We start from the raw sequence: 72,089 nt of genomic DNA on the forward strand, positions 1-72,089 counted from the left end.
ATGGTTTGAAAGGCAAAGTTGTGGTTGAGCTTTGAGTGGTTTTTGGAGCGAGGTAAGTGTTGCGTCTAACCTTGACTTGAGGGAATTAGGAATCCTCGAACTATTTTCTATGTGAATTTCACGTGAGCGGCGTATATGTGAGGTGAAGAGTGCTTATGCGCCACCGAATTATCTATTTTTCCCTGCTTCCCTGTTCTTCTTATATTATCTCTTTTCCTGTCTTAGCTGTTATATGCTCTAAATGTGTTTCCATGCCTAATTGCTACTTGTAGTCATTGTTTCCTCCTGTTCATGATATTACTTCTTTCCATAGTTTCATACTCTCCTATTACTTGATCAAGTTTGTTTATCTGTACCTTGTAGTTGTAAATTCTGGATTGGTCTCTCTGTTTAGTATTACTTATTCAGATTATCATTTTATACAAGGTTTCCTATTTGTTCAGTTTGGTGTCTTGGAATTGTAAAGGATTTTTCTATGATTTGAATTGTGAGTCTTACTATGCTTATTGAGTACATGATATTGATATGGGGAATCGAGTTGCACGCCGCAATAGGTGAAATAAGGGTGATATGTTGATGTGGAATAAGGGTGGATTTGTACTATACGGTGGGATCGGGTTGCACGCCGCAACAAGTGAAATAAGGATGGATTGACATGGTGAAATAAGGGTGAATTGTGATATTGATATTGGCATATGGTAGGATCGGGTTGCGCGCCGCAACATATATATATATATATATATATATATATATATATATATATATATATATATATATATATATATATATATTATTTACTGTTGTTGATATCGTTACGGTGAAATAAGGGAGGAATTGGTGTTGTCTGGTAGGATCGGGTTTCGCGCCGCAACAACCTATATGTTTCGATTTCTTGAGTTGTGTTATTTTTTCCGGTATTTATATCTGAATTACTAAAGATTGGTAATTCTGGACGAAACTGGTTTATTCTTGAGGCTGTGGTTATTATTTTCTGTTGGCTGTTTAATTCTGTTCAGTATTCCCATTTTTTGTCATTATTATATATTGCGTTCAGGTTGTAGTGTAGGTGACCCGTCTTAGTCTCGTCACTACTACGTCGAGGTTAGGCTTGGCACTTACAAGTACATGGGGTCGGTTGTACTGATACTACACTTTGCACTCTGTGCATATTTTGGAGACGGTCCCACCGGCAGCTTCTAGAGAGCTCGAATTGGACAGCCTGTAGAGACTTGAGGTACAGCCGCTCAGCGCCCGTATCTCCTAAAGTCCCCGTCTTTATTTTTATTTAGCTGTGTATTTTCATTCAGACTTCTTTGTATTTATTTCAGACCCTTGTATGTATTACTCTAGCAGCTCGTGCACTGGTGACACCAGGTTCAGGGATTTGTAGCAGATGTTTTTATGGTTTTAGCTTCCGCATTTATATTTTGATTATTGCAGTTAAATCAGTTCTTCTTCATTAATGGAATTTAAATTGTTAAAAAGGATAAATTGTACTAACGTTGGCTTTCCTAGCAAGTAAAATGTTAGGCGTCATCACGGTCCCGACGATGGGAATTTCGGGTCGTGACATTTAGTATCAGAGCACTAGGTTACATAGGTCTCACGAGTCATGAGCAAACTTAGTAGAATCTAGAGGATCAGTACGGAAACGTCTGTACTTATCTTCCGGAGGCTAAGGGGTTAGGAATAGTTTCACTTCTATTCTTCTCTGTCGTGTGATTTTATTCTATTATTGCTGATTGGACCCTTCTATTCTGTTCTCTCGCAGATGGTGAGAACGCATACTGCAGCTTCAGCTGAGTAGCAGCCAGAGCCCCCAGTGGCAGCTTCTACGAGCGGCAGAGGTCGAGGTCGAGGTCGTGCCAGAGGCCGAGGCAGGGGCAGAGCTCAACCTAGAGCTCGAGCAGCAGCACTAACGGTGGATCCTCAGGTAGAGTTTGATGAGGAGGTTCCAGCCCAGGCTGTACCTGTCGGACTAGCTCAGGTCCCGGAGGGGTTCATTGCCACCCTAGTGCTTCAGGATGCTTTGGTCCATTTGGTGGGCCTTATGGAGAATGTGGCCCAGACTGGCGCATTTCCCATGGTACCAGCCGTCTCTCAGGCTGGAGGGGGAGCACAGACTCCTACTACTCACACTCCGGAGCAGATGGCTCCCTAGTATCAGACTCCAGCAGCTCATCCAGTCGGAGTAGTTCAACCGGTTATTGCGACACAGGTCGGTGATGGGTCAGCTATGTCTTCTAAGGCTTTATGGAGATTGGACAGGTTTACCAAGCTCTTCCCAGTTCACTTTAATGGTCCTCCTACAGAGGATCCCCAGGAGTATCTTGACAGCTGTCATGAGGTGCTACGGAACATGGGTATAGTAGAGACTAATGAGGTCGATTTTACTACATTTCAGATGTCAGGTTCTACCAAGAATTGGTGGAGAGATTATTTGTTGACCAGACCAGCTGGATCACCTGCTCTTACTTGGGACCAGTTCTCTCTGCTCTTCCTAGAGAAGTTTCTTCTTATCATATTTAGAGAGGAGCATCATTGTCAGTTCGAGCGTCTCCAGCAGGGCAGTATGACTGTTACTCAGTACGAGACCCATTTTGTGGATTTGGCCCGTCATGCTCTTCTTCTGCTTCCTACCGAGAGAGAGAGAGGGTGAGGAGGCTTATTGACGGACTTGCTCAGCCTATCAGATTGCAGATGGCTAAGGAGACTGGGAGTGAGATTTCTTTTCAGGCGGCTGCCAATATAGCCAGGTGAGTCGAGATGGTTCTTGCTCAGGGAGGTCAAGGGTCTGACAAGAGACCTCGTCATTCTGATGGGTTCAGTGGTGCCTTATCTGGAGGCAGTGGTACTTTTGGTAGAGGCCATCTTCCCAGGCCATTTCATTCAGTGCTTCAGGCATCCCATAGTTCTTCAGGGAGTCGTGGTCCTTATGTGCCTCATTCTGGACAGCCAGCCTACTATGCACCACCAGCTCCTATCAGTGCACCCCCTATTCAGAGTTACTACCGTGGTCATCTGGCCTGTTCAGGTCAGTCTCAGTTCTACCGCCACAGTACTAGGATGGATGTTTCGAGTGTGGTGGTTATGGGCATATCAAGAGGACCTATCCGAGATTATTGGGCGTCATGCCACAATATCAGGGTTCTCGTGCCATGGTTCCGGCACCAGTGGCTGCACCACCTGCTCAACCAGCTAGAGGCAGGGGTCAGGCAGCCAGAGGTAGAGGCCAGATTGTTCGAGGTGGAGGTCAGGTCGTTAGAGGTGGAGGACAGCCAGTTAGAGGTTGTCCTAGGGACGTAGTTCAGGGTGGTAGGGCCCAGCCCCGATGTTATGCTTTTCCAGCCAGGCCGTTGGGTATGGATTAGTTGTCACTTTATTATGCTATATTGGATTGTCATTCCAAGACGATGACCTTAGCCTTGCCGAGGTTACCTCGATTAGAGTGGAGGGGGACTTCTGGCCATTCTACCAGCAGGGTTATTTCTTATGTGAAGGCTTGACATATGGTCGAGAAGGGGTGTCTAGCTTATTTGGCTTATGTCTGTGATTCTAGTGCGGAGATTCCTTCCATGGATTCAGTGCCAGTTGTTCGTGAGTTTCCAAAGGTGTTTCCTGCAAACCTGACGGGGATGCCACCCGACAGGGATATTGATTTCTGTATTTACTTGGCTCCGGGCACTCAGCCCATCTCTATTCTGCCATACCGTATGGTCCCGCCAAAGTTAAAAGAATTGAATGAACAGTTTCAAGATTTGCTTGATAATGGCTTCATTAGACCTAATGTCTTGCCTTGGGGTGCACCCGTGTTATTCGTGAAGAAGAACAATGGATCGATGAGGATGTGCATAGATTACCGACAGTTGAACAAAGTCACCATCAAGAACAAGTATCCATTGCCAAGGATTGATGACTTATTTGATCAACTTCAGGGTGCCAAGGTGTTTTCGAAGATTGATTTGAGATTTGGCTACCATCAGTTGAGGATTAGGGCATCTGATGTCCCTAAGACAACATTTCGGACTCGGTACGGGCAATATGAGCTTCTAGTGATGTCCTTTGGGTTGATAAATGCCCCAGTAACATCCATGGATTTGATGAACCGAGTGTTCAAGCCTTATTTGGACTTCTTTGTGATCGTGTTTATTGATGATATCTTGGTCTACTCCCGCAGTCGAGAGGAGCATGAGCAGTATCTCAGGATTGTACTTCAAATTCTAAGAGCCAGTCGGTTGTATGCTAAATTTTTAAAGTGCGAGTTTTGGTTGAATTCAATCACTTTCTTGGGGCACGTTATGTTAGCAGAGGGCATTCAGGTAGATCTTAAGAAGATTGAGGCAGTTCAAAACTGGCCTAGACCCACTTCAGCCACGGAGATCAGGATTTTCTTGGGATTGGCGGGTTATTGTCGTTGGTTTGTAGAGGGGTTTTCATCTATGACAACCCTGTTGACCTAGATGGGTTCCCAATTCAGATGGTCAGACGAGTGTGAGGCGAGCTTTCAGAAGCTCAAGATAGCTTTGGCTACAACATCGATGCTGGTGTTGCCCACAAGTTCAGGATCTTATCCGGTATATTGTGATACGTCTCGTGTTGGGATCGGTGCAATATTGATGCAGGAGGGAAAGGTGATTGCATATGCGTCACGGCAGTTGAAGATTCACAAGAAGAATTACCCTGTCCATGACTTAGAGTTGGCAGCCATTATTCATGTGCTGAAGATTTGGAGGCACTATCTTTACGGCGTGTCATGTGAGGTCTTCACGGATCATCAGAGCCTTCAGTATTTGTTCAAGCAAAAGGATCTCAATTTGAGGTAGCAGAGGTGGTTGGAGCTATTGAAAGACTATGATATCACCATCTTGTATCATCCCGGAAAGGCCAATGTGGTGGCTGGCACCTTGAGTAGAACGATAACAAGTATGTGCAGTCTTGCATTCATTTCAGTCGGTGAGAGGCCGCTTGCATCACATGTTCATACTTTAACCAACCAGTTTGTGAGGTTGGATATTTTAGATCCCAGCCGTGTTCTAGCTTGTACAGTCGCTCGGTCTTCTTTGTTTGAGCGGATCAGAGATCGGCAGTATGACGACCCTCATTTATTGGTCCTTAGGGACATAGTGCGACACGGTGGTGCCAAGCAGGTTACTGTTAGAGATGACGGAGTTTTGAGGATGCGGGGTCGTGTATGTGTGCCTAATATGGATGGACTTCGTGAGTTGATTCTTGAGGAGGCCCACAGTTCCCGGTATTCTATTCATCCGGGCGCCGCCAAGATATATCAGGATTTGCGGCGGCATTATTGGTGGAGGAGGATGAAGAAGTAAATAGTTGCTTATATAGCTCGGTGTCTAAATTGTTAGCAAGTAAAGTATGAGCATCAAAGACCTGGTGGTTTGCTTCAGAAGATAGAGATTCCTGAGTGGAAGTGGGAACGTATCACTATGGATTTCGTTGTTGGACTACCACGGACTCAGAGGAAGTTCGATGTAGTTTGGGTCATTGTGGATAGGCTGACCAAGTCAGCGCATTTCATTCATGTGGTAGTTACCTATTCGTCAGAGCGGTTGGCAGAGATTTATATTCGCGAGATCATCCGTCTTCATAGTATGCCCATGTCTATCATTTGTGATCGAGGGACGCAATTCACCTCATACTTCTGGAGGGCAGTACAACATGAGTTGGGCACGTGAGTTGAGTTGAGCACATCGTTTCATCCTTAGACGGACGGACAGTTTGAGCGCACTATTCAGATATTGAAGGATATGCTCCGTGCATGTGTTATAGACTTCGTAGGATCGTGGGATTAGTTCTTTCCCCTTGTAGAGTTTGCCTACAACAACAGCTACTGGTAGAGCATTCAGATGGCTCCCTATGAGGCATTATATGGTAGACGATGTCGATCGCCGGTTGGGTACAGATTTGGTGCAGGATGCCTTGGATAGGGTCAAGATTATTCAGGATAGACGTCGCACAACTCAGTCCAGACAGAAGAGTTATGCTGACCGTAGATTTCATGATGTTGCATTCATGGTCGGGGAGAGAGTGTTGCTCCAGGTATCACCCATGAAGGGTGTAATGAGGTTCCGAAAGAAGGGCAAGTTGAGCCCTAGGTATATCGGGCCCTTTGGGATTCTGGAGAGAGTGGGAGAGGTGGATTATAGGCTTGCGTTGCCACTGGGGTTATCATCAGTTCATCCGGTGTTCCATGTGTCCATGCTTTAGAAGTATCACGGTGATCTATCCCATGTGTTAGATTTCAGTTCTGTCCAGTTGGATAAGGATTTGACTTATGAGGAGGAGCCGACGGCTATTCTAGCCCTGCAGGTTCGTCAGTTGAGGTCGAAGAGTTATCCTTCAATCCGAGTGCAGTGGAGGGGTCAGCCCGTCGAGGCAGCTACTTGGGAGTCCGAGTCAGACATACGGAAAATATATCCCCACCTTTTTACCAGTTCAAGTACTTTTCTATGTCCATTCGAGGACGAACGGTTATTTTAAAGGTGGAGAATGTGATGACCTGATAGGTCATCTTATGTTATAAAATATAATTCTGTGATCTGAAACCTGAAAAATCATGTTTTAGCCTTTTTCGATTTGCGTGCATAATCTGGGCGCCTTCCCAGAAAGCGTTTATGTTAAAAATTGAGAAAAATAAGAATTTTTGCCTTAAAAATTCATTTGAGTTGACTTCGGTCAACATTTTGAGCAAACGGACCCGGATTCATGTTGGGACTTGGGCGTATGCCCAGAATCGAATTCGGAAGTCCCTAGCCCGAGATATCGGACTTTGTTGAAATTTGAAAGCTAAAGGCTTAATGAGCTTGAAATATTTGACCCATAGTTGACTTTTGGATAACAGGTCCGTATTTTGGTTTCAAAATTCGGTATAGGTCCAATACCATATTTATGACTTGTTTGTGAAATTTGGTGAGAAACGGAGTTGATTTGATGTGATTCGGACGTCCCGTTGTGAAAATAGAAGTTTTAATGTTTTCTTGAAATTTTCCTTTGATTTGGTGTCCGATTCGTAGTTCTAGGCGCTATTTTGGTATTTTGATCGCGCGATCGAGTTCGTATGATGTATTAGGACTTGTGTGCATGTTTGGTTTGGAGCCCCGAGGGCTCGTGTGAGTTTCGGATAGGCTACAGAGTTAATTTGGACTTAGAACATTGCTGGTGTGTTTCAGTTTTTGTTGCAGGCCTCAGATCTCGCAATTGCAATATCAATCCTCGCATTTTCCACCACTGTTGAGTTCGCATTTCTGATCTACTCATCGCATTTTCGAAGAGTAGCTGGGGAGGCCAGAGTTCGCATTTGCGAACAATGTTTCACATTTGCGATGGGAGGTGGGAGGGGGATTTTTCGCATTTGCGATCACTGAGTCGCATTTGCGATCACTGAGTCGCATTTGCGATCCAGCCAGAGTTCACATTTGCGAACTATTCTTCACATTTGCGAAGAAAGCAGAAATGTGATGGTTCTCGCATTTGCGATGAATTCTTTGCATTTGCGGGGCTCGCATTTGCGAACCCCAGGTCGCACATGCGACATCTGCAGCTGAACAAAATATGACTTAGACGAGATTTTTGGTTCATTCTTCAAATTTTCAAAACCCCTTAGAGGCGATTTTTCCAAGACTCCTTCTTCCCCAAATCATTGGTAAGTGGTTCTAACATATTTTCTTTCAATCTTCCACTACATTTCACAAGTTTTCAACCTAAAATCTATGGTTTTCATGGTGGAATTGGGGTATTTTAGGTAGAAACTAGATATTTGGTAAATTGGGGATTTAGACCTCAAATTGAGGTCGGATTCCAAAACAAATTACATAACCGGGCTCAGGGGTGAATGGGTAGTCGGGTTTTGGTCCGAATTTCGGGTTTGGACCAAGCGGGTCCGGGAGTTGACTTTTTCAATAATGACCTAAATTGAATCCTTTGCAATCGTGGGTAATTCCTAAGGCTTATTTTGAATCATTTAGTTGGTAATTTGCTAGATATTATTGGTTCGGAGGCTGGTTTGAAAGGCAAAGTTGTGGTTGAGGTTTGAGCGATCTTTGGAGCGAGGTAAGTGTTGTGTCTAACCTTGACTTGAGGAAATTAGGAACCCTCGGACTATTTGCTATGTGAATTTCATGTGAGTGGCGTATATGTGAGGTGACGAGTGCTTATGCGCTGCCGAATTATTTGTTTTTCCATGTATCCCCATTTTTCGTATATTATCTTTTTTCCTGTCTTAGTTGTTATATGCTCTAAATGTGTTTCCCTGCCTAATTGCTTCTTGTAGTCATTGTTTCCTCCTGTTTATGATATTAGTTCTTTCCATAGTTTCATACTCTCCTACTATTTGCTCAAGTTGGTTTATCTGTACCTTGTAGTTGTAAATTCTGGATTGGTCTCGCAGTGTAGTATTATTTATTCGGATTATCATATTTTACAAGGTTTCTAATTTTTTCAGTTTGGTGTCTTGGAATTGTAAAGGGTTTTTCTATGATTTGAATAGTGAGTTTTACTGTGCTTATTGAGTACGTGATATTGATATGGTGGGATCGGGTTGCACGCCGCAACAGGTGAAATAAGGGTGATATGTTGAGGTGGAATAAGGGTGAATTTGTACTATACAGTGGGATCGGGTTGCACGCTGCAACAGGTGGATTAAGGGTGGATTAACATGGTGAAATAAGGGTGAATTGTTATACTGATTTTGATATATGGTGGGATCGGGTTGCGCACCGCAATATATATATATTATTTACTGTTGTTGATATCGTTACGGTGAAATAAGGGAAGAATTTGTGTTGTCTGGTGGGATCGGGTTACGCGTTGCAATAACCTATATGTTTCCATTTCTTGAGCTGTGTTAGTTTTTCCGGTATTTATATCTGAATTATTAAAGATTGGTAATTCTGGACGACACTGGTTTATTCTTGAGGTTGTGGTTATTATTTTCTGTTGGTTGTTTAATTCTGTTCAGTATTCCCATTTCCTGTCATTACTATATAATGCGTTCAGGTTGTAGTGTAGGTGACCCGCCTTAGCCTCGTCACTTCTTCGTCGATGTTAGGCTCGGCACTTACTAGTAAATGGGATCGGTTGTACTGATACTACACTCTACACACTGTGCAGATTTTGGAGACGGTCTCAGCGGCGGCTACTAGAGAGATCGGATTGGATAGCCTGCAGAGACTTGAGGTGCAGCTGCTCAGCGCCCGCAGCTCCTGAAGTCCTCGTCTTTATTTTTATTTAGCTGTGTATTTTCATTCAGACAGCTTTGTATTTATTTCAAACCCTTGTATGTATTACTCTAGCAGCTCGTGCACTTGTGACACCGGGTTCAGGGATTTGTAGCAGATGTTTTTACAGTTTTAGCATCCACATTTATATTTGGATTATTGCAGTTAAATTAGTTCTTCTTCATTAATGGAATTTAAATTGTTAAAAAGGATAAATTGTACTAACGTTGGCTTGCCTAGCAAGTGAAATATTAGGCGCCATCACGGTCCCGACGGTGAAAATTTTGGGTCGTGACAAATCCGAACACCCGTTCCGATACGAGTTTAACCATACAAAAATTATCGAATTCCGATATCGGATTGCCCTTCAAATCTTCAATTAAAATCTTTGAAGATTTCTACGATTTTTCAACCCAATCTTTACCCTTTTGAACTTAAAAATATTTCCACAACCTTATTGGTACAAGCATGTATAACTAATACTCTCACATCCAAGAATCATCTTACTAATTACCTATTTCTAGTTAGATTTCGAAATTGAAGGATTGGGAAAAGAAATTCTTACCTCTTTGAAGCTCTAGCAACCCTTTGATGCGATTTCAAGGTTTGATTCAAGGTAGAATAGTGAAATCCTTAGTACTTCCTTTCCTCTCTCTAGAATCTCTCTCCCATCTCTCTAAAACACCAGAAAATACCCAAATATATGAACCCTAAACGAGTTAAATGAAATGAGGGTCAGGTTATAAAAAAACATCCAAATTCTAGACCGGGCTACAAACCAGGCTAGGCACGCTCTGTAGCGAGCTACAGACCAGGCTTCGCGAGCTCTGTAGTGAGATAAATATCAAGCTTCATGAGATCTATAGCGAGCTAAATACCAGGCTTCACGAGCTCTATAGCGAGCTAAATACCAGGGTTCACGAGGGATATAGCATGGTCTAGCGCTCTACAAACCTGGCTTCGCAAGGGACATAGCACAGTCTAGCGTGCTACAGACCTGGATTCGCGAGGTCGAAATGATTCAACTCCCCAACATACTGTTCAACCTAATAAGTCCGAAAATACAATACATTAGCCTACCTTGGCACCACGTGTAATGACCCGACTGGTTGTTTTGAGCATTTGCACTTCGCTCGGTAGTTTACAGGCGTGAGTAGCTCCGTATGATGTATTTTGACTTGTGTGAATCGTCGGTTTTGGTTTTCAAGTATTTCGGAATCGAATTGGAAGAATGGATTTTATTGTTGAAGCTATAAATCGGGAGAGTTGACTAAGTCTGACTTTTTAGTATTTGACCTCAGATTGGAATTTTGATGGTTCTCTTACCTCCATTGGGTGATTTTGAACTAAGGAGCACGTCTGGATTGTGATTTGGAGGTCCGTGGTTGTTTCTTATTCGCGGTCGCAATGGGCCAGAAGCGATCGCATATATTTTGTTGAAGACTTTTCGCGTTCGCATAGGTGTGCACACGTTCGCATTGTAGAGCTAAGCTGGGCAGGTCTTCAGGGCTTCTTTATCGCGTTCGTGAGCCTGGGGCTGTGTTCGCTTAGGTTCTTTTCGAGACTGAGCAGTTTGTGCTTCGCGATCGCATAGCTTATTCATCAATCGCGTAGTGTATTTTCAGGGGCAGTGCATTTTCTTCTTCGCGATTGCGAAGGTATTTCCGCGATCGTGATTCATTGATTCGCTCAGTTATTATAAAGTACTCTATTTCGAGGGTTTCAGCCATTTTTACATTTTGGGAGCTGTGGAGCTCGGATTAAGGTGATTCTTGAAGCAATTTTCACCATATGAATTGGGGTAAGTGTTCTCTACTCGGGTTTGGTTATATTCCATGAATCTATCTTCGATTTTAGCTTTTGGATGATGAATTTTAAAGAGGAAATTGGGGGTTTTGTCCTAAAGTTTCATAATATGAATTTTTGAGTTTTGAACATCGAATTGGGGTAGGATTTGAGTGAAACTAGTATGGTTGGACTTGTAATTGAATGGGTTATTGGATTTTAAAAATTTTGCCAGGTTCCGAGGTGCGGGCCCGGGTTGGGGTTTTGGCCGATTTTGGGCTTTTGATTCAAGATTTGATCTTTTTCGATCAGGATTGGTTCCTTTATCATTGTTTGATGTATTTTAGTTATTTTTGGTTAGTTTGAGCCGTTCGGAGGTCGGAACGCGTGGGATAGTATTTTGGAGCATCGTTTGGCTTGCTCGGCATTGGTATTGTCTTGTTCGAGGTAAGTAACTCTTTTAATCTTAGTGCTGAGGGTATGAAACTCCAAATTACGTATTATGTGATTGGTATTGAGGTGACACAAATGCTAGGTGATGGGCGTGTGGGAGTGCACCCTGTGAATTGTGACTCTGTTGTTTCCATGGCACTGTATAGTGGCCCTATTTTGTTGATATCTGTGTTAGCACCATGTGATAAAGTAGTTAAGCTGTCAATCATGCTAAATATTATGTTTAGGCTTTATGCTGATATTGTTAGGATCCATAGTGGTCGTTTCTTGATGTCATCTCATTGATTTCATTGATATATTATACTCAGTCATATTCATGCATTCATATCATATCTCAGTCTCCGCTGTTGTTTAGTGATACATCATATCATTGTTGTCGGGCTAGTTTCATGGCATTGTGAGCCCGTGAGTGAGACTGGATAGATTGATGACAGAGTGAGGCCGAGGGTCTAAGTGAGAGTGACATTTTGGGATCGAGCTGCACGCCGCAGCATATGATATTGATTATATTTTATATGGATCGAGTTGCACGCCGCAACAAGCCTTCGGGCTATATATATATTTTATTGGATCGGGTTGCACGCCACAACAATATTGGATCGGGTTGCACGCCGCAACAATATAGCGCTTGGGTTGAAGGAGCCCTACGGAGTGTGCACACCCCCAGTGAGTGCAGTCGACTATATATATATGTGGACCGGGCTGCACGCCGCAACGGGTATTATACAGCGCTGAGTGATTGAGTGTGCTGAGCCTTGAGCATAGTGAGAGAGAATGCAAGAGAGTGAGATTGAGTACTCTGAGAGTATGAGTACATGAGTTCATCTCTGAGTGGCATTGCATTGACATGCACACATGACATACAGACATAAAGATGTATTTTTCTCATGTACGGTATCACCTCATTCATGCTTTCTCACACACGTTGATAAGTGAGAATAGTGATGCATTAGTTTTACACTGGTTATCTGGAAAGAAAATGAAACATCTTATTTATTATGGAAAGGATTTTTGGAAAATTATTGTTTTCAAACTTATTCATATTTTTGGTAACTCTTGGTAAACGATTTGGGTTTTCATTGAAGTACTCGAAAGGCGGAACTATTTTCAGAAATCATATTTTTTTTTAACATTTGATTGTTGGGTTACTTCTGGTATTACCTATTTTATGTTGTTATGAACTGTTGTGGAATATTGGTATTGGCCCCGACCTCTCTGCTAGCTCGTCACTACTTTCAACCAGAGGTTAGGTTTGTTACTTATTGATTACATGGGGTCGGTTGTACTCATACTATACTTCTGCACTTTGCGTGCAGATGTTGGCTGTTGTTGTTGCTGTGTTCGATGGGAGCTGGATTGAAGATGTACTTGCGTCCCGGCTGTAGCTGCCTCTTGTTCGTGGTAGCTTTAGATATGTAAAACTTTGTTTATGTACTATTCAAACATACTATGTATTTATTTTATTTCCGCTTTGTAAACTCTATTCTTAGAAGCTCATGATTTATACTACCAGTTCTTGGTGAATGTATTAGATTCAGATATTTCTTTTGAATAATTGTCTTATTAATATTATTGGAAATTTGATAGTTGTTAATTGGCTTACCTAGCGGGTTAGGTTAGGTGTCATCACGACTAGTTGGATTTTGAGTCGTGATACCACGAAATATTACAAATATTATGAACAGGAGTCGTGACTAGTTGGCTTACCTAGCGGGTTGGGTTAGGTGTCTCCACGACTAGTTGGATTTTGAGTCGTGTTTCCTCCTGTTCATAATATTAGTTCTTTCCCATTTCCGGTCGTTAAAAACAATATTGAATTTATAAATAATCTTTTTGTAACTATAGTCGATAAAACAGAAAATTTGAAATTAAGAGCTAAGTTTATCATCTAACTTCATGAAAACTCTGGTACCATGGTCAACTGAGGAAGGTACTGAAATATCATATATAACCATCGATGATATCTTAGTACTTTATATAGGTCTGTAACATGATATGATCTCTGAACTTCTTCCTAATATAAGTGACCGATTGGAGGTTATGCATTTACAGAGCAACAGAAATAATTAATTCCCCACTTTGCCAATAAAATTAATGATTGCTGTAAATAGAAATCATGAATATTGCATATTCTGTTGAGTGTTAAATAAATTACAATGTGCATTCACTTATCAAAAAAAAAAGAAAAAAAGAATGACATAGATTTGCTTAGACTATGTGATGCTTACAAGCTTTTCACACAATATTTTTCACTTTAGTACTATTGAGTTTGCTTCAAATGGTAATATATGAGTATTTTTTGGACAAAAGCTACAAGACCTTCGTTCCTTGTCACACTATATGAAAACCCTTCATAATCTTCTGCAACCTTTTTGTAGGACTCTTCCTCATTTTAGCGGTCCCTCACATTTGCAACAATCTGTTGTTGCTCTAGAGTGTTATGTAACCCTATACAAACATCATACATGTATTGTTACAAAGCTACAGTATCATACACCCAAGACTGCAAATATAAATATGCTCTATGTCCGTCTTCCAAATAGCAACCATAATGCCAAAAGATCTTCTTTACCTCAATACTGAATACAGAACATTTATCAAGATTAATAAGGCAGGGAAAAGGTAACATGAAAGAGTTCTCAGCATATCCAATTCAGGAAAGAGTTTATCAAAATATAAAGTATGTATAGAACCGAAAACAATGTGTATATGCACATCAAATGCAAGGTTGAAATAGTTTTCTTGGAATGTACCTACATTCCAGTCGATCAGATGCTTTTGGTGCAGGCATCCAAAACTGGAAGCAAGTTGCTATAGAACAGGTCTTGTGTGTCTCTTGTGTCTTGTTGCTGATAACTCAAGTAAAATTTAAAGTATCTCTCCTCGAATCTTTCGCTGAATAAATTGATCATCCAATTTGACTTTGTTAAAAGAAATTAGAAGGAAAAAAAAATATCATGCACAAGCATAATTTTATTAACTTTCTGCTTTTTCATATATGCTTCTCTCCTTTAGCAATTGCTCCTTTTCATATGCTCATCCATATATATATATATATATATATATATATATATATATATATATATATATAATTAACAAGTATTGGTGTTTGAATTAAGTTCTATATATTTGATCCTCTTCCCACAAAAGACAGTATAAAATTTCTCCTACTTTTACACTTCTAAAACAAAGGGAAGCAGAAGAAAATGGACAATCGGCCACACATTCATCTTCTTTTCCCTTTTTGTTTCATCTCTGTTTTTCTTAGTTATCTATTCTTATGTTTTCCTTTTTATTTTCCCCCCTATTCAGCATATCATTATTTTCAACAAAATTTCAGCAAATACAAAAAGGAAATTATAAAAAATTACTCTCCTTTTTAAATTACACCCATTTTCATGCCAGTGGAAACTCCATTCTTACTCCTAAAATTAATTATGTAAAATTATCATACTTCTCCACTTAAGTTCGACAAACAAATCCCCAAAAAATATCTTTTCCTTTATTAGCTCCTCCTCGAATAAACCAAAGAGAAAAAGAAAACAGTGGACGTCACTATATAGGCACACCAGAGGAAACAAAATGTACAAAATCATACCCAAATATGGAATTTAAAGTAGTGTTCGTTCTATTAAAACCCATGAGGTACTCATACAAATATATAAAATATTATATTGTTCATTCTATTAAAACAAACAGGCACACCAGAGGAAATCGAGAATATATAAAATCATACCCCAAGTATGAAATTAGAGTATTATTCATTATATTATAACAAAGAGGTACTCATAAAACACATTCATTTTGCAGCCAACATCATTAGGATACGTAAAGAATATGTTGGAAACTAAACCAAGATTAATTAGTATTTCTAAGTTGTCTAAAATTTGATATTTGATAGTTTATTTAATTCATGTCTAGTTAGGCTTTGTTTACTAATTTTATATTGGAATAGGTTTTTGATTTTGTAGTATTATAAATATGGGTGCAACAACTTGTTTTCTTGTAGAGAGATTCAAGAGTTTATGAATAGTGAAAAAATCTCCTACCACGTTTTCTCCCTAGTTTAATAAATTTCTTCTTGTCACGACCAAAAATCCAACTAGTCGTGATGGCACCTAACCCCAACCCGCTAGGTAAGCCAATTAAGAATAGCTCAAATCATGAGCTTCTAAGAATAGAATTTACAAAGTTGGTATGAAATAAATACATCATCTGTTCGAAAAGTACATAAACAGAGTTTTATGAATCTAAGACTCCCATGAACAAGAGGCAGCTACAACCGGAACGCAGGTACGTCTTCAAGTCCAGCTCCCGTCGAACACAACAACATCATCAGTCAACATCTGCACGCAAGGTGCAGAAGTGTAGTATGAGTACAACCGACCCCATATACTCAATAAGTAACAAACCTAACCTTAGGTTGAAAGTAGTGACGAGCTGGAACAAGGTCGGGTCCAACACCAATAGCCAACAACAGTTCGTAATAACGTAAAGCAAGTAATAAAAGAAGTAATTCAGAGATGCAATGCTCACCTTATTCATAGTTTCCCGGAAAATAGATCTGCCTTTCAAGTATATCAGTGAAAACCCAAGTCGTTTACCGAAATTGCCAAAAGTATGAGTAAGTTTGAAAACAGTAATTTTTCCAAAAATCCTCTCAACAATAAATAAGATGTTTCATTTTCTTTCCAGGTAGCCAATGTAAAATGCATCTCTATGCTCATATGCCAATATGTGTGAGAAGTCATGAATGACATAATACCATACAATATGAGGAAAATACATCTTTATGCATGTATATCATGTGTGCATGTCAATGCAATGTATCTCATAGATGAACTCATGTACTCACACTCTGAGAGTACTCAATCTTACTGGCTCACACTTTTCACTCATCATGCTCAATCACTCAGTACTCTATATGGCTAATCCGGCCCAGGGAAGATCCATCCCGGAATGTATACATCAATTGATCATCAGTCACTCAGTATTGAGTAGGGCCAATCCAGCCCGTGGGGAAGATCCATCCCGGAATGTATACATCAATTGATCATCAGTCACTCAGTATTGAGTAGGGCCAATCCAGCCCGTGGGGAAGATCCATCCCCAGGTATAAATGCTTCGGACAAGATACATGTCCAGGGAAGATCCATACCTCAATATAAATGCTTCGGACAAGATCCATATCTAGGGAAGATCCATCCCTCAATATAAATCAATCGCAATCACTAGGGTGTGTACAGACTCCTGAGGGGCTCCTTCAGCCCAAGCGTTATCATAAATCAGTATAACCGCTGCGGCGTGCATCCTGATCCCATAATGTCACTCATAATCAGGCCCTTGGCCTCACTCTGTCATCAATCTCTCCAGTCTCTCTCTCGCGGGCTCACAATGTCATGAAACTAACCCGAAAATGATGATATGATGTATCAATAAATAGCAACAGAGACTGAGATATGATATGCATATGAATGTGTATGACTGAGTATGTAATGCAATAGAAGCAGATAACTCAACAACAGAAATGACCTCGGTGGGTCCCAACAGGATAAGTAAGTAGCCTAGACATGGTTTTTAACATGGATCACAGCTCAATAGCTCAAGAACGTAGAAATTTCATGGTTACAGGTAAGATCAGGTAACTACGCAGTACCACAGATTAACGGAGTCACACTTCACACGGTGCACCCCAACACGCCTATCACCTAGCATGTACGTCACCTCAACATCGACCACATAACACGTAATTCGGGTTTTCATACACTCAGCACTAAGTTTAGAAGTGTTACTTACCTCAAACAAGCCAATTCCAATACCGAGCAAGCCAAGCGATACTCCAAAATGCCATCTCGCGCGTACCGACCTACGAACGGCTCAAAACTAGCCAAAAGCAACTCAAATACATCAAATAAAGCCCAAGAAAACAATTCCAAATGATAAAGATCGAATCCTTAATCAAAATCCAAAACCGGTCAAATGTCACCCCTGGGCCCGTGCCTCGGAACCCGACAAAACTCATAAAATCCGACAACCCACTCAATTACGAGTCCAACCATACTAGTTTCATTCAAATCTGACTCTGAATCGGTGTTCAAAACTCAAAAATTCGTTTTATGAAACTTTAAGCTAAAACCCACAATTTCTCTTTAAACTTCATTAACCAATTGCCAAAAATGAAGATAGATTCGTGGAATAAGATCAAAACAAGTGTAGAATACTTACCCCAATCCTTGTGAGGAAATTTTCTCCAAAAATCGCCTCAATCCGAGTCCCACATCTCAAAATATGAAGAAAAAACCAAAACCCTTGATTTATAGCTTCTGCCAACATTTTCGCACCTGCGGCACATTAGCCGCTTCTGTGGCGTCGCTTCTGCGACATAACCTCCTCTTCTACGGAATCAGTTGAGAACTCAATCCTCGTACCTGTGGACAAAATATCCGCTTCTGCGACATCACATGTGCGAGCCACCATCCGCACCTGTGAAATACCTTGCTCCTACACTCCATCACTTCGCTCATGCGCATCTGCATATGCGCCCAAATCTCCGCTTCTGCGGTCTTCCTCAAACAACACTCACCTCGCCTCTGTGACGCCTTTGTCACTTCTGCGGCCATCGCACCTACGCAAAACCAATCGCGGGTGCGATCACACCAAAACCAGCAGCCTTCAGCAATGCACTATGCAACAAAAGTGATCCGAACCTCGTCTGAATTTCATCAGAGCCACTCGAGACCCCGTACGAATATACCAACAAGTCCAATAACATAACACGGACCTACTCGAGGCCTCAAATCATACATAACAACATCGAATTGACGAATCGTACCTCAAATCAAACTTAATAAACTTTTAAATTTTTCAACCTCCAAAACTCGTGCTGAAACATAGAAAATCAATCCGGAATGAACCCAAATTTTGCACACAAGCCCAAATGACATAACGAAGCTATTCCAACTCCCGAAACCACAATCCGAACCCGATATCCACAAGTCAACTCTCGGTCAAACTTTTGAACTTTCCAAACCTTCAAATTCCTAATTTTTGCCATTTTATACCGAAACCTTCTAGAAACATCCAAATGCGAATACGGGCATATGCCCTAAGTCCTAAATCACCATCCGGACCTAACGGAACCATCAAAACTCAGTTCTGGGGTCAAATTCACAAAAAAGTCAAACTTGGTCAACTCTTTCAACTTAAAGCTTCAACAATGAAATTCATTCTTCCTAATCGATTCCGAATAACCTGAAAACCAAAACCGACGATTCACATAAGTCATAATACATAATAAGGAGCTACTCATGCCTGTAAACTATCGAGCGAAGTGCAAATGCTCAAAACGATCGATCGGGTCGTTACATCCTCCCCCACTTAAACATACGTTTGTCCTCGAATGTGCCAAGAGTTGTTCCCAAAGCCATCAAACCACCGTGTAACCTTACCATGCATATACCCGGGGGTGATCCCACGTCACCCTATCCTATATATGTCTGATAACACAACATAACTGAAATTACTTAATTCGACCTAGCCCATAAGCCTTAGAATCCAATTTCCTACATCCGGAACTTCCTTTAAGACCCGAATCTCGCATCCATATACTGTATAATTCTGAACAAACTGCATCAAGCCATAACCAATAACCCAAGACACAATCACCGGAAATATCACATAACTCAAATACTCATGGCAAAATTTCCAATCACAGTAGTTGCTCAAAACAACCCAATGCTGGTAATAAACCTCATATCAAACAAAACCTCGTTAAAAAACCTTCGTACACTGCCGATGATGAAAGAGACACGCAAAAACTCATAACCATTCATCAGATCAACAAGTCATGGAGCTCCCTCTCCTTCAACAAGAACTATAGCCAATTTCTAAGCTGATCAGCAACATTATCCTTTCAAATATACCGCAATCAGATCCGATAGCACCCATTCTAGGTCCGACGACCTCATCTTATCAAATACCAGCTACTCTACTAACATGTCACACCAATACTGCCCAGAGCCACAAACCGTGCCATTCGTGCACCAATACGCAACAATTCAAATGTACTTAGTAATGGAAAATTACTCAAATGAGAGAACTACCCCGCAAGATTAAAAAGTACCGCCACAACGAAATGCTGAAAATCCAAAACAAAATGTAGAACCATCACATGATTCTAACACAAGGTACATACCTTAACACAACTCCGTTGCAATGCGTGACTCCATCCAAACGCTGGTCCATATTATATACCTCGAGCCACCCTGCTCAAAATCAATAACCACGGAGAGGCAAATGACACAATTCCACACAAAACCTGAAAGAACATAACCAATACGCAATCAATCAGGCAATATCCAAATACTCATCTCACTCAAATTCTGCTATAAAGCCCTCAATAGAACCGCACCATGTGTGCATATAACCAATGAATCACAACTCCTCGTAGCATAGAAGAGTAACTCACAGATCATTTCAGAACACGAATAAGTTCAACATCAACCGAATGGCACATCCCTCAACAATAGCAGTATGGAGCCAACCAATCCGACTCGGTGTAGAATACACATCCTAATTGGGCCTACCAATGGACCCCCAAATCAACTCTGTCACCCACAAATAGATAAATAACCCTCTGAAAGTCCACAATGACTGAATCATAACACATACTATCATCTGGATAGCTTCGGCCATGACTTCATAATCCACAACCATGAAACAATCTGCTCATGAAAACTCCCAATCTAAAAAATCCATTGAACACACGAATCATTATATCTGATCCCATCTCCACCGCCCGAATGTCTAACACATCTCCCATACATGTTCATCCCATGAGGAATACTTCTCCCATTCTTTCGTGCCACATAGCAACATCTTAAAATCGGCAAGTGATCAACCAGGAGAGTGTCGCAATACCTATGAAATATCCATAATTCAAAATATAGTACGCCTTCTGAAATGTACACTCTACTCACGCAATACCAAATAGTTATAGCATTCATCTAAACATCGAAAACCGTACATGCCATCAAAGAACTTATGACCTCCCCTTCAAAACTAAATCGTTACCTTGCACGCGCAAACCTTAATCCCACACAACACACCGCATATATCATGCCATCATATGAAAAATATGAGAACCTCATAATCATTCTGAGTCACAAGTAGAATACATATCTGATCAGCCAGAAGCCTTCCATTTGATCCCATCCGGTAGAAACTCACAATACTCAACATGTTCCTCATGCCGGTAGGAAATATCCATCTCAAACCGTGGTAGAAATCCTCGAGAATTCTTTGGAATCCATTTACACAGAATCAAGCTATCAGAACTGAATCTCTCTAAATCAACCAAGCCACACAGGTCACCAAACCCAAGAGTATTGCCACAAAGCACCTGTAGAAACCCCTCACATCATAAGCACCCAAAGAACCGATCATATCCATTACCGTGTTGATCCAACCTACTACCAAGCTGTCCTATTTCTCCGAGTCCCTTCCAAATTTGTCTTCAAATTGATACTTCTCCTTGCTAAAATACCATGATCACCACAACCCTAGCATAAAACCACAACGCCCTAAGGCCCATAAGCCGCTGAATTGCCTCTTAAGTACCCCAAAAGCACTACAACCGAGACACCCGCTCTGAAAAGACTTTATGTGAACCTAAAACTGTTTCCTTCACCTTCGTGATACTGAAATGTATATTCCACACTTCTAAGTAACTGAGTGAATCCCTACTCCATGCAAAGTACATCATTTACAAATATCAACTCAATCATTCAATGTTTCCCATATACCCATAAAGTGTAACATAACCCGTATCCAGAAATTTCCTTACTCGAGTCATTTTATAACTCAACCTCTGCAAGTCATAACTGATTCACAAGTATACCTCAAACCGAAACCAATACAACACATAATCGTTCCATCAACTTATCGATAGCAGACTCCCTCACTTGGCCCAAAGCCATAGATCAAAACACATAATAACTCACAATGCCCATACTCTATTACTGCCATAACACCGCAACGAGATTCAACAAAATCCTTCATGAGCTCCTGTAACACAAACCATCTAATACTTCAAATTATCTGCAAATCTCGCATTCCCCCTTGTGACAGGTAGGTCAACTACTACAACCGATCCAAACTCAAATAGCACAATTATAACCCACGGGTGGATAAGAAATCCTCCACACAATATCATAAAAATCACGCATCCGTAGATGACCTCGCAGGTTATAACATACCTGCTTAGCCTCAACTGACATCTCTTTATACCCTTTCACAGCCATAACTACTACGCAATCACTTAATCTTCCCGAGTCTGAACTCACCAACAAGGTATAAGAACCTAATTCGTTCCACAATTAACCATCATGAAAGATCCTTCAACACACCCATAACCCGAGACTGTACATCAAATCAGGACAGAAATCAAGCACCAAATAGTCTATTTTACATCACAAAAAAACTCTTCTCGTCAAATTCGATCTATCGAAACATATCCCGCAGTCATTTCATACTCATCATATAGCCATCCAATCACTCATCTAGTCACAAGTTCCACTCATAGAGACACTACCGGACGTCTAAGTCCTAAAGCATATGCTCACACAACCGAAATCTTCGCGCGCAAGCTACAGTCAAAACCCGACCTCAAGTCCTCCAGAATAGCCCTTTATCAGCACACAGAAATCACATCTCGCACCTCATCCATGGAATCACAAGCAGTAGATGCACAGCTGATACCGAGCGCTCACATGCGCATACAAATGTGTGGAAGGAATTCAAAGAGTTATGTCTCAAGCTGAATCAATTTCGCACGATAGGAAAGAAAGATGGGAAGTATATATCCTAATTTCCCTGTAGCCTCTCGAAGATAGGTATGAACGTCATCATACCGATCCACAAGACTCTACTAGACACTTGCTCATGACTTGTAGAACCTATGAACCTAGAACTCTGATACCAATCTGTCACGACCCAAAATCCAACTAGTAGTGATGGCACCTTGCCCCAACCCGCTAGGTAAGCCAATTAACAATATTCAATTCCAATGAAATTAATAAAACAATTAAATAGAAGAGATTATCTGAATCTTATACATTCTTCAAGGACTGGTAGTACAAATCATGAACTTCTAAGAATAGAATTTACAAAGCTGGTATGAAATAAATACATCATCAGTACGAAAAGTACATAAACAAAGTTTTATGAATCTAAGGCTACCATGAACAAGAGACAGCTGCAACCGGAACGCATGTACGTCTTCAAGTCCAACTTCCATCGAACACAGCAACATCATCAGTCAACATCTGCACGCAAGGTGCAGAAGTGTAGTATGAGTACAACTAACCTCATGTACTCAATAAGTAACAAACCTAACCTTAGGCTGAAAGTAGTGACGAACTGGAACAACGTCGGGTCCAACACCAATAGCCAACAACAGTTCGTAACAATGTAAAGACAATAATATAAGAAGTAATTCAGAGATGAAATACTCCGCTTATTCATAGTTTCCCGGAAAATAGTTCTGCCTTTCAAGTATATCAATGAAAACCCAAGTCGTTTACCGAAGTTGCCAAAAGTATGAGTAAGTTGAAAACAATAATTTTCCCAAAATTCCTCTCAACAATAAATAAGATGTTTCATTTTCTTTTCAGATAGCCAATGTAAAATGCATCCCTATGCCCATATGCCAATATGTGTGAGAAGTCATGAATTACGTGATACCATACAGCATGAGGAAAATACATCTCTATGCATGTATATCATGTGTACATGTCAATACAATGTATCTCAGAGATGAACTCATGTACTCACACTCTTAGAGTACTCAATCTTACTGGCTCACACTTTCCACTCATCATGATCAATCACTCAGTATTGTATATGGCCAATCCGGCCAAGGGAAGATCCATCCTGAAATGTATACATCAACTGATAATCACTCACTTCGTACTGAGTAGGGCCAATCCATCTCGTGGGAAAGATTCATCCCCAGGTATAAATGCTTCGGACAAGATACATGTCCAGGAAAGATCCATCCCCCAATATAAATCAATCGCACTCACTAGGGGTGTGTACAGACTCCGGAGAGGATCCTTCAGCCCAAGCACTATCATAAATCAGTATAACCGCTGCGGCGTGCAGCCTGATCCATAATGTCACTCATAATCAGGCCCTTGGCTTCACTCAGTCATCAATCCCTCCAGTCTCTCTCTCGTGGGCTCAGAATGTCATGAAACTAACCCGAAAATGATGATATGATGTATTAATAAATAGCAATAAAGACTGAGATATGATATGTATATGAATGTGTATGACTGAGTATGTTATGCAATGAAAGCAGATAACTCAACAATAAAAATGACCTCAGTAGGTCCCAACAGGATAAGCAAGTAGCCTAGATATGGTTTCTAACATGGATCACATCTCTATAGCTCAAGAACGTAGAAATTTCATGGTTACAGGTAAGATCGGGTAACTACACAGTACCACAGAATAACGGAGTCACATTTCACACGGTGCACGCCCACACGCCTGTCACCTAGCATGTATGTCACCTCAACATCGACCACATAGCACGTAATTCGGGGTTTCATACACTTAGTACTAAGTTTAGAAGTGTTACTTACCTCGAACAAGCCAATTCCAATACCGAGCAAGCCAAGCGATGCTCCAAAATGCCATCTTGCACGTACCGACCTCTGAACGGCTCAAAGCTAGTCAAAAGCAACTCAAATACATCAAATAAAGCCCAAGAAAACAATTCCAAATGATAAAGATCGAATGCTTAATCAAAACCCAAAACCGGCCAAAAATCAGACCTGAGACCGCGCCTTGGAACCTGACAAAACTCACAAAATTAGACGACCCACTCAATTACGAGTCCAACCATACTAGTTTCATTCAAATACGACTCTGAATCGGTGTTCAAAACTAAAAAATTGATTTTATGAAACTTTAGGCTAAACCCCCCAATTTCTCTATAAGATTCATCAACCAATTGCCAAAAATGAAGATAGATTCGTGGAATAAGATCAAAACCAAGTGAAAAATACTTACCCCAATTCTTGTGATGAAATTCGCTCCAAATATTGCCTCAATCCTTGTCCCACATCTCAAAATATGAAGAAAAAAACCAAAACCCTCGATTTATAGCTTCTGCTAGCATTTTCGCACCTGCGGCACATTAGCCACTTCTGCGGCGTCGCTTCTGCAACATAACCTCCTCTTCTATGGAATCAGTTGAGAACTCGACCCTCGCACCTGCGGGCAAAATATCCGCTTCTGCGACATCGCAAGCGTGAGCCACCATCCGCACCTGTGAAATACCTTGCTCCTACGCTCCATCACTTCGCATCTGCGCATCCGCATATGCGCCCAAATCTCTGCTTTTATAGTCTTTCTCACCCAGCACTCACCTCACCTTTACGACGCCTTTGTCTCTTCTGCATCCATCACACCTGCACAGAACCAGCCGTAGGTGCGATCACACTAGAACCAGCAGCCTTCAGCAATGCACTATGCAACGAAAATGATCTGAACCTCGTCCGAATTTCATCCGAGCCACTCGGGACCCCGTACGAATATACCAACAAGCCCAATAGCATAACACGGACCTAGTCGAGGCCTCAAATCATGCATAACAACATCGAATTGATGAATCGCACCTCAAATCGAACTTAATGAACTTTGAATTTTTCAACCTCCAAAACTCGTGCCAAAACATAGCAAATCAATTCGGAATGAATCCAAATTTTTCACACAAGTCCCAAATGACATAACGAAGCTATTACAACTCCCTAAACCATAATCCGAACTCGATATCCACAAGTCAATGCTCGGTCAAACTTTTGAACTTTCCAAACCTTCAAATTCCCAATTTTCGCCAATTTGTACCGAAACCTTCTAGAAACATCCAAATGCGAATTCGAGCATATGCCCGAGTCCAAAATCACCATCCGGACATAACAGAACCATCAAAACTCTGTTTCGTGGTCTAATTCATAAAAAGTCAAACTTGGTCAACTCTTTCAACTTAAAGCTTCAACAATGAAATTCATTCTTCCAAATCAATTCCGAATTACCTGAAAACCAAAACCGGCGATTCACATAAGTCATAATACATCATACGGAGCTACGCATGCCTATAAACTACCGAGCGAAGTGCAAATGCTCAAAATGACATGTCGTGTAATTACATTTCTATATAGTCTTTGTTGAATTTTTTGCTTGTGCCTAAATTATTCTTCGGGTATTTCAATCCTTCAAATTAGTATCAGAGCCTGTGTGAGATTTTGTTAGAGTCGGTGAAGATCCTAAAAACATTATGGATACTCCATATTTACATGATTGCCACGTTTTCAAGTTTGATGGCAAAAAATAACTTTGAAGACTGCATCAATATATGAAATATTTTTTCAATGTTGTTGGATTATGGCCCATTATTGAAATAGGATTTGAGGAACCCCCAGAAGGTACAACATTAACAGGTGATGCGGCTATGCAATTTGAAAAAAATAGATAATTGAATTATAAGGCACGTTACTATCTCACCAACAAGGTTGAATTACGTGTATCTAATAAATATTTTCATGCAAAATCAACAAAGGAGGCTCGGACAATCTTGGTGAATTCACATCGAGGTTCCACCGAAGTAAAGAAAGTCAAATTTCAAAAGCTAAGAAGACAGTACGAGTTGGCCCAAATGAAACCAACAGAGCCCGTTAAATAATTCATTAAAAGAATTACTAATATAGTCAATGGCATGAGGACCAATGGATAAGTACTAGATGAAGTTAAAAGTGGTTGAAAAAATATTGCGGTCCTTGAGTATAAAATTTCACACGAAGAAGGTGGTTCTTGAGGCTACCAAAGATCTTAGCACTTTTACACTTGATGATTTAGAAGGTGAATTGGTGACATATGAGATGTCCCTGACTCAAGACACACCCGAAATAGTGGAGGAGGCGTTGAAAGCAAAGGTGAAGCAACCTAAAGCAAAAGAAGAGACAAGTTATCCTAAAGAAACAAATCAAAGAGTCCAGAATTTCAGAGGTAGAGGTCGTGGTAGAAGTAACTTTCGAGGTCATGGTAGAGGTAATTTTTCTTATCAACAAAGAAATAGTAACATTTTTTTTGAAGGAACAACAACGTTATTGTAACGACCCGACTTGTCGTTCTAATAATTAGTGTCTCGTTCAGCGACATAAGGTCATGAGCAGCTTTTGATGTGTATTATGACTTGCGTGTGTGGTCGAGTTTGGTTTTCGGATGATTCGGGATTAAATTGAAAGAAAATTTCTTATTTAAGAAGCTTAAAAGAAAAGAGTTGACCGGAGAGTTGACTTTTGAGCAAACGACCTCACAAAATTTGAAGTCATTTCTGATTGATTTGATATGTTTCGGTACGAGTTTTGGAAGTTGGAAGATTTGGAAATTTATGAGTTTGATTTGTGGTGTGATTCGTAGTTTTGACATTGTTTGATGTGGTTTGAGGCCTCGAGAAGGTCCGTGTTATATTTTAGGACTTGTTGGTATGTTTGGTTGAGGTCCCGAGTGGCTCGGGTGAGTTTCGGGGTGAGTTTTGAACGAATTTGGGCATTTTGGCACTCTGATGATGTTTTGGGACAGTTGAAGAGTGGAGGGCACCTTTTGGAGTACGGATGTGCGGCCGCAAACTCCCAAAGTGCGGAGGAAGTGGTAATTGTGCGGACCGCACTTGAAATTGTGCTGTCCGCGGTTGAAATTTTGCGTTCCGCAAAATTCTTCTCGCGGCCGCAGAAAGGTAATTTCGCTAGTTCTCTCGTCCGACTTCAGAGGCTTATATCTTTTAATCTACAATGACTTTGGAGATGCTTCGAACGCGAAAGTTGTAGCCCTTTGAATCAAATTTCAAGAAAGGTCAACTAATCATCATTTGGACATTTGTAGAGAAAGTTATGGTCAATTTACTAAAGCCTGGTAGTGCAGAGCTGCAGAAGTGCGGCCGCACAATTTGGAGTGCGGCCGCACAATTTGGAGTGCGACCGCATATTTTGTGCGGTCAGCACAATAGGGATCAGATTTTGTACTATATAAACGAGGGTTTCATCTCATTTTTTATTTTTGAACTTTTTTTTAAGCAACTATACCACTCGGCAGCACTTGCCTAGTGGCTAATATATAAATAAAACCCCAAAATGGGTCCAAAGCTTACAAGATGTCCAAACCAAAATAGAAGTTGCATGAAGCTACTAGCTATTAAAAAGATAGAAAATAGACTTTGGGAGCTCGGTTTGTGGTGATATTTCGTGGGATTTTCAAGAAAATCATTGAGGTAAGTGATTCTAACTCGGATTTGGTTAATATACATGAATATATCACTGTTTTCATCATTTAATTAGTATTTTGAGATGCAAATTTGGGAGAAATTATAGAAATTTTATAAAACGAAAATTTAAGATTGGAGGTCGATTCGTTATCGTAATTTGATAAATTTGGTATGGCTGAACTCGTATCGGAATGGGTGTTCGAAATTCGTGAAAATTCTGTCGGGTTCCGAGAGGCGGTCCCCGCGTTGACTTTTTAATATGATATTTTAAGTTGACATTTTATTATCCGGAATTATTTTCGATGAATTTTAATGAAGTTATACAATTAATTTGGATAGATTTGAGCTGTCCGGAGGTCAATTCAAGCAAGAAGGCAATTTTGAAATATCGGCATAACTTCTAAAAGGTAAGTATCTTGCCTAACCTTGAGTGGGGGAATTACCTCTTAGGCATCGAGTCTTATGTGCCATTTGTGAAATGTGAAAAGCCGTGTACGCGAGGTGACGAGTACGTACTCGGGCTTATATGTGCAAATTTTATTGGGTTAAAGTTTTAGGCATTATTGTGTTGGATAATTGTTGGCATTTATTAAATCATCTATTTGTCATGCCTCAATCCTTGTTTGTTGATTTTGTTTTTATATGACAATTTGATGTGATTGTTACTTGAATATTTATGTAAATTCTGGGAGTTTGTTGATTTGATATTTCCTGAAAATAATTATATTATGGATATTCATGTGCAAATAATTAATGAACTAAGTTTAAACTGAGGCGTTAATATAATTATCAAGAATTTGGATTAATGAAGGTGTTGCCCTATACTGAGTATTTTCTATCTCTGTTGATTGTTTTTGAGGTTTTATATACGTTGTGTGGAGCCTTGGACTATTTTTGAGAAATTTATTGATTTTACTATATCATTGGAATTGGTTGTAGTTGTTGGGGAAATTGTGATAAGAATTGATTGTGTTGTGTTGTCGTGATAATATTCCGTGTAAATTATTGTGTGATTTGAGTTATTATTATGAGGATATAAGGGTGGCATTTCACTGTTGATATAATGTGGGTATAAGGGTGGTATTTCACCTTGGTTATGTGTGTTGGGATATTGTTTGGGCGGAGTGATAAGGGTGGCTATTATACAGAGCGATAAGGGTGGCTATAGGAGCGATAAGGGTGGCTATAGGAGCGATAAGGGTGGCTATTGAGGGATAAGGGAGGTAATTATAGGAGTGATAAGGGTGGCTATTGGAGAGATAAGGTTGGCTATTGTCAGGGATGATACGTGATGATGTGGAGTTATTGTGTTGGTAATATTTATGTGATGATGTGGGGTTATTGCGTTGGTAATTTTCATGTGATGTTATAATTTTCCTTGTGTTTATTTTTATATCTTATGCAATTTGTCTTGTTGTTGGTAAATTGATAATAGTGTGATCTATGTTGAAATTGGGAGCATGTGGCTATTGCCAGGCAGATTATGAAATGAAATGTGGGCACGAGGTGTCGTGAGTAAATAATGATGATATTGGCACATAAATTGTCCATGCAGTTATGATATGAAATGTGGGCACGAGGTGTCATGAGTAAATAATGATGATATTGGCACGTGAGTTTTTCGTGCGGTTGTGATAGAGAAATTGGCTCGAGGTGCCGTGGAAATATGAAAGGGGGCTGAGACACGTATTTTTATGATTTTGAAATAAGGTGTCACATGGTGACTTTTATTCGAAAGATATTTATTTGAAAGAATTATATTTGAAAGAGATTAGGCGAATTTATATTTGAAGGATTTGATTAATTAGTTGTACTTGTATTCATTATTTGTTGAGCAATATTTATGGTGTTCTTGTTGCCCTGCTGTCACTGGTTGATTATTGTTGTCATCATTATTATTTGTTTCCTATTATTTTTGTATACAATATTGCACAGGTTATTAGACTGGTGAGTGTCTCAACTGTACCTCATCACTACTCCACTGAGGTTAGTCTTGATACTTACTGGGTATCGACTGTGGTGTACTCATACTACACTTCTGCACATTTTTGTGTTGAGCCAGGTATTGGAGTTATCGGACTCGGACAGAGTTAGAGTGTGATCGCAAGGATTCAAGGTAGAGTTGCTTGGTCGTCGCAGTCCCATGAAGTCTTTCTATTTTATTGTACTGTTCATTATTAATCAAACAGTATTGAGTATTCGATACTTGAGATCATTTCATGTATTCAGTTAGAGTTCGTGACTCAGTATTACCAGTCTTAGGAGGTTGTTTGTAACTATTTCCGCTGTTAGTTTCTATTTAAAAACAAATTGGCTTGAGTTGTAATTATAATCGGCTTACTTAGTCTTAGAGACTATGTGCCATCACGACACCTGTGGTGGGAATTTCGGTCGTGACAAGTTGGTATCAGAGCTCTAGGTTCATAGGTTCTACGAGTCACGAACGAGTCTAGTAGAGTCTTGCGGATCGGTACGGAGACGTCTGTACTTATCTTCAAGAGGCTACGGAACTGTTAGGAAATTTCCACTTCTTTCATTCCTATCGTGCGAATTTGTTGATTTTGGAATTTGAGCCTTTGTGTCCCTATTCTCTCACAAATGGCCAGGACACGTGCTACTGGGTCAGCTGAGAAAACACCCACGCATACTGCTAGGGCCGCAAAAGGCTGAGGCCGAAGTAGAGGCCGAGGAAGGGCACGTGCGGCTAGAGCACCTGTCAGAGCTGCACTCAAGGAGCCACCAGTAGCTCCAGTTGGAGGACAAGTACCAGAGACACCTGTTGTTACCCCTGGACTTCAGGAGACTTTAGCACAGTTCCTGAACATGTTTGGTACATTGATTCAGGCAGGATTGATCTCCGTTTCGCCAAATATTTCACAGATTGGGGGATGAGCTCAGACTCCTACCGCCCGTACTCCAGAGCAGCGGGTTCACATTGGTCAAGTTCCATGTATAGTACCAGTACAACCTATTATTCCGGTTGAGCATAAGGTCAGGCCAGAGACGTCAGAAGAAGAACAAAAGAGACTTGAGAGATTTAAGAGGTATTGTCCACATACGTTTAGTGGCACAGCTACCGAGAATGCCCAGGGATTTCTAGAAAAGTATCATCGTATTCTCCGCACCATGGGTATTGTGGAAGTGAGTGGAGTTGCCTTTACTACATTTCAGTTGTCAGGAGCAGCGTATCAATAGTGAAAAGTTTATGAAGAAGGTAGACCAGCCGATGCAGTACCACCAACTTGGGCTCAATTTTCGAAAATGTTTTTGAAAAAGTCTTTTCCCCAGATTCTCTGGGATGCTTGGCACACAGAGTTTCAATTTTCGAAAATGTTTTTGAAAAAGTCTTTTCCCCAGATTCTCCGGGATGCTTGGCACACAGAGTTTGAAAGGTTGCGTCAGGGCACCATGACGGTGTCAAAATATGCTACTAGGTTTAGTGAGTTAGCCCGACACGCACCTATCTTGGTATATACAGTCCGAGAGCGGGTACGCAGATTCATTGAGGGGCTCGATTATGATCTTAAAATATACATGGCTCGAGAGTTGCAAACTGATACTCCATTTCAGCAAGTAGTGGAGATTGCGAGGAGGATTGAGGGTGTTCTAGGTGAGAAAAAGGAGTCTAAGGAGGCCAAAAGGTCTCGAAGCTCTAGAGGGTTCAGTGGATTTTACTCTTCAGCTATGACCCATTATGGCGGACGCTCGAACAGTTGGCCAGCTCAGTCCGCACATCAGATTACTCGGAGTGCTCCAGTAAGTTCTTATAGTACACCACCGACACGAAATTCTTACAGTGGTTATTTTAGTTATTCGGCACAGACTCAGTACGAGAAGGCGCGACCTCAGAGGGGTTGTTATGAGTGTGGTGATACTAGGCACATCATGAGATATTGTCTCAGACTTGGGAGGGGTGGATTTTATCAGAACACTCAAGCTATGGGCCCCAATGCAGTTACTACCCCGCGTGTACAACCAGTTAGGGGTGAAGGACAGGCAGGTAGAGGGTGCCCTAGAGGGAGAGGCCCAGCCCGTTGATATATTTGCTATAGTATGGCTGAGACCACTACACCAAATGGTGTCGTTACAGGTATGATCCTTATTTGTTATAAAAGGATATTTTTCCTTAATTGATTCGGTTCTGAATATTGAGGCGAGTCCTCATATTATGCTCCGCTTATGGGTGAACTTCGTAATTTTGTGACCCACTTATATGTTTATCCCGGTTGGGAGGTTTGATGATGTTAGCCCGTGTCTATCATTTTTATTTTTGTACACCATTGAGGACTATAAGTCCAAAAGTGACTTTTTATTACTCACTACAGTGGGTTTTGATGCGAATTCAGAATAATTTATTTCAATTTTATGAATTATATGTCCTATTGGAATGTGGTTTCATTATGTGTTGTGAAACTTATTTACGGAATTTATTAAAAGAAAGAAAGAAAGAAAGAAAGAAAGGAAATGGAAAATTTTCAGTTGGCACAATGTGCAAAATACTTGTGACTCGGAGTTGAGGATGAGATCCTCGCATTTTTATATGATGTGAAATATTTAAATTGGGCTATAAGCCGCGGTGGAAGTTATATAAGGAAGAGGTCCTTGTGGTGAAAAAATTATGAGTGTAAATTCTCCATTTGTGAAATTTAAATTGTACTATAGTACCGATAGGGAGTCATGCCTGTTAGGATTATTTGATAATTCTTTTATGTATTTATATGCATATTTAGCCATAATTGTGTTGTAAATATTGAAGTTTTAGCCCCAGGATGTGAGTGCCCATGTGGCGTTAAATGTGACTCGTTAATTCGGGAAAATTGCTATCAGTATTGCGAAACTTTGAAAGAGGGTTTGATTAATATGAGGTTAAATGAGGATGCTGGAATTAATTATGAACAACTATTATGACCAGAGGTGTGGTTATGGGCATACGTATGACGTGTGCGTAGGCACGAGTTGCTACAGACAGTTGAAACTAATATCGTGCGTTGATGTGAAAATGAGGCCTTTTGAAAATGTTTGGAGTGTAAGAAATTGGTATTAAAAGTGTATAAATATGGATAAAAGGAAATAATCTCAACTGAGATAGTGTTGTCAAACCCATGTTAAATTTGCGGTGACGTAGAATCATCTACGAGTATGTGTGTAAGAATACACTCAGTAATTTAATGTCCTCGGAATAATTCTGGGCACGTTCGAGGACGAACGTACGTTTAAGAGGAGGAAAATGTAACGACCCGACTTGTCGTTCTAATAATTAGCATCTCCTTCAGCGACTTAAGGTCACGAGCAACTTTGCGATGTATATTATGACTTGCGTGTATGGTCAAGTTTGGTTTTTGGATAATTCAGGATTAAATAGAAAGAACAATTCTTATTTAAGAAGCTTAAAAGAAAAGAGTTGACCGGAGAGTTGACTATTGAGAAAACGACCCCGGAATAGAGTTTGGATGATTCCAATAGCTCCGTATAGTGATTTTGGACTTAGAAGCATATCCAAATAATCATTTGGAAGCCCATAGCTAAATTAGCCTTGAAATGGATAAAATAAAAATTTAAGTTTGGAAGTTTGATCGGGGAGTTAACTTTTAAGAAATTGGTTTTAAAAGTGTATAAATATGGATAAAAGGAAATAATCTCAACTGAGATGGTGTTGTCAAACCCATGTTAAATTTGCGGTGACGTAGAATCACCTACGAGTATGTGTGTAAGAATACACTCAATAATTTAATGTCCTCGGAATAATTCTTGGCACGTTCGAGGACGAATGTATGTTTAAGGGGGGAGAATGTAACGACCCGACTTGTCGTTCTAATAATTAGCGTCTCGTTCAGCGACTTAAGATGATGAGCATCTTTGTGATGTGTATTATGACTTGCGTGTGTGGTCGAGTTTGGTTTTCGGATAATTCAGGATTAAATAGAAAGAACAATTCTTATTTAAGAAGCTTAAAAGAAAAGAGTTAACCGGAGAGTTGACTTTTGAGAAAACAACCCCGGAATAGAGTTTTGATGATTCCAATAGCTCCGTATGGTGATTTTGGACTTAGGAGCGTATCCGGAAAATCATTTGGAAGCCCGTAGCTAAATTAGGCAGTGGTAATTGTGCGGTCCGCAGAATTCTTCTCGCGGCCGCAGAAAGGTGATTTCGCTGGTTCGCTGGTCCGACTTCGGAGGCTTATATCGTTTACTCTACAAGGAATTTGGAGATGATTCTAAAACAAAATCATAGCTCTTCGAATCTAGTTTCTAGAAAGGTAAACCAATCATCATTTGGACATTTGTAGAGAAAGTTATGGTCAATATACTGAAGCCTGGTAGTGCAAAGTTGCAGAAGTACGGCCGCACAATTTGGAGTGTGACCGCAGCACCTGGGATGTGCGACCGCATAAGAAAATGTGTTGTCAGCACAATGGGGATCAGATTTTTTACTATATGAACGAGGGTTTCATCTCATTTTTCATTTTTGGACTTTGGGAGCTCGGTTTGTGGCGATTGTTCGTGGGAATTTTAAGAAAATCGTCGGGATAAGTAATTCTAACTCGGATTTGGTTAATATACATGAATATATCATTATTTTTATCATTTAATTAGTATTTTGAGATGAAAATTTGGGGAAAATTGTAGAAATTTTATAAAATAAAAATTTAAGATTTGGAGGTGGATTCGTTATCGAAATTTGGTAAATTTGGTATGGTTAAACTAGTATCGGAATGGGTGTTTGGATTTCGTAAAAATTCTGTCGGGTTCCGAGAGTCGGGCCCTGCGTTGACTTTTTAATGTGAAATTTTAAGTTGCCATTTTATTATCCGGAATTATTTTCGATGAATTTTATTGAAGTTATACAATTAGTTTGGATAGATTTGAGCTGTCCGGAGGTCAATTCAAGCAAGAAGGTAATTTTGGAATATCAGCATAACTTCAAAAAGGTAAGTATCTTGTCTAACCTTGAGTGGGGGAATTATCCCTTAGGCATCGAGTCTTGTGTGCCATTTGTGAAATGTGAAAAGCCGTGTACGCGGGGTGACGAGTACGTACTCGGGCTTATATGTGCAAATTTTATTAGGTTAAAGTCTTAGGCATTGTTGTGTTGGATAATTGTTGGCATTTATTAAATCATCAATTTGCCATGCCTCAATCCTTATTTGTTGAATTTATTTTTATATGACAATTTGATGTGATTTTTACTTGAATATTTATGTAAATTCCGGGAGTTTGTTGGTTTGATATTTCCTGAAAATAATTATATTATGGAGTTTTTCATCTGCAAATAATTAATGAACTAAGTTCAAACAGATGTTGTTATTTTTCTTGTGTTTATTTTTATATCTTGTGCAATTTGTCTTGTTATTGGTAAATTGATAATAGTCTGATCTATATTGAAATTGAGAGCATGTGGCTATTGCCAGGCAGATTATGAAATGAAATATGGGCACGAGGTGTCGTGAGTAAATAATAATGATATTGGCACGTGAGTTGTCCGTGCAGTTGTGATATGAAATGTGGGCACGAGGTGCCGTGAGTAAATGATGATGATATTGGCACGTGAGTTGTCCGTGCGGTTGTGATAGAGAAATTGGCACGAGGTGCCGTGAAAATATGAAAGTGGGTTGAGACCAGTATTTTTATGATTTTGAAATGAGGTGTCACATGGTGACTTTTATTCGAAAGATATTTATTTGAAAGAATTATATTTGAAAGAGAGTTATTTGAAAGAATTATATTTGAAAGATATTTATTTGAAGGGAGTATATTCGAAATATATTTACTGGAGAGTATTATATACTGAAGATTATTATTTGAAAAAAAAAATAGGCAAAAGATTTATATTTGAAGGACTTGATTAATTGGTTGTACTTGTATTCATTATTTGTTGAGCAATATTTATGGTGTTCTTGTTGCCCTACTGTGTATATCACTGGTTGAATATTGTTGCCATCATTGTTATTTATTTCCTATTATTTTTGTATACTATATTGCACAGGTTATTAGACTAATGAGTGTCTTGACTGTACCTCGTCACTACTCCACTGAGGTTAGGCTTGATAATTACTGGATACTGACCGTGGTGTACTCATACTATACTTCTGCACATTTTTGTGCAGAGCCAGGTATTAGAGCTATCGGACTCGGACAGAGTTAGAGTGTGATCGCAAGGATTCAAGGTAGAGTTACTTGGTCGTCGCAGTCCCTTGAAGTCTTTCCATTTTATTGTATTGTTAATTATTAATCAAACAGTATTGAGTATTCGATCCTTGAGATCATTTCATGTATTCAGTTAGAGTTCGTGACTCAGTATTACCGGTCTTGGGAGGTTGTTTGTAACTATTTCCGTTGTTAGTTTCTATTTTAAAAATATGGCTTGAATTGTAATTGTAATCGGCTTATTTAGTCTTAGAGACTAAGTGCCATCACGACGCCTGTGGTGGGATTTTGGGTCGTGACAGTTATCAAAATTTTCAAAGACGTGATAAATCTAAGATTCAGTGCTATAATTGTGATAAATTTGGACATTATGAAAGCGAATGTTGGTCTAATAAATATGGTAATAAAGAAGTACATGCTAAGATGGCTGAAAATAATAGAGATAAACAAGAGACTTTATTGTTTTCTAGTTCTGGGGTTGAAGAAACTAAAGGGAATGAATGCTTTATTGATTTGGGCTGCAACAATCATATGAGTGGAAATAAAAAATTATTCACTGATCTAGATGAAACATTAAGAGGTACAGTAAGACTTGGAAATAACGCATGGGTGTCTGCTGTTGGAATGGAAAAAATTCGCATTATTGTGAAAGATGGTTCTTCTAATTTTATATCAGATGTGTTTTATGTGCCGAGTATTCATCATAATTTATTGAGCTTGGAGAAACTATCAGAAGAGGGGTATGATTTGCGTTTTAACTATAGGATTGGCACAATCAATGATGATAAATTTGGACTAATTGCAAAGTTTAACATGAACAGTAGTCGTTTGTGGCCTCTTTATCTCAATGGTGATGATTTACCTTGCTTTATTTCTATAAACTGTGATGATACTTGGGTTGTGGCATCTATGTCTTGGGCATTTGAATTTTGGGAGTTTGAAATTTCTTGCAAGAAATAATTTGATTAATGGTTTGCCTTCTATTGATTTTCCTGACAAGAATTGTGAGTCGTGTATTTTGGGAAAGAAATACAGAGAATCTTTTCAGAAATGCAAGGCTTGGAGAGCTAATGCACCATTGCAGTTAATTCATTCAGATTTATGCTCAGTTGAAGTTTCTTCTAATTGTGGTAGTAAGTATTTTATTACTTTCATTGATGATTTCAGCCGAAAGACTTGGGTGTATTTTCTGAAAAATAAATTTGATCCATGTGATATTTTTAAGAGCTTCAAAGTTTATGTGGAGAAGCAAAGTGGGTATTTTATTAAAATATTGAGGACTGGTATGGGCACTGAATTTCTTGTTTGTGATGATTATTTGAAGAAGTATGGTATTAAGCATCAATTGACATCTAGATATACACCTCAGCAAAATGGTGTGGCTGAGAGAAAAAATAGAACAGTGATGGACATGGTGAGATTTATGATGCATTCCAAAAATATTCCAAAAGGTCTTTGGGAAAATGTTGTTTCCTGTGCAATTTATGTATTAAATAGGTGTCTTACACGGTCTAATCTTGAAAAAACTCCACAAGAGATCTGGACAGGTAAGAAACCAAATATTTCTTATCTAAAAGCATTTGGTTTTCTTGTTTATGCTCATGTTCCTGATGCTTTAAGAAAGAAATTGGATGATAAAGCTGAAAAGTATATTTTTATTGGTTATAGTCATGAGACAAAGGGTTACAAGTTGTTTAATCCAGATACAGAAAAAGTGATTATTAGCAGAGATGTTACTTTTGATGAGCAGAGTTCTTGGCATTGGTCAAAGAAGGATTCTGAACCATCTAGGTCTCAACCAATAATTCCAATCATAGAGGAAGGAAGTTCTAACAGACATCAAGAGGAACGTGCGGTAGATCCTGTTCAAGCAGAGATGTCCAGTCACCCGCAAAGACAACACCAATTACCATCTCGTTTGCAAGATTATGTTGTTGGCGATGATAATGATTTATCCGATGAAGATATTGTAAATTTTGCCTTATTTGCAGATTATGATCCAGCTACTTTTGAGAAAGTTGTTAAAGATGATTGATAGGTTCATGCAATGAATGAAGAAATTCATGCTATTGAGAAAAATAATACATGGGAATTGACTACGTTACTACTCTCAAAAAGACCAATTGGAGTCAAGTGGGTATACAAGACCAAGTTCAAACCAACTAGAGAAGTGGATCGCTTTAAGGCAAGATTAGTTGTTAAAGGATACAAGCAGAAGGCAGGTATTGATTACTTTAAAGTATTTGCATCTGTTGCTAGACTTGATACTATTCGTATGAAAATTTTTCTTGTTGCCAATAATTGCTGAAAAAATTTCAAATGGATGTGAAATCTTCTTTCTTAAATGGTGTACTTGAAGAAGAAGTGTATGTTGACCAGCCTGCTGGTTATGTCAAAAGGGGTCAAGAAAATAAAGTTTATAGGCTGATAAAGGCATTATATGGATTGAAACAAGCACCTAGAGCTTGGTACACTCGTATTGATTCTTATTTTATTGGACATGGATTTCAAAGATGTCCATATGAGCATACTTTATATATCAAATTTAAGCCCGACGAAGATATTCTCATTGTGTGCTTATATGTGGATGATTTAATTTTTACTGGCAATAATCCTAAATTAATTTTTGAGTTTAGAGAGGCAATGATTAGCCAGTTTGAGATGACTGATTTGGGTTTAATGTCTTATTTTCTTGGCATTGAGGTATCTCAATTAGATAATAGAATATTTATCTCTCAGAAAAATATGCCGGTTGTAACGACCCGACCGGTCGTTTTGAGCCCTAGCACGTCATTCAGTGGTTTGAGTCCTTAAGAAGCTTCACTTTAGTTATTATGAGTTGCGTGTGGTCGGAATTTAATTTCGAAAAGTTCGGAGTTGATTTGGAAAGAAAATCCTCATTTTGGAAGCCTTAAGTTGGAAGAATTGACTAAGGTTGGATTTTTGAGTAAACGACCTTGGAATCAGGATTTGAAGGTTCTAATAGGTTCGTATGATGATTGTGGACTTGGGCGTATATCCGGATCGGGTTTTGGATGACCCAGGAGCGTTAAGGCGCTTATTGTGGGAAGTTGGCATTTTGGAAGAATTTTTATAAATTTGGGTTGAAGTGTATTTTAATGTTATCAATGTCCATTTGGAATTCCGAACCTGGGAATAGCTCCATATGGTGATTCTGATCTTAGGAGCGCGTCCGGATATGGATTTGGAGGTCTGTAGGTCATTTCGAGGTCATTTGGCAAAAGTTAAAAATTTGAAGGTTTATGGAAAGTTTGACCGGGAGTGGACTTTTTTATATCGGGGTCGGATCTCGATTCTGAAAGTTGAAATAGGTCTGTGATGTCATTTGGGACTTGTGTGCAATATTTGAAGTTGTTCCGGATTGATTTGATATGTTTCGGCGCGAGTTATAGAAGTTGAAAGTTCATAAGTTCATTAAGTTCGATTTGAGGTGCGATTCGTAATTTTGATATTGTTTGATGTGATTTGAGGCCTCGAGCAGGTCCACATTATATTTTGGGACTTATTGGTATGTTCGGACGTGGTCCCGAGAGGCTCGGATGAGTTTCGAATAGGTTTGGGTTGTGTTGCGCTCGTTGTTGATGTTTCGACTTCGTTTCTTCAAGCATAAATGGTACCACATTAATCAAATGAGATCCAATTTCTGTTTTGATTGAAGTATTAGATCCGTATCGTAATTACGGAGCCATAGCAAAATGAATCGTCGAATTTGGACATCGTATGAGGAAGTTATGCTCATTTTAGTGTCAGAGAATGAGCTGGTGCCGGTGCTTCGCAGATGCGAAGTTGGGTCCACATCTGCGACCCCGCATGTGCGAAAATTAATCCGCAAAAGCGGAAATTACAGCTGAAAATGCGCAGGTGCGGATGTTTTGTCGGAAAAGTGAAAATCCCTGAGTATATAAAAATCAGACCGTGTTATTTTGGTATTTTGGGCATATCTTGAGTTCTAGAGCTTCGTTTGAGGTGATTTTCGCGGCGTTGTTCTCGTATCAACAAGGGGGTAAATATCTGACCTTTATTTTGATGTTTCTACATCATTATTTCCATTGGTTATTATTTTTATCCGTATTTGAATTGTAGAAATTGGAATTTTGAGCCACAAAGTTGAGAAATGGTAAATCCTTGATTTGAGGGTCATTTATGGATGAAATTGGATGATTTTCTGGATATAGACCATATGAGTTATGGGTAATATTTATTTTAAAAAATATTTGAAATCCGGCCACGTGGGCCCAAGGGTCGACTTTATTGACTTTTCGAACGGAGTTGGGGATTGTTATAAATTAATTTATTATGAGTATTAGAGTATACCATCAAAGCTTTCTTATTCTAATGGGATCGGGCCGTTCGCCTCGGCAAGATAGATACATCTATGGTTCGTGTCGTTCGACCCTCGGCAGTGCAAACACTTTATGGGATCAGGTCGGTCACCTCGGCAGGATTATGTACCACACTCTCATGGGAATAGGCCGTTCGCCTCGACATTATATATAATAGATGTATCTATGGTTATATACCAGATTATGATGGGATCGGGCTGTACGCCTCGGCATTTCTGAAAAATCCTTTTATGGAATCGTGCGTATTAATTGTACAAAGGGCAAGTGTATCTAGGAGTTTTCCTTATTTAAATTATGGCGACCCATATATATATATATATATATATATATATATATATATATATATATATATATATATATATATATGTACTCCGGGGAGGAGGTGACTGTTAATCGAGAGTTGAGTTTATTGTTGAGAGGAATATTGTACCACATATTTATATTTGTTTAATTCGCGTATTTATTTTGCCCCATATTTGTTTTACTTCTTACTGTATTTGCCTTATTGGACCACTAGTAAGCATCGATGTCGACCTCTCGTCACTACTTCTCTGGGGTTAGGCTAGATACTTACTGGGTACGCATTGATTTATGTACTCATGCTACACTTGCTCTATATTTTTGTGCAGGTACATATATGTCTGACGGTCTTTTGGGCGTAGAGACGCGGATGTTGCGGGGACTTACCATGAGCTACATTTTATGTTACGATTCGCAGCCTGTAGAGTCTTTATCAGAGTTATCTATACTCTCCTGTCTAATTGGTATTCCAGACAGATGTTGAATTATATTATATTTCCTAGTTGATTCTCATGTACTTGTGACACCGGATTTTGGGGGTGCTTATGGGTGGTTCATTGTTGTAGTCGTGAACATATTATCAGTTACCATGTAAAATTCTATTTCTTACTACTTAATTGATGAAATTCTGATTTCAAAAATACTAAAATGAGTAATTTAGTTAATCATCCACTGTTGGCTTGCCTGACAGTGGTGTTAGGCGCCATCGCGACCTTTAGTGGATTTTGGGTCGTGATACCGGTGATATTCTAAAGAGATTTAATATGGATAAAGCCAAACCAATTTTGACCCCTGTTGAAGAAAAATTGAAGTTGGTTAGAGATGGGACTGGTGACTTTGTTGATGCTACATATTTTAGAAAATTGGTAGGGAGTCTAAGGTACTTGACTTCTACAAGGCCTGATATTACTTATGGAGTTGGATTAATTAGCAGATTTATGGAGACTCCACGACAATCCCACTTGCAAGCAGCAAAGAGAATTTTGAGATATATTCAAGGTAGGCAGACTGATGGTATATTTTATTCAAAAACTAATGATGGTAGTCTTGTGGGATTTACAGACAGTGATTGGGCTGGTGATACAATACAAAGAAAAAGTACTTCTGGCTATGCATTTTATTTGGGTTCTGGTGTATTTTCTTGGTCTTCCAAAAAGCAACAAGTTGTTGCTTTATCAATAGCTGAAGCAGAATACATGGCTGCAATAAGTAGTGCTACACAAGCATTGTGGTTAAGAAGAATGCTTGGATTTCTTCAACACAAGCAAGACAATCCTACAATAATTTTTTGTGATAGCAAATCTGCAATTGAGTTAACAAAGAATCCAGTTTTTCATGGGCGTAGCAAACACATTGATATCAAATTTTACTTTATTCATGACTTGGTTCAAGACAAGGAGATGGTTATTGAGTATTGCAAGACCGGAGAGCAAGTTGCTGATGTTTTCACAAAGCCACTAAAATTGGAGTTATTTATCAAGTTGAAGAAGATGTTGGGCATGATCAAATTTGAAGCTCTTGATTTAAGGGAGGTTGTTGGAAACTAAATCAAGATTAATTAGTATTCCTAAGTTGTCTAGGATTTGATATTTGGTAGTTTGTTTAATTCATGTCTAGTTAGGTTTTGTTTACCAATTTTATGTTGGAATAGGTTTTTGGTTTTATAGTATTATAAATAGGGGTATTTTTCTTGTAGAGAGATTCAAGAGTTTATGAGTTGTGAAAAAGTCTCTTACCACGTTCTCTCCCTAGTTTAATAAATTTCTTCTATATAATCTTTGTTGAATTTTTTGCTTGTGCCTAAATTATTCTTGGGGTATTTTAATCCTTCGGACTAATATAGAAATGAACCTAATTCTTGACATTATTTTAACCGTTATGAGAACCGAAACTCACTCGTCAACGCTCTTCCTTTGAATTTTTGGCACTGGCGAGTTATTGTGAGTATGCTTGTGACCTTTGGAGCTCTTCAAGAATTCCTTTGCCATCTATTATATTTATGTTAGACCTACAGTAATAAAAATAAGAAAATAAATCAATGAAGCGGTGGAATTTAATGGAAAAAGGAACATGGTTGTATGGAATAGGGGAAGTAATCGAGTAGTTACTCAAGATGAGGGGGTAAAAGCTTCAAAAAGAATACCTGAATGTTAAATTTAACGGAAGGGAGTGATTGTATCATTCAGTCCCATTTCTTTGCATCTCCTCATTTTGTATTTTCTTCTGCATCAGAAAAAATCTACAACAACGATTTTAGTTGTTCTCAAACAATAAGCAGATAGAGTTACCCAAAAACATAAAAAAGAAGCAGATATCGAGCAGAATATACAGAAAATTGTGAAAAAAATTCATTATTATCCAAACATCAATTGGAGAACCATATAGTAAAAATGAACGTATTCACAGATTTTAATGAAAATCCATATACAATTAAAGAATTTGTGAATAACCTAACTCCCCTTATTTATCATACACAAAAATTTTATAGTCAACAATTAAAACCCATGGAAAAAAATCCTAAGGTTTCTACGAGCATCCATGATAATTTTGTAGGAAACTCTACTTCTAATAATTAATTTAAAATATCTGCAAACTTTAGCAACACAAGATGTAATAAAAAGCAAACTATCGTGCACGACTTTCAACCAATATGCAACATTGGCTAAAGAACCCTAATTAATCTCAAAAGTTAATACGAAAATAAGATGAAAAGGAGAAGGTGAGAAGCTTCGTCACCGGAATATCTGCTTGGACTCATTGTTCGTTACACTGTTAAGATTTGCTCCGACAATTGACACAATCAAACTTGAAATTTCATACCCCGTGGATTTCCTCGTGAATTATGAAGCGTTGCATAGAAGTAATTAGGCTTTTCGGTTATCCATATTGAGGGGAGCGGCTGAAACGTTGGTTTTAATTAGTCGTGACTTTTGGACTTTCACAGGAGTATTAAGTTTTTAAAGGAAACATTTAGGGAAAAAAGCAAAAAAAATGACAAAAAAGATAAATAACATACTAGGCTTTAGAGAGGTGCCAAATCACTCCTTCATGTCCCTACTTGATATATATATATATATAAATATATATAGATAGATGCCTTTTGAGAGTGAATCTTACCGTCTTACATAGTGAATTTGAATACGAATAGGAATTGGTCCCTCCCTATCTAATTTACATACGGAAAAGGTCCAAATATACCCATGTACTATGAGAAAAGGTTTAAATATACCCCTCGTTATACTTTGAGTCCAAATATACCCCTGTCGTTATACTATTGGTTCAAATATACCCATCTTCCGTTAAGTTTGGCTAAGGTGTGTCACACCTCCTTTTTCCCGAGGGGATATGGGAGTTTTTTAATTTTAAGTGACATTAATCTAAATGGGATTATTTATTGATTCAGAGTCGCCACTTGTAATAATTTATGGTATCCCAAGTCACCGGTGTATTTTAAATCCCAAATCGAGGAAATTGACTCTATTTATGGTCTACGAACACAGAAGATCGAGTAAGGAATTCTGTTAACCCGGGAGAAGGTGTGAGGCACTCCCGAGTTCCGTGGTTTTAGCACGGCGGCTCAACTGTAATAATTGGCCTAATTGTCTAATTTAATACATATTTGAAACCTATTGTGCATTTTTAACTTCTAACCGCTTTCAATTAATTTAATCGCCTTTTAATGCTTATGGAATTATTGCTGGAACAAGTTACAATGTCGTACACTTGTCGTTTTGGTACATATTGCAAATCGCGCCACGTGAAACGCACCCGCGATTTACAACATGTTCATTTTTATTATTATTTGAAGTTATGGTCGGGTCACATGAAATGCGCACCCGAATTGGGGATTAGGTATCACGACTATGCCATGAAAATCGTACCCATAGCCGTGATGATTTAATTACACGCCTAAAGCAAACTACAATGTTTATTGTTCTTCCTAAACTTTGAGATTATTGTGAGGCCAAAAGTCTATGGAAGTCATTTGTGGATGAAGTATACTAATTGGTCACTATAAATTATTATCGAGATGAACTATTAAAGTATTTGTGGTTTTGAAGTTACGAGGCATTTATCTATTGTGAAAATAGTAGAATTATTGGGCCGGCAAACTAAACTCATTGGGCCAAAATCTCATCTCCGCTTCAGGATCACGCCACAGCCAGCGGACAAATTCGAAGCAACGTAACTCAACACCCTACGGCCCAACCTTGTTTGTGTGACATTTAAACCATATGGCCCAACAATTTAATGAGTTAACTTCGACCCATAACCAATTGTTAGAAAACCAAACTATGACAGATTATTCTTATAACTCCAATGCACTTAATCAAATTGAAACATGATTCAAAAATTCATATAATTAATTCAAATCATGCCTCAAAGTATCGAATCAACAAACATGAAGCAAATAACTAGATCTAAAAAGGTATTCATATATCAACGAAATCTAAGTACTAAATAGCTAAAAATATGTGAAAGAAAACGGACCTCTCATTAGCTTTCAAAGTATACAAAGAAAGGAATGCTGAAGAAGCTAACAACGAGCAGACCCGCTAACAAAAGACCACGTCGGAACCTCGAAACTCGCCGGGAAAAGCTAGTCGGAAAATTCGACTTGAACCCGACCAAAATATTATTGTTTTGTGAGGAAAGAGGGCTGTTTTCGAGCTATTTTTCAGCTAAATTTGGAGCTTCTTTGGACTGGTTTGCAGCTGATTTTCGCTGCTTTTCTCGGCTGGTTTTTGGAAGTTAAAATGACGGGGATGAGTGAAATTTCCCCGGGGAAAGACTGCTGCGTTTTTGGTTGGTTTTGGATGAGATTTTGGAGCTGATTTGAAGTGTTTTAGGGCTGGATTTCAGGTGATTTTGGACTGGTTTTCAGTTGGAGTTTTGGTTGATTTTTTTTTATGCTAAACGGAACTGTTTTGAAGGTGTTTTAATTGTGCTTTTGGAGAAGGTTTTGGGGGGCTTCCATGGAGGAAAATGGGGGTGAGCTATGGCTAAAACTAAGAAGGAAGGGATTTTCTTTTTTGCCTCTGTCCGTGTATCTGTCAAGTGTGTCATGGGTGAGTGTTTATATGTGAGTGTTTTTTAGAGATAGAAAACGTGTGGGCCTATTGTGCCTATGTGAAATATGCATGAAGACAAAAAGAATTAAGAGTGCACAGTGAATATTTGTGTTTAAAAACAAGGAAAAGAAAAAATAAAATTGCTGAAAACTTTCCTACAGGAGTGCAACGTGAGGCATATCCAATAATGTGAGCACGTGAGTTTGTTATGAGAAGATAAGGAGGAATCTTTGGCAAATGGACACTTTGTGCATTCAAAGTTCATATCATACATGACATATTATGCATGGACTTCGAGCTATAATCGGAGGTAAGGGGCCTATTCGAAAGACTATATATATTGTACAGATGGCCACAGGTTGGCAATATGATACCGGTTAGCTACCGGGAGAGACCGTCATTGCTAGCATTTGGTTGGGTATGTCATGCATTTACATCAATATATATGTATTTACGACATATGATTACACGAGCATACCATGCATATTTTATTACTATGAGGTCGGATGTCGGCCATGGAGGCTATGAGAGTTTCAGTGTCAGGTGGTATCTTTATTACCTTTTTACATCAGCTATGTATGATTCTACTTCCTGCCTTACATACCAGTACATTTTTATTCGTACTGATGTCTCGTTGCCTGGGGACACTGAATTTTTGTTTCGTGCGTACAGGTCCAGGTAGGGACTCTGATCGACCCCTCCGCTAGGATTTTGGGGTTCAGCTGTGAGTTGGTAAGCTCCACCTCTTCCTGGAGCTTTCATAGGATGGTTACTTTTATTGTACAGTTTGGGTATAGTTGGGGCCTTATCCCGACAGTGCTTATAACACTCTTAGAGGGTATTGTGGACACAATATTTTGGGTTTCTTTTTGCTACTTTCAGTCTCCAGCCCATAGGCTTGGCATGTATATATAGGTGTGTAGGCATGTATGTCTTCAGTCGCGACCTCGTCGGCCAGCTAGTATTTTATTAGTTTGGCTTGTCTACCTATATTTATATGGCTTATTGTTATTCATGTGATAACCTTACGGTCCAGGCTTAGTATTTCAGATATTGTGCTGCCCGATCTGTTGGGCCCCCAGTCTAGTTAGCTAGTATGTTTAGTGGCTAACTCGATCGAATACAGTATCGAGTGCCAGTCGTGCCTCCCCTAGTTTGGGGCGTGACAAACTTGGTATCAGAGCAGCTCGTATCCCAGGGAGTCCACAAGCCGTGTCTAGTAGAGTCTTGCTTATGGGTATGTTGTGCACCACACTTATAATCAGGAGGCTATGAGGCATTTAGGAATAGTTACATTTCTTTCAATTAATAGATAGTGCTATAGAGCGAAGTTATAAGAACATATGAAATCTAAATCGTGCTTTGTGTTTCCTATCTATCAGGCTACCTACGCTCAGGAGATGGCACAGCGAGAGATAGGTATGGATCTGGGAGAAGGTACCAGTCGTTCCCCACTGGGTCAGAGGGATAGATTTCCCTTAGAGGCTCACAGTGAGTCTCCAGTACCCCTAGTTTCAGCTTCCCCAGCACTTGTTGGAGCCCAGGGAGATGCAGTACCCCAGCCTCACCAGTTCCATTGGTACCTGAGGCAGCTAGAGACACAGGACCTCCAGCACCTATTGTTCCCCCATCAGAGACTGGGGAGCAGGGGATGAGGGAGGCTGTTCAGTTGCTGACTAGGATGGTTTCTATTCATGAGCGACAGCTAGAGTCAGGAGCAGATGCCCGGAGAGATCGGATAGGAAGCTCGACGGTACGAGAATTTCTTCACTTGGCCCCTCCATTATTTACAGGATCCAGTTCCACTGAGGATCCCCAGGACTTTATAGACCATATGTATAGAGTATTGAGGGTGATGCATGCCTCCGTCACCGAGGCTGTGGAGTTGGATTCTTTTCGACTACGTGATGTAGCCGTCCTATGGTATGAGGCATGAGAGAGATCTAGAGGACCTGATGCTCCGCCAGCAGAGTGGGAGGACTTCTCTGAGGCTTTTTTAGCCCATTATTTGCCACGGGAGGTTCGGGAGGCCCGTCTTGACCAGTTTCTTAGCCTAAAGCAGAGGGATATGAGTGTGAGGGATTATAGCCATAAGTTTAATTCTTTGGCAAGGTATGCACCAGATATAGTACGTACCATGAGGGCTAGAGTTCATCATTATGTGGATGGTTTGGGGGATCATCTGATTAGAGACTATAGGGTTGCATCCCTATCGGATGATGTAGATATTTCCCGCATACAGTCTTTCGCTCAGACTACAGAGGACCTTTCCCGTCGAATTCATGATACTCGCAGGGATAGGGAGCAGAGTAAGAGGGATCGTACTATGGGGTCTTATAGGGAGCCACGAGTTGATTTTAGGCCCCCACTCCATCGATATCCACCTCGGTCAGCAGGTAGTTTCCCACCACAGATGCAGGGCCAGCGGTTTGATCGTTATATTCAGTTAGGACCGGGGCAGAGCTCAGGCCAGCCTGAGGGCCGTCGATAGGAGCGTTCTGCACAGATGAGACAGCTTACTACTCCATGTACTCAGTGCGGTAAGCTGCACACCGGGCAATGTAGACAGGGTTCGAGTGCATGTTTTCATTGTGGGCAGACAGGACATTATATTAGCCGGTGCCCGGGGTTAGGCAGAGGTACACCAGCTCAGCCTTCAGGATTCACAGCAGCCTCTTCGCCCTCAGTCCGTGCTCCCCGACCAGGTCCACAGTCTACTCAGGGTCGTGGTAGGGGGAGAGGTGGAGGAGACACCTCAGGTTCTAGTGGTGGCCAGAACCGCTTTTATGCACTCACAGGCCGACAGGATTCAGAGGCATCCCCAGATGTTATCACAGGTATATTGACAATACATTCTCATGCCATTTATGCATTGATGGATCCCGGCTCTACATTTTCATATATTACTCCATTTATTGCTGGTAAGCTTGACATGAGATCTGAGTTGTTGCCACAGCCAGTTTAGGTGTCTACGCCAGTTGGCGACTCTATTGTAGCTAATCATGTCTATCGAGATTGTACAGTGTTAATTAATGACCGTCCAACCTCTGTTGATTTAATTGAATTGGTTGTGCTAGACTTCGATGTCATTATGGGTATGGATTGGTTGGCAGCTTGTTATGCTAATATTGATTGTCGTGCAAAGTAGGTCCGATTTCATTTTCCTAATGAGCATGTCCTTGAATGGAAAGGTAATACAGCCACGCCCAAGGATAAGTTTATTTCAAACCTTAGGGCTTGGAAGTTTATTGCTAAAGGTTGTATATATCATCTGGTTCATGTTAGGGATATAGATAAGGAGCCAGCGACTCTTCAGTCGGTTCCTATTATAAATGAATTCCCGACGATATTCCTTGACGAGCTTCCAGGAATTCCCCACGAAAGGGAAATCGATTTCGCTATAGATTTGCTTCCTGATGCGCAGCCTATATCCATTCCTCCCTACAGAATGGCTCCTACAGAGCTAAGGGAATTGAAGGAACAACTGAAGGACTTGCTCGATAAAGGCTTTATTAGGCTAAGTACATCCCCATGGGGTGCTCCGGTGCTCTTTGTTCGAAAGAAAGATGGGTCCTTGCGGATGTGCATTGACTACAGGCAACTAAATAAAGTCACTATCAAGAATAAGTATCCTCTTCCACGGATTGATGACTTGTTCGACCAGTTACAAGGTGCCAAATGCTTTTCAAAGATCGACTTGCGATCCGGTTATCATCAGCTACAAGTTAGGGATATTGATATCCCAAAAACAGCATTTAGGACGAGGTATGGCCATTTTGAATTCCTTGTCATGTCTTTCGGGCTTACAAATGCCCCAACAGCCTTTATGGATCTTATGAACCGGGTATTCAAACCATTCTTGGATGAATTTGTGATTGTGTTTATTGACGACATCCTGATATATTCACGATCGGAAGCCGAGCATGCGGACCACTTGCGAGCTGTATTGCAAACTCTCCAGGACTACAAGTTATATGCTAAATTCTCTAAATGTAAATTTTGGCTAACTTCTGTAGCTTTTCTTGGTTATGTTATTACCGGAGATAGTATCAAGGTTGATGGCCAAAAGATTGAAGCTGTGATGACTTGGCCGAGGCCCTTGAATCCGACAGAGGTTTGTAGCTTTTTAGGCTTAGCAGGGTATTACCGAAGGTTTGTGGAGGGATTTTCCTCTATCTCTGCACCATTGACGAAACTGACACATAAGGGAGCTAAGTTTCAGTGGACTGAGGCATGTGAACAAAGTTTTCAGGAACTAAAGAAAAGGCTTACTACGGCACCTGTCTTGACTCTTCCGGATGGCACCGAGGGTTATGTTGTATATTGTGATGCCTCGAGAATTGGCCTAGGTTGTGTTCTTATGCAGCATGGTAAGGTTATCACGTACGCCTCTAGACAATTGCGAAAACATGAACAGAACTATCCTACGCACGATCTTGAGTTAGCCGCAGTTGTATTTGCCCTAAAGATTTGGCAGCATTATCTATATGGGGTTCATATTGATGTTTTCACTGACCACCAGAGCCTTCAGTATTTATTTAAACAGAGGGAGCTGAACCTACGACAAAGAAGATGGCTAGAATAACTGAAGGACTATGATGTTGATATTTTATATCATCCTGGCAAAGCTAATATTGTTGCTGATGCCCTTAGCCGGAAGTCCATGGGCAGTCTAAGCCATGTTGAAGCTGATAAGGTCAAGATGACCAAATATCTATGCCAGCTAGCTAGTTTGCAGGTGCGTTTGGTAGATGCAGAGGGTGGACGCATTCTCATTCAGAATACGGCAAAATCTTCTTTTGTTACTGAAGTGAAAGAGCGACAACACGAGGATTCTGAGCTTATAAAACTGAGGGAAAGTATTCCACAGCAGCGACAACCTTTATTTGAGCTAACTGGAGATGGAGTCCTTAGATACCGGGGCTGCTTATGTGTACCGTCAGTAGGAGAGCTCCGTGCCAAGATTCTTTCGGAGGCCTATTATTCTAGATATGCAGTTCATCCCGGAGCGACAAAGATGTATCGGGACCTTCGACAGATCTATTGGTGGAATGGAATGAAAAAATATATCGCGGAGATGGTAGCCCAATGTCCCAACTGCCAGCAAGTTAAAGCCGAACATCAGAGGCCTGGAGGCCTAACTCAGTGTATTGAGCTTCCATTATGGAAATGGGACATGATAAATATGGACTTCATCACTGGTTTTCCTCGCACTCCACGGAGGTATGATTCTATTTGGGTAATTATTGATAGGCTTACAAAATCTGCTCATTTCCTGCCAGTCAGGATGACATATAGAGCCGAGGATTATGCCAAGCTTTACATTTGAGAGATTGTTCGCCTTCACGGAGTGCCATTATCTATTATCTCTGATCGAGGGGCTCAATTTACAGCATATTTTTGAAAATCTTTTCAGAAGGGTCTAGGCATGCAGGTAAATCTTAGCACCGCTTTTCATCCGCAAACTGATGGACAGGCAGAGCGTACTATTCAGACAAGTTGAGGATATGTTACGTGCCTGCGTGCTAGATTTTAAAGGAAGTTGGGATGATCATCTACCTCTTATTGAGTTCGCTTATAATAACAGCTTCCAAGCTAGTATTCAGATGGCTCCTTACGAAGCACTATACGGGCGGAAGTGTAGGTCACCGATCGGTTGGTTCGAGGTCGGGGAAGCAGAGTTGCTAGGCCCTAACTTAGTCCAGCAAGCAATGGAAAAGGTAAAACTTATTAGAGACCGGCTGCGTACAGCACAAAGTCGGCAAAAGTCTTATGCAGATGTTCGACGATGAAACTTAGAGTTTGATGTAGAAGATTGGGTTTTCCTGAAAGTATCGCCTATGAAGGGCGTCATGCAATTTGGAAAGAAGGAGAAGCTCAGCCCAAGGTATGTTGGACCGTATAAGATTATTCTGAGGATTGGTAGGGTGGCGTACGAGCTTGATTTGCCTTTAGAATTGGAAGCAGTCCATCCTGTGTTTCATGTATCTATGTTACGAAAGTGCATTGGAGATCCTTCACGTATTACGCCCATTGAGGATATTCACATTGCTGAAGACTTATCTTATGCAGAGGTACCAGTAGTTATTTTAGATCGGCAGGTAAGGAAGCTTCGAACTAAAGAAGTGGCTTCCGTGAAAGTGTTATGGCGAAATAACAACATCGAGGAAATGACCTGGGAAGCTGAGGAGGAAATGAGGAAGAAGTACCCCCACCTATTTACGACTTAAGGTGAGTCGCATTTAAATAATTGCCAATTATTTCTTTATAGCAACTTAATTGGATTTTAAATAACTTGAAAGTGCAATTTAAATTTCTTATTGCGAGATAGCTATACGAAGCCTAGTAGTTGGAATCTTCAGAATTTGATTTATGCTTTGCAAATGTAACAAATATAGCCTCGCAAATAACGTATTAGCGGACAAGAAATGAAACCAAAGAATTGACTTGACCCATTCGCGGACGAATATTCTTAAGGGGGGAGACTGTGAGACCCCAGGTGTTTCTCTCTTCTCTTACGTAACATACGTAACGTGGCATGGTTATATTAGGTATATATGATTGGGTATAGTATATTGGGAGAATAAGACTGAAAATGTGTGGTAATATCAAGGAACTAAACTAAAGCTTTAAGTCAAAGGAATCCCTTAAACAAAGGTTCATGGTTAAAGAAATGGCTCAGGTAGCACCCCGCATGTTCGGAAGGTTTAAGTTAACTTGCACCTGTGGGATAAGACTAAGAGTGTATAATATGCTAAGAATAATGTGTTATGAGGTATTATAATATCACACTGGTCACATGTTAAGTTTTGGAGTCAAGCAAGTTGCGAAATAAAGGTCGGCAAAAGTTATCGTAAATTTCTCTAATACATTTTCTAAACTTTGGGTCAAATATATCAGATCATTTCTCCTAATATATGAAGATTTATGGGACCCACAACCTACCAAATCGAAGGTCTATGAGTCTAGTTTGCAACCTAAGAAATCTCACATCAAACCGACATTGGAGTAAAGAGTTATGACTGTTTTACCGCGGACTATCCGGGCTAAAATCAGGTCGCGAATCGGGTCGGGTCAAACAAGTGGTATAAGTCGGAAAATCCGACTTTTAAGACCCCAAAATATTTCATCTTCGTCCCAAAATAGTGAGAAAGCTTAAGAGAGGGTTTCATGGTATTCTTGAGTGATTAAGGTACATTTTTAACGATTTCTATCGTTAAAGTTTGCCCCCGTGCCTAGAAGCGCAATCTCTACGCTTTGCAATCGTTTTCCCTTTCTACTAGCTGTGTTTGAAGCTATTTTTGGAAGATAAAAAATTGTTGTTCTTGCTGGTTCTTCAGGATTTATACTTGGTTTTCCAAGGTAATCATCTTGGAACTCTTATATGGTCGTTTTTACAAAGTTCTACGGGCATTTCGTCAAATTGAGGTCATATGGCAAATCTGCCGATTTAAACTCATTTATAAACTATTTATAGGTGCGTATAAGCTGCATATATATAGTGGTTTCGAAGCTTAGGACGTAAGGAACGACTTTCGTGAAGGAACCACGGGCATTCGGACGTTCGTTGGAGAGGTATGTTAAGGCTAAGCTTCGTCCTTCCTTTTAGCACGAATTTTGGGAAATTCCTAAGACGCCAAATGTTATATTTTACTATTCTGTTGCTAGAAAGACCTTCTTTTAAAGGTATTGGTATCGTAGCTGAAGTATTTTCATGATGCTATTAGGTTGATATTCCACTCGTTCGGTTAAAAAGGGTATTCGACATCTATATATGTCATTTTGTCGGCTTTCTTAAATATATGTCCATATATATGAATTCTTATTCGTCTTTGGGTTGTGTGACTTAAAAATAAAGGCATTTAGTATTCGCGATCAGTCCTTCTTCCTTGTTAAAGTGTATTTTAAAATCTCTAAAGTGACACGTCGATTTCAAAATTCTCAAATATAATTTTTATGTTTAAACTACTAAAACATTTAATTTTTTTTTTTGAAATACTTTCTTTTACTAATTATCAAGAAATCAGGTATAAGGACTAAGTGAATCACCTTAAGCTTTTTATGAACATATTTAGAGTTAAGTTATCTTTCTAAAAGTCGAGTTAAGTTTTCAAACTTATTAAAAAAAGATATGAGGTTCCATGAGACATTTGTATGCGATACAAAGGTGATTATGAGATTATGAGATTATGCGAATAAGACTACCAATGAGCCAAGGTTGGTTAAGTTCTTGTTATGGCCTATTATGTGCATTCAAAGTTCATATCATACATGACATATTATGCATGGACTTCGAGCTATAATCGGAGGTAAGTGGGCTATTTGCCCGAAAGACTATATATATATTGTACAGATGGCCACAGGTTAGCAATATGATACCGGTTAGCTACCGAGAGAGACAGCCATCGCTAGTATTTGGTTGGGTATGTCATGCATTTACATCAATATATATGTATTCACGGTATACGATTACACGAGCATACCATGCATATTTTATTACTTTGAGGTCGGATGTCGGCCCTGGAGGCTATCAGAGTTTCAATGTCAGGTGGTATCTTTATTACCTTTTTACATCAGCTATGTATGATTCTACTTTCTGCCTTACATACCAGTATATTTTTATTCGTACTGATGTCCCGTTGCCTGGGGACACTGCATTTTTGTTTCGTGCGTGCAGGTCCAGGTAGGGACTCTGATCGACCCCTCCGCTAGGATTTCGGGGTTCAGCTATGAGTTGGTAAGCTCCACCTCTTCCTGGAGCTTTCATAGGATGGTTACTTTTGTTGTACAGTCTGGGTATAGTTGGGGCTTTATCTCGACAGTGCTTATGATACTCTTAGAGGCTATTGTGGACACAATATTCTGGGTTTCTTTTTGCTGCTTTCAGTCTCCAGCCCATAGGCTTGGCATGTATATATAGGTGTGTAGGCATGTATGTCTTCAGTCGCGACCTCGTCGGCCAGCTAGTATTTTATTAGTTTGGCTTGTCTACCTATGTTTATAGGGCTTATTGTTATTCATGTCATAACCTTACGGTCCAGGCTTAGTATTTCATATGTTGTACTGCCCGATCTGTTGGGCCCCCAGTCTAGTTAGCTAGTATGTTTAGTGGCTAACTCGATCGAATACAGTATCGAGTGCCAGTTGTGCCTCCCCTAGTTTGGGGCGTGACATAACCGATTAAATCGAAACCGAACAATCTAAATTTACGGTTCGGCCGATTTTTTCGGTTCGGCCAATATTATTCCCACCCCTAGGCACGTCTTCTTCACAGATAGTGCAGTTTTACTATTGAAACTTTAATCCAACTCGAAACCACCGAAATCTTTCACCAAATTTTCCCAAATTACAGACTCCATAAATTACACCCAACAAAATTCAGCAACACCCAAAGTTAAAAGTCTTCAAACACAAGTCTCTCTCTCTCACTATGTCTCACTTCTAGGGTTTCAAAATTGATCTCAATCGGACTCCAAAAAACTCAAAAATTCAATGTGGCAAATGTTCAATTTATATATTTCGAGCTTAATTTTCGATCTATTCCTCTATTTATTCATTTGAATTTTTGAATTGGAGGCGCAAATAGAAGCGATTTTGAATGTTGAGAAGAAGATTAGGCAAGTTGGAGATGTAGCGGAACTAGGAAAATGGTAACAAATATTTTTCAGTTTGCTTCGAAGATTGCGCTTGGAATACCCAAAATGTCATTAAAATTATTTATTTGTCAGTTTATTCTATAAGTTTGTTTAAGCAAAATTATTTTTTTGTTTGTAAAAATAGAAGTAAGAAAAATGGAAAAGAAAAAAAGTACAAATTACAAAAGATAGAAAATTTCTGACGTAGCGCTAACATGGTGCCTGACCTGGCGCGCGTGAAAAATACTTCATATTGTGAGTCTGATATTCATGTTTTAGGTGGTAAAATAATTCATTCCAAATATGTTTAGGGGGAGTAAAAGAACATCCGTTTAGTTTGAGTGTTCAAACCTATTTTTTGGACAAGTTTAATGGGGTCTTTATGTATTTTTCCTTTAATTTACTTAACAACTTGTTTGGATGGTTATTAGTATTGTATCGTATTGTTACTTTAAATACAATGTTTGTTTTGATTGTTACTTAAATTTTATCGTATCGTATCGTTAAATCCGTCGTTACGTAACAACAAAAAATGTCACTTAATGTAACAACTGATTTGGTGAGGTCGCGTCGTTACCTTATTTTTTCCTCTCATCTCGCCCTTCATTATTAATAAATAATCTTATTTTATCCTTTTCTCTATCTTTTTATATAATAATTCTACCTCGTATCATAATTTTTCTTTATAATATTGCAAGTTTATTCTTCATATTGCTGACGCGTGATATCATAAAATGATGGTAAATGATACTGTCTATCTAAATATTGTATTCATCAAACGATACAGTACAATATAATACAATACGATACGATACATTATGAAACGATATGTAACAACCATCTAAACAAGCTGTAAGTATGCTCAATAAATAATTTTGTTTTACTCTGTTGAAATGTATATTGCTCATACTTGATTTGTAAGATTTCTTTTCTATCAAATTTTTCCAACTTTTAAATATGCCATATATGATTTTAACTTTTTAAAAAATATGCAAACTGAAATATGCCAACAAAAACAAATTAGCTTAACAACGTTAACTTTTTATGAAAAAAGGTAATATACAAACTCTTTCAATTATAAATTATTTATTTGTAAATAAATTTAAATATCATTAATATAGTACTAACAATTAAGTTTTTTTCTTGAAATAGAATAAAATATATCAAACCAACATTCTAAAGTTACTCGAGCAGCCAGCTTAAAATCATTATCGGACCAGTCAACTTTTACATATATACAATCAACAATATCTTCTTTTTTCGTGAAAAATAGGTGCTCAAGCACTCTTTTCACTCGCATTGATGATTTGCTAATTGAAGTTGGTGACCATAATAAATAATAGTCAATGACAAAGAAATTACTATGTGCATCTACACGAACGACATGTTAATAAGAAGTTGGGTTATAACCTACATGGATAAAACTTGATTTCTATTTTTCAATAATTGAATAAAAATGGTTTAAGAATAAGAAAGGACTTTATAATCGGATACACTCACCTAGCGAAAAGGCCCTGACCTAACTAACCAAGTATCAAAAAGAAAAAAGAGAAAAAAAGGAGAATATTTCTGTCACGACCCAAAATCCAACAAGTCGTGATGACACCTAACCCAACCCGCTAGGTAAGCCAATTAACAACTATTCAATTCCAATGATATTTAATAAGACAGTGAAGTAAAGAAATTATCTGAATCTTATACATTTCCCAAGGACTGATAGTACAAATCATGAGCTTCTAAGAATAGAGTTTACAAAGCTGAAATGAAGTAAATACATCATCTGTTTGAAAAATACATTAACAGAGTTTTATATGTCTAAGGCTACCATGAACAAGAGGTAGCTACAACCGGGATGCAGGTACATCTTCATATCCAGCTCCCATCGAACACAGCAACATCAACAGCCAATATCTGCACGCAAGGTGCAGAAGTGTAGTATGAGTACAACCGACCAAGCAACTCTACTGTCACGACCCAAAATCCAACTAGTCGTGATGACACCTAACCCAACCCACTAGGTAAGCTAGTTAGCCACTAACCAATTTCAATAACAATCAATAAAGCAATTAAGTAAAGAAATTATCTGAATCTGATACATTCCCCAAGAACTGGTAGTACAAATTATAAGCTTCTAAGAATAGAGTTTACAAAGCTGAAATGAAGTAAATACATCGTCGGTTTGAAAAGTACATTAACTGAGTTTTATAGGTCTAAGGCTACCACGAACAAGAGGCAGCTACAACCGAGACACAAGCACATCTTCAAATCCAACTCCCATCGAACACAGCAACATCGACAGTCAATATCTGCACGCAAGATGCTGAAGTGTAGTATGAGTTCAACCTACCCCATGTACTTAGTAAGTAACAAACCTAACCTTAGATTGAAAGTAGTGATGAGCTAACACAAAGGTCGGATCCAACACCAATATTCCACAACAGTTCATACCAGCATAGTACAAGTAATAAAAGAGGTATCTCAGAAATAAAATGCTCAGTTCGGTTACAGTTCTAGAAAAATAGGCATTTCTTTTCAAGTATCTCAGTGAAAACCCAAATCTTTTACCAAAAATATCAAAATACGAGTAAGTTTAAAAACTGTGATTTTTCCCAAAACTCCTTTCAATAATAAGTAAGATGTTTCATTTTCAAATAGCATGAGGAAAGTACGTCTCTATGCCTACATATCAAGATACAGGTAAAATCATAAATGTCACCAAAACCGGGTAGCAAAAGGAATTGCATCTCTATGCATGTATCTCAAGTACGCATGTCGAATATAATGCATCTAAATGATGAGCTCGTGTACTCACACTCTCAGAGTACTCACTCTCACTGTCTCGCATTCCCTCTCACTATGCTCAATGCTAATCACACTTAATCACTCAGCACTGTACAATACCTGCTGCGGCGTGGAGCCCGATCCACATATGACCATAAGGCCCGTAGCGGCGTGCAACCCGATCCACATATATATAGCCATAAGGCTCGTTGCGGCGTGCAACCCGATCCACACACACACACACATTATATATATATATATATATATATATATATATATATATATATATATATAGCCATAAGGCTCGTTGCGGCGTGCAACCCGATCCACACACACACACACACATATATATATATATATATATATATATATATATATATATATATATATATATATATATATATATATATAAAATCAACTGCGCTCACTGGGGGTGTGCAGACTCCGGAGGGGATCCTACAGCCCAAATGCTATAATCCGCACGGACAACTCACGTGCTATAGTATCAATATCCTCACAAATAGGCCCTCAGCCTTACTCAGTCATCAATCTCTCCAGTCTCACTCACGGGCTCACAATGTCATGAAACTAGCCCGACAATAATGATATGATCTATCAATAAATAACAACTGAGACTGAGATATGATATGAATGCATGAATATGACTGAGTACGAAATATTAATGAAATAACAGCAAGAGTCCTAGCAGTATTGTCATAAAGACTAAACATGATATCTAGCATGATTGATAACTCAATTACTTTGACTTAAATAAAGTAGGACCACTATACAGTGCCATGGAAACAACAGAGTCCCAATTCACATGGTGCACGCCCACACGCCCGTCACCTAGCATGTGTGTTACCTCAATATCAATCACATAATACGTATTTCGGGATTTTATACCCTCAACACTAAGCTTAGAAGAGTTACTTACCTAGAACAAGCCAATACCAATGCCGAGCAAGCCAAGCGATGCTCCAAAGATGCCATCAGCGCGTAGCGACCTCCGAACATCTCAAAACTAGCCAAAAGCAACTCAAATACATCAAATAAAGCCCAAGGAAACAATTCCAAATGATAAAGATCGAATCTTTAATCAAAACCTAAAATCGGCCAAAATTCACACCCGGGCCCGCGCCTCGTAACCCAACAAAACTCATAAAACCCGATAACTCATTCAATTATAAGTCTAACCACACTAGTTTCACTCAAATCTGACTCTAATTCGATGTTCAAAACTCAAAATTTCATATTATGAAACTTTAGGCCAAACCCCCCAATTTCCTTATTAAAATTCACAATCTAATTACCAAAAACAAAGGTAGATTCATGAAATATAACCAAAACCGAGTAGAGAACACTTACCCCAATTCTTGTGATAAATATTGCTCCAGAAATTGCCTCAATCCGAGTCCCACAACTCAAAATATGATGAAAGAACCAAAGCCTCGATTTTATGGTTTCTGCCCAGCATTTCCGCATATGCGGTTAAAATGTCGCATCTGTGACTTCCGCTTCTGCGGATAAAATCTCGCCTATGCGAAGCCCTTGGAGGCCGGCCCTTCCGCACCTGCGGACATTCTACGCCTCTGCGTACGCACAGGTGCACCAACCAACTCCCGCTCCTACACCACTCGTCGTTTCTGCGGCTAATCTTACGCTTCTGCGGACGCGTAGATGCACCCTTACTTCCGCTTCTGCGGTCTTCCACAGCAGCTCACACCTCGCTTCTATGACTGCTCTGTCGCTTCTGTGACCATCGCACCTGCGCAAACCAGCCGCAGGTGCGATCACACCAAAACCAGCAGCTTAGCAAAAATCCAAAAATGCAATGAAATGATCTGAACCTCGTCCGAAACCCACCTGAGCCCCTCGGTACCCCATCCGAACATTCTAACAAGTTCCATAACACAATGCGGACCTACTCGAGGCCTCAAAATACACATAACAACATCAAAATGACGAATCACACCTCAAATCGAAATCTATAAACTTTGAACTTTTCAACTTCAATAACTCGCGCCTAAACATAGCAAATCAACCCGGACTGAATCCAAATTTTACACACAAGTCCCGAATAATATAATGAAGCTATTCCAATTCCAGGAATCACAATCCGAATTCGATATAAAAGCATCCACTCCCGGTCAAACTTTTTAAAAATTCAACTTCCGCCATTTCAAGCCAAATTCCACTACGGACCTCCAAATCACAATCCGCACATGCTCCTAAGTCCAAAATCACCCAACGGGCCTACCGGAACCATCAAAACTCTGTTCCGGGTTCAAATTCACAAAACATCAAACTTGGTCAACTCTCCCAATTTAAAGCTTCAACAATAAAATCCATTCTTCCAATCTGATTCCGAATAACCTGAAAACCAAAACCGACGATTCACATAAGTCATAATACATCATACGGAGGTACTCATGCCCGTAAACTACTAAGCGAAGTGCAAATACTCAAAATGATCGGTTGGGTCGTTACATTCTCCCCCACTTAAACATACGTTCTTCCTTGAACGTGTCCAGAGTTGTTCTCAAAGCTATCAAACCGCCATATAACCTTACCATGCACATACCCGGGGGTGATCCCACGTCACCTTATCCCATACAGGTCCGATAACACAACATAACTGAAATTTCTTAATTCAACCTAGCCCACAAGCCTTAGAATCCAATTTCCAACATCAGAAATTTTTTATAAGATTTAAATCTCGTAACCTACACCCTGTATAAGTCTGAACAAGCTGTATCAAGCCACAACCATAACCTAAGATACAATCGCATGATCTTAGGTGTTTGATTTGTGAAATATTATTTTTTTGCTGAGTTATTCATTCCCGAATATCTTGTGAGATTTTTATTCTTATTGTGATTGAGCCGTGAGCTCCTTATTTTAGAAAATATTGTTATTGTTAATTTATTTTGGCAAGTTGAAATATTTGGGCACTTAGGTACAAATTATGATATATTGTGATATTGATACGCATGCGGTGGTATAACATCTGTGTGTTAAAATGCATGCGGTGAGATAAGGGTGGCTTGATATGCGTGGCTAGTAGGGGAACTACTAGAAGTCATGAGGTGTGATAAGGGTGGCTAAAATGCGGGATGCTATTTCGGGAAAAATATTTTGTTTAAAATTAAATGTGAAGGCTCCCGCGGTGATATAAGAAAATGAGATATTGTGAATTTATTTACGATTTGGGACTACGAGGCGGTACCTCGGGAGTTCCCATGTTGATATTTCTTTATGGCTGCATTGCCTTTGGTTATTTTTGGTGTTTTCCTTAAAGTTGTAAATTTCTGTTTCCCTTCTGCGAGGTGTTATTTGCCCTTATTTTGTGTAGTTAAATTGTGACATACTACTTACTTGATTTATCCCCATTGTCATTACTGTTATTATATTGTTAAACTTTTCTCCCTGTCTTTTATTATTCTAGTAAGGCCTGACCTGACCTCGTCACTACTCTATCGAGGTTAGACTTGACACTTACTGGGTACCGCTGTGTCGTAATCATATTACGCTTCTGCACATCTTTTGTACAGATCCAAGTACATCCTATCAGATCAGTCATCAGCGAATTAGCCATACAAGGAGACTTTGAGGTATATCTGCCAGCGTTCACAGACTCCGGAGTCCCCTTCTATCTTATTATGTTGTCTTTCTTATTTTCTTCAGACTCTGATGTATAAAGACATTGAAAATAAATTCTTAGAAGCTTGTGACTTATTCCTACCGGATTTTGGGAGTTGAAATTGTTAAATTTGCAGTTCTTATTTATTCGACTGTTGAGGATTAAATTTCAATTTATATTCAGTTATTACGCATTGATAGGCTTACCCAATCTTAGAGAATAGGTGCTATCACGACGTCCTACGGAGGAAATTTGGGGTCGTGACAATTATGCCCACCCCTAGGCACGTCTTCTTCATAGATAGTGCAGTTTTACTATTGAAGCTTTAATCCAACTCGAAACCACCCAAATCCTTCACCAAATTGCCCCAAATTTCATTTACAGACTCCATAAATTGCACCCAAAAAACTCCAGCAACACTCAAAGTTAAAAGTCTTCAAACACAAGTCTCTCTCTTGTTATTTCTCTCTTCTAGGGTTTCAAAATTGATCTCAATCGAACTCCAAAAAACTAAAAAATTCAATGTGGTAAATATTCGATTTATATATTTCGTGCTTATTTTTCGATCTATTCCTCTATTTATTCATTTGACTTTTTGAATTGGAGGCGCAAATAAAAGTAATTTTGAATGTAGAGAAGAAGATGATGCAAGTTGGAGATGTGGCGGAACTAGGAAAATGGAAACAAATATTCTTCAGTTTGCTTCGAAGATTGCGCTTGGAATACCCAAAATGTCATTAAAATTATTTATTTGTCAATTTATTCTATAAGTTTGTTTAAGAAAAATTATTTTTTTGTTTGTAAAAATAGAAGTACGAAAAGTGGAAAAGAAAAAGAGTACAAATTACAAAAGATAGAAAATTTCTGACGTGGCGCTGGTATGGTGCCTGACCTGGCGCGTGCGAAAAATACCTCATGTTTTAGGTGTTTTAGCTGAGACTGGTATTCGTGTTTTAGGTGGTGAAATAATTCATTCCAAATATGTTTGGTTGGGGGGGGGGGGAGGGGAGGGGGGTAAAAGAACATCCGTTTAGTTTGGTTGTTCAAACATTTTTTTTGACAAGTTTAATGGGGTCTTTATGTATTTTGCCTTTAATTTACTTAACAGCTTGTTTGGATGGTTATTATCGTATCGTATTGTTACTTTAAATACAATGTTTGTTTTGATTGTTACTTAAATTTTATCGTATCGTATCGTTAAATCCGTCGTTACGTAACAACAAAAAATGTCACTTAATGTAACAACCGATTTGGTGTGGTCGCGTCGTTACCTTATTTTTTCCTCTCATCTCGCCCTTCATTATTAATAAATAATCTTATTTTATCCTTTTTTCTATCTTTTTATATAATAATTCTACCTCGTATCATAATTTTTCTTTATAATATTGCAAGTTTATTCCTCATATTGCTGATGCGTGATATCATCAAATTTTTCCAACTTTTAAATATGCCATATATGATTTTAACTTTTTAAAAAATATGCAAACTGAAATATGCCAACAAAAACAAATTAGCTTAACAACGTTAACTTTTTATGAAAAAAGGTAATATACAAACTCTTTCAATTATAAATTATTTATTTGTAAATAAATTTAAATATCATTAATATAGTACTAACAATTATGTTTTTTTTTTCTTGAAATAGAATAAAATATATCAAACCAACATTCTAAAGTTACTCGAGCAGCCAACTTAAGATCATTATCGGACCAGTCAACTTTTACATATATATACAATCAACAATATCTTCTTTTTTCGTGAAAAATAGGTGCTCAAGCACTCTTTTCACTCGCATTGATGATTTGCTCATTGAAGTTGGTGACCATAATAAATAATAATCAATGACAAAGAAATTATCGTGTACATCTGCACGAACGATATGTTAATAAGAAGTTGGGTTATAACCTACATGGATAAAACCTGATTTCTATTTTTCAGTAATTGAACAGAAAGTGGTTTAAGAATAAGAAAGGACTTTAGAATCGGATACACTCGCCTAGCGAAAAGGCCATGACCCTACCAAGCAAGTATCAAAAAGAAAAAAGAGAAATAAAGGAGAATATATCACTTACTAATATTTTGTTGAAAAACTCCTTATTGGATGGATTTTCATTGTCGATCATTAAGACCGGCCTGCCTTGCAACTGGGGCTCTAAACCCTCAATCATGAAAAATTATTAGGTAAAGCCTCATAGTTCACCTCGACTCTCAAGCCTTATTTATTGATTTTTTTTGTGTCACTAAAGCTCTTGCTTTAAATTTTTGTTGACGAGTCTTTTCTAGTAATTGGCTTCATTTCAAAGTGCCTCGTGTCTTTCAAAATTTTCATCCTATCTTCTTCGAGCCTAGATGACTCCCTTTTCTTCTTAGGCACTTCAACCAATTTTCTCTCATTTTCTAAAGTAATTGTGTTGACTTGAGTATTTTTCTCTGTATCGTTTGGGAGAGCTCCAGCGGTTCTAATGTATTAACCAACTTAATCTTTTCTCCTAAAAAATAGGATTGGATGATCAATAAGAAAAGAAAAAAACTTAAAGGGAAAATAATTCTTTCAAAATCATTTAAAAGCATTAAAAACAAAAGTATTTTTTGAACATAAAAGGAAGCTTATATTACTTAAACAAAAGCATCACATAATTCTAACATAGTCCTGAAGGATATTACTATTGTTTATAGCAGCGAGGCTATTACAAACACTGGTAGGTAAATACTTAGTACCATTACATAAACCTTGCTTGTTTCTTTCTAATTCAGGTTCAACAAAAAGTAGTGGACGAGCAAGGTAAACACATCTTGTAGGCTTGAAGTGGCCAACAACTTCCTTGGCTAGTTGATGTGCTACTCCATTTCCTTCTCTGAAGTTATGTCTGATTGTTGGGATTCTCAGTTGGTACATTAATGACCTGCAATTGAGCAAAGTGTTGTTAGCTAGGGCATTATCCTCATTTAACAATCTGATCATTTATGAGGAGTCTGTTTCGATCTCCAAGTGAGGGAACGTCATATCTAATGCTATTTTTAATCCTTGCTCCAATGCTAGTAGTTCTGCCTGCAAAGAAGTTGCTGCATAACAAGATTTATAAAGGCCCATAATCCAGTCGCCTTTGTTATTTCTAAAGACTCCTCCTATGCCTGCATGCAAAATGGCTTTTAAGAAAGCACCATCAATATTAAGCTTGACTGTGTTGTGATGAGGCTTAATCCAACCAATGTCTATTTTGATTTTTGTTGTTTGTAGAGGATTTCTTTCGGTGAAGAAATTGTACTCCCATATTTGTTTGAGAACTATTGACACACACAGGTCTAGGTCTAGGTTATTATAATTGTTATTGTTTCTATTTTTCCAAAGGTTCCATATGGCAAATGGGAAAATATTTTTCTATTGGTACGTGTGGTTCCTACTTTGCAATGGAAAATTTTTTAGTTCGATTAGCCAGTGGGAGTTAATATGATTTGGATTAATAATCAATCCTAGATTTCTCCAAAAGCGAGTTTCTATAGGACAATTAAGGAAGTTGTGATGAGCATCTTCGGGCCCTTGTTTGCAAACAGGGCAATTGGCATCAATGTTGATGCCAATATAGTGTAGGAAATCCCTATATGGTATACAGTTATGTAGGCACTGCCAAAAGAAATTTTTTATTTTACTGGGGCATTGAAGTTTCCATATCCAAGTGAAATCCAGCTTTGGGGTTAGTTTAGGGTAGAATTATTGTTAAGGAGTGTGTAACAAGATTTAGTAGTAAAATCTCCACTACTGCTGGGAGCCCAAGTCATATACTCCCTATCAAAGTGCTTACTAGGAATTGTGATAACTTTAATATTATTAATGATAGATCTTGGCAGAAAAAATAAAATTTTGGAGGTATCCCATCTATCTCTGTTCATTAGGTCTTGTAATGAGAGGTTGTCGTCTATTAGATGCAATGGTCCTTCAATAATACTTCTAAGGTTAGGGTTGTTGTGGATCCATCTAGAATTTCAAATATTAATTTTTGAGTTCTTGATAGGGTGCTACATAATACCTTGGTTGCAAACCTTCCAACCTTTAACGAGAGCATACCAAATAAAGGAAGTGTTAATAATAGATTTTTTCTGGGCGTACTTCCAGGTAATTAGTTGTGCCCAGGGGTCCGAAGGATAATTAAGAAGTCTCCAGGACAGATTTGTAAGCATCATTACATTTTTTTTGTAGGCTGAACGAATACCTAGTCCACCTTCTATGTTGTGGGTCACAATCTTCCAATTAACAAGATGTAATTTTTTTTTCTGAAATTAGTAGTACCCCATATAAAGTCCCTTTGAATCATATCAATTTGGTTTAGGATTTTAGCAGGCATCATAGTATATATTGCATTAGGTGAGTGGGTATTGAACTCAAAGTGGTTCTACCCGCTACAACAACAACATACCCAGTATAATTCTACATGTAGGGTATGGGAAGGGTAATGTGTATGCAGACCTTACCCCTACCTGGAGAGGTAGAGAGGATATTTTTGATAGACCCTCGGCTCAAGAAAGTATAGAGAGGAGAAGAAGGGAGAAGAAGAAGAAGAAATGGGGGGAGGAAAGAAACAAGAAGGAGACAAAGAACGATAAGACAAAGGGGGGAAAATAGTAGCATCAAATAGTATCAATCAGGGAGCAGCAATTCTAATAAAAGTCGAGAAAAAAGTAGCATCAAATAGTAAAAATCAGGGAGCAATAATTTCCAGTAGCAATTTACAAAAATAATGAACTTGACTGCTAAGTACTAGATATAATAACAAACAAGAAGAAAGTATCTTTCAACCGGTAACAAGAATATTACTAGTACTACTGGTAACCCTAGTAGAAACTCACAACTACCAGTCAACCCACCACCTTAATTGCCGAGCTTCACACCTTCCTATCGTTAGTAATGTCCTCGATTAGGCAAAGCACTGACATGTCCTACCTAATCACCTCTCCCCAATGCTTCTTTGGCCTACCCCTGCCCTTTCTCAAGCCCGCAATGGTCCACCTCTCACACCTCCTGATCGGAGAATCCGTGTCTCTCCTCCTCACATGCCCAAACCATCGCAACCTCGATTCCCGCAACTTGTCTTCCATGGCTGGTACACCACCTTGTCCCTAATAACTTCATTTCAAATCTTGTTGTAATGACCCGAATGGTCGTTTTGAGTATTTGCACTTTGCTCGACAGTTTGAGGGCATGAGTAGCTCCGTATGATGTATTATGACTTGTGTGAATCGTCGGTTTTGATTTTCAGGTTATTCAGAATTGATTTGGAAGAACGATTCTCAACTAGGAAGTTGTAAGTTAGAAGAGTTGACCAAGTTTGACTTTTGTGAATTTGACCTCGGAATAAAGTTTTAATGATTTCAATAGCTCCGTATGGTGATTTTGGAATTAGAAGCGTGTTCGAAAAAATTATTTGGAAGTCCGTAGTTAAATTAGGCTTGAAATTGCTAAAATAGAAATTCAAGTTTGGAAGTTTGATCGGGGAGTTGACTTTTTGATATCTGGGTCGGAATCCAGTTCTGAAAATTTTAATAGGTCCGTTATATCATTTATGACTTATGTGCAAAATTTGAGGTCAATCTAACTTGATTTGATAGGTTTCAGCAGCGAATGTAAAAGTTAAAATTTCTTAGTTTCGTTAAGCTTGAATTGGGGTATGATTCGTAGTTTTAGCATTGTTTGATGTGATTTGAGGTTTTGACTAAGTTCATATCATGTTTTAAGACTTGTTGGTATGATTGAATGGGATCCCCAGGGGCTCGGGTGTGTTTTGGATCACTGGTTGAGAAACTAGTTAAGTTAAAGATTGTGAGTTTGACCATGGTCAATATCGGGTCAAGTGACATCTTTTCAGTGTTTTGAGTGAGCGAGCAGGTTCGTAGAGTATTTTATGATTGAAATGCATATATGATTTGTGTCCGGGAGGTTCCGAATGAGTTTGGGTGCTAAAACGAAAATTCTTTCGTTACTGATTTTCTGGTGTAAAATAATTACGAAAATGTCATTTTTTATCTATTAAATTTCCAGACTTCATTTAAATCTTCAAAATTTTATCTCCCTCATTTTAAGGCCAAATTGGGTGATTCAAAAAGCATAACTTGACTGAACATTCACAAGAAATTTATTGGAGGCATCAGAAAAGAGTTTTGGGATTGTTTGGCACATGAAACGAGGCAGAACAGCTGGGCAAAAATATATTTAATATCGAGGGTTTGTTCATTTTCTAGTTTTGAAGAATTGGAGCTCGGGAAGAGGCAATTTTCGGGAGATTTTCAAGAAAAATAATTGGGTAAGTGTTCTTAACTCAATATTAGTCAAATTACCCGAATCCATTATTGTTTTTAACATTTAATTGGTGAATTAAGTTGGAAAAGTTAGATAACCCTCTTGGTTTAATTTGAGGATTTGAGGGTCGAGTTGGTGTCGGAATTTGTTAAAATTGGTATGGTTGAACTCGTGGTTGAATGGGCGTTTATATTTTATATTTTTTATCGGGTTCCGAGATATGGACCCCACGAGAAATTTTTGAGTATAATTTAGGATTGTTTAGAGAAAATTTGTATTTTGATATAGAATTAATTCCTATAATTTGTGTTGACTGAATCAAATTAATTGTGACTAGATTTGAGTCGTTGGAAAGCTGGTACGCGCAGAATGAAATTTCTGGAGCATTGTTTATCTTGCTCGTCATTGGATTCAGCTTGTTCGAGGTAAGTAACATCTCTAATCTTGGAGCCGAGGGTATGAACCCTGATTATACATGTTATGTAAATTGTTTGGAGATGACGCACATGCTAGGTGATGGGCGTGTGGGTATGCACCCTAGAAATTGAGACTCAGTTGATTCCGTAGAGCTGTTTAGTCAATTAACTTGTATTCTTCCATGTATGTTTATGTGTTAGAGAAAGTGAGCTGTGACTCATGTTAGAAATCATGCTTAGGCAAATGTTGGTATTATTGGGACCCACTGAGGTCATTTCTACTGTTAAATTATATGTTTAAACTGTAATTTCATACTCAGTTATATTCATTCATTGCATATCATATCTCAGTCTCTGCTATTATTTATTAATACATTATTTCATCATTTTGGGCTAGTTTCATGACATTGTGAGCCTGTAACGACCCGGCCGATCGCTTTGAGAGTTATAGCCCTGATCCTCTGTTTACTACTTTCCCCGTATCTTTTTCTGCTTATGTGACTTGCCGGGAGGTTGTTGTTGTGGTTTCGAAGTGAATTAGGACACTTAGTCCCTAAACGAAATATTAAGTCATAGGATTTTGACTGTAGTTGGAACTATATGATGACGACTCTAGAATAGAGTTTCGTCAGTTCCGTTAGCTTTGTTGGGTGATTCTGGACTTAGGAGTGTGTCCAGATTATGAATTGGAGGTTCGTAGCTGATTTAGGCTTGAATTGGCGAAAGCCGAATCTTTGGAGATTTTGACCGGAAGTGGACTTTTTGATATCGGGGTCGTATTCTGATTTCGGAAGTTGGAGTAGGTCCGTAATGTCGAATATGACTGGTGTGCTAAATTTTAGGTCAATTGGACGTGATTTGATAGGTTTCGGCATCAGTTGTAGAAGTTTGAAGTTTCAAAGTTCATTAAGTTTGAATTGGAGGGTGATTCGTGTTTTATCGTTGTTTGATGTGATTTGAGGGCTCGACTATGTTCGTATGATATTTTAGGACTTGTTGGTATGTTTGGTTGAGGTCCCGGGGGCCTCGGGTGTGTTTCGGATGCCTAACGGATTGAATTTGGACTTATGCAAATAGCTGAAGTTTTATGGTTTCTGGTGTTTTCGCATCTGCGGTCGGAAGACCGCAGGTGCGGACTGGCACGTGCGGAAAGAGGAGCGCAGATGCGGATTTGGGCTGCTCAGACTGGGTTCGCAGGTGCGGATCTATTTACGCAGAAGCGGCCTCATTTCTGCGTTGGGATGGTGCGCAGGAGCGGTGAGTAGGGCTGGGCATATATCAGGTATAACCGATAGCCAGAACTGAAAAAGCTTATTGGGGTATCAGTATCGGGTTATTGGGTTAACGGTTCAATAATGGTTTAGTATTTTTTCACTATTGGATTATCGGTTCGGGCCTCGGTTTGCCCAATTTTCTTAACGGGTTAACCGATAACCCAATAAGATTTAATAAAATTATGATTTTACCCTTAAGTATATAAAAACATCTAGGGATTCTCTCTTTTTCTCTCAATTTTCCCAGCCACATTTCACTCTTCCCCATTCTTGCTGAGATGGCTCGGGATGTATTATCTATTCCTATTTCAAGTGTTGCATCCGAATGTGCATTTAGCACTGGAGGGCGTATTCTTGATTCATTTAGGAGTTCATTGACTCCTGAATTGGTGGAAGTTCTAGTGTGCCTTCAAGATTGGCTTCGAAGTGAGCCATTACCTGTAAGTGTTGAGGAAGATTTAGATGTTCTCGAGCAACATGAACAAGGTAGCAATATTTTAATTTGTTTGATTGTATATTATTTTTATAAATAGTTTATTTAATATTTTTGTTGTTTGACTTGTTAATATATATTCTATTAGATTTTGCCAAACTTGGAAACGAACCTTGCGATGATGATGTGTAGAATCTTAGATAGTTGTGAGTTAAAACTTTGGTAAGTTAATTATTCAACTTATATAATACATAGTATGTATTGGTAAGAATTTATTTGACTTAATATTTTTTTTTTTTTTATGTTTAATAGGTGTAACCATGCCTCTACTTCGTGGTCTCAAAGCTATCTCACATGTTTGGAGTCACTATGAAAGGATTGAAGGAGGTGATGATGGATGGTGGAAAGTAAGATGTAGTCATTGTCTTCTTATTTTTTGTTATAATGCACGACAAACTAGTACTAAGTCCTTAATGAGGCATGTTGAGCGTTGTTTGGAGCGCAATTTGGTGAAGCCTGTAAGGATTGAGTAGTTATTTTCATGTTAACTTGAATTTGAACTATTAGTATTATGTTTGGACTTATTAATTTTAAGGTGAAATTGCTACTACTTTGTATTGTTATTAATATATTTGGACGACTGTTGTTGAAGAATTAGTACTATTTCAGTTGTGTTTGGACAACTGTTGAATTACTAGTACTCTTGTTGCTCTAGCTACAATTGGACTCTGAAAAAAGACATTGATTATGATTTGGCAGGAAACCAAAAAATTGTTATTTATGTTCCTGTTAACTGTTATTTCCAGCGAATTGGAGATGGAATACTATATGTGAATTCTTCTCTTTTTTTCTTAACTCTGGTGAATTGTCTTCTCTTTTTTACTTAACTCTAGATTGAGTTATCTTATCGGGTAAACCGATAATCGAATCGATAATGGTCGATAACCGATTAACCGATAATCGATAACCGATATCTTATCGGTTCGGTTATCGGTTTACCATATTTGTAAACCGATAACCGATATGCTAAACCGATAATATTCACAGCCGAACAAAACCGACCGATGCCCAACCCTAGCGGTGAGGGTCGCATGTGCAGTTCCTTGGTCGCAGGAGCGCATCTGTAGGTGCGGCGCTTCTCTCGCAGATGCGAACTTAGGGGACTTAAGTTAAGTCCACACATGCGATGGAATTTTCACAAGTGCGGCATCCCAGGTGCGATTATAGGCCGCATATGCGAAATCGCTAGGCAGAAAAGGGCCAAGTTCAAGGGTTTTATCCCATTTTCATTTTTGGGTCTTTGAGAGCTCGGATTGAGGCGATAATTCAAGGATTTTTCAGAGAGAACTTTGGGGTAATGATTCTTAACTCGTTTATGGTTATATTCCACTAATCTATAGCTGTTTTCATCATCTAATTAAGGAATTTGGTTGAGAAATTTGGGGAAAAGGTTGGAAGTTCTTCAACTAAGTTTTGAGTCTTGATTCGGATTTTGCAATCGGATTTGGATAATTTTGGTACGAGTGAACTCGTGAGTGAATGGGTGTTCATATTTTGTGACTTTTACCCGATTCCGAGACGTGGGCCCGGGGAGGCTTTTTGGGGCGATTTTCTAATTTTTTGCTTTAGCTTTGATTTCATTAATTAGATTAGTTTCTTATAGTTGTATTTATGGTATGTAATTGATTTTGGCTAGATTTGGGCCATTCGGAGTCGGATATTCGTGGAAAAGGCATTGTTACCGATTGATTGAGCTTGTTTCGAGGTAAGTGGCTTGCCTAACTTTGTGTGGGGAAAATCCCCTTAGGATTTGGTACTATTGTGATATGTGAGCGTCGTATACGTGAGGTGACAAGTACGTACACGGGCTATTTGTTGGAAAACCCAATTTATTTTACTGAGTAGTAACCTATTTTTCCTATAATTTGAGTTATACC

At 39.0% G+C, this 72,089-nt stretch overlaps 1 protein-coding gene and 1 long non-coding RNA gene across 7 annotated transcripts; one reads left to right on the plus strand and one right to left on the minus strand.

The window, feature by feature from the left end:
- Positions 1–15,619: 15,619 nt before the first annotated feature.
- LOC117275328 (uncharacterized) lies at positions 15,620–45,675 on the minus strand. 6 transcript variants are annotated; one of them, XR_011408890.1, is made up of 7 exons: positions 45,101–45,675; positions 42,753–42,848; positions 42,506–42,617; positions 24,552–25,576; positions 24,122–24,208; positions 16,011–22,798; positions 15,620–15,820 (listed from the first exon to the last, which is right to left on the minus strand). It is a non-coding gene; the product is annotated as an uncharacterized lncRNA (long non-coding RNA). The 6 variants fall into 6 exon arrangements; XR_011408891.1 differs by having other exon boundaries at positions 17,271–22,798; positions 45,101–45,674; XR_011408892.1 differs by lacking the exon at positions 15,620–15,820 and having other exon boundaries at positions 15,827–17,357; positions 17,700–22,798; positions 45,101–45,674.
- A 2,074-nt stretch (positions 45,676–47,749) lies between these two features.
- LOC138894839 (uncharacterized) lies at positions 47,750–48,172 on the plus strand. The gene has a single exon (XM_070179569.1). It carries the CDS (start codon positions 47,750–47,752, stop codon positions 48,170–48,172), a length of 423 nt encoding a protein of 140 aa, XP_070035670.1.
- Positions 48,173–72,089: the final 23,917 nt, after the last annotated feature.

This window comes from Nicotiana tomentosiformis, chromosome 6 (genome assembly GCF_000390325.3).
Source record: "Nicotiana tomentosiformis chromosome 6, ASM39032v3, whole genome shotgun sequence".
NCBI lineage: Eukaryota > Viridiplantae > Streptophyta > Magnoliopsida > Solanales > Solanaceae > Nicotiana > Nicotiana tomentosiformis.

What these genes read in the sequence shown, in the direction of transcription:
- LOC138894839 (XM_070179569.1), top strand. Translation starts at nt 47,750, where the DNA reads ATGAGTGTGAGGGATTATAGCCATAAGTTTAATTCTTTGGCAAGGTAT.